This window comes from Prionailurus bengalensis, chromosome B3 (assembly GCF_016509475.1).
Source record: "Prionailurus bengalensis isolate Pbe53 chromosome B3, Fcat_Pben_1.1_paternal_pri, whole genome shotgun sequence".
Classification (NCBI taxonomy): domain Eukaryota; kingdom Metazoa; phylum Chordata; class Mammalia; order Carnivora; family Felidae; genus Prionailurus; species Prionailurus bengalensis.
This window is the reverse complement of record NC_057355.1, coordinates 89086428-89158516: the sequence shown is the minus strand read 5'-3', so window position 1 is coordinate 89158516 and position 72089 is coordinate 89086428. Positions and strand designations below refer to the sequence as shown.

The window sequence follows — 72089 nt, the reverse complement described above, 5'->3', positions numbered from 1 at the left end:
AATACCTTCTAAATGCTGAAACAAAGTATCAATGTCTGGGGTTTGGTGTAAAAGTCATTTTTAAAAAACTATGTTCTAGGATGCAGATGTGTATCTACATATATGCTGAACAAATACCAGTTGTTTACCACGGAGACATGGTTGTTGTTTTTGTTTTTGTTTTTGTTTTTTGAAGAGTTTCATTGGAGGAATTCTTGTACTGTTCAGAAGGTTTGGATGACTAAATGCTGCCCCCAGTTTATTGGGGATGGATGTCTTACAAGCTCTCTCTACATTTGCCTTTTTTTTTTTTTAGCTTATTCCATTTAATTTGCAGAGTGCTGACAAATAGACAATGAATCACAATTTCAGGAAGGCAAAGATAAAGAATGATATTCTAAATTAGATAATGTCCAAGCTTGGAGGGCTTATGCAGTAAAGAGTTTTATAGCCACAGGTGATTTTAGCACATGTTGAAATATTGAAGAAGAAATGTTTGTATTTAGCAGATATTTGGAGGAAAGTGAATAAGTGAATAATATAGATTTTTCAGACTTTTTAGGAATATGTTGCCATATAGCCTATGTTGCACACTTTCAAAGTCTTTCTTTTCTCAAAATGCTCAAATTTGGCTTTCAAAGTTTTAAACACTATCAACACCAATATCTGACCCATTAGAATCTTGGCATCAGACGTTCCATCATCATAGTTTTGAAGTTCACTTTAAAAACTTTCTATGATTTGCTTTCTGCCCACGGATGCTGCAGAGTAAGCATTGTTAAAGTGTCTCCTCCCACTGCTGTCATGACTAAGTCAGAGTCTCCTAAAGAGTCTGAACAGTTGCAGAAGTTCTTCATTGGAGGTTTGAACTTTCAAACAATGAATGAGAGTCTGGGGGGGGGTGCCATTTTGAGCAATGGGGAAGTCTTATGGATGATGTGGTAAAATGAGAGATCCAAACAGCAAGCGGCTCAGAGACTTTGGGTTTGTGATGCGTGTCACTGCGGAGGAGATGGATGCAGCCATGAATGCAAGGCCACAGAAGGTGGGTGGAAGAGTTGTAGAACCAAAGAGGGCTGTCTCGAGAGAAGATTCTCAAAGACCTGGTGCCCACTTAACTGTGAAAAAGACTTTTGTTGGTGGCATTAGAGAAGACACTGAAGAACACCTAAGAGATGATTTTGAACAATATGAGAAAATTGAAGTAATTGAAATCATGACTGACTGAGGCAGTGTCAAAAAGAGAGGCTTTGCTTTTGTAACATTTGATGACCGTGACTCCATAGACAAGGCTGTCATTCAAAAATACCATACTGTGAATGGCTGCAACAGTGAAGTAAGGAGAGCTCTATCTAAGCAAGATATAGCCAGTGCTTCATCCAGCTGAAGAGGTCAAAGTGGTTCTAGAAACTTTGATGATGGGTCATGGAGGTGTTTTTGATGTGAATGGCAGCTTTGGTCATGGAGGAAACTTCAGTTTCGGTGGACAAGGTGGCTTTGGTGGCAGTAGGGATGACCATAATAGATTTGATAATGATGGAAGCAACTTTGGAGGTGGCAGAAGCCATAATAATTTTGGTAATCACAACAATCAAACTTCAAATTTTGGATCCATTGAAAGGAGGAAATTTTGGAGGGAGAAGCTCTGGTCCCCATGGTGGTGGAGGCCAATATTTTGCCAAACCACGAAACCAAGGTGGCTATGGCAGTTCCAGCAGCAGCAGTAGCTATGGCAGTAGCAGGTTTTGTTTTTTTTCACTTAGTAAAATGTGGGTTTTTTTTTCAATATATGAAATTTATTGTCAAATTGGTTTCCATACAACACCCAGTGCTCATCCCAAAAGGTGCCCTCCTCAATACCCATCACCCACCCTCCCCTCCCTCCCACCCCCCATCATCTACATTTGCCTTTTTAACAGGAGGCTCATATAAGAAATTAAGTTATTGTATGAAGAACAGAATATGAAAGACCATTCAGGCTGCAAATGATGCCACTTTGGATTTGGGTTTGAATTGTGCTAGCTGTAGGACTTTAAACAAGTTACTTAGCCTTTCCAGGCCTCAGTTCCTCACCTAAAACAAACTCCAGCGCACCTGGGTGGCTCAATTAAGCATTGGACCTCGGCTCAAGTCACAGTCTCATGGTTCATGAGTTTGACCCCCATATTAGGCTTGCTGCTGTCAGTGCAAGGAGTGGGTCTCCTCTCTCTCTCTCTGCCCTTCCCCCACTCTCTCTCAAAAATAAACTTTAAAAAAAAATACCAACTCCTTTTGTAAATTCCTAAGAGTGAGATAATCAAAGGAGAAGGAGTGTAAGAGGTGCCCCAAGATGCTATATTTTTTCATTTTTCATTTTATATTTTTAATATGAGATTTATTGTCAAATTGGTTTCCATACAACAGCCAGTGCTCATCCCAAAAGATATGCTCTTCAATACCCATCACTCACCACCCCCTCCCTCCCACCCCCCATCAACCCTCAGTTTGTTCTGTTTTTAAGAGTCTCTTATGCTTTGGCTCTCTCCCACTCTAACCTCTTTTTTTTTTCCCTTCCCCTCCCCCATGGGTTTCTGTTAAGTTTCTCAGGATCCACATAAGAGTGAAACCATATGGTATCTGTCTTTCTCTGTATGGCTTATTTCACTTAGCATCACACTCTCCAGTTCCATCCACGTTGCTACAAAGGGCCATATTTCATTCTTTCTCATTGCCACGTAGTACTCCATTGTATATATAAACCACAATTTCTTTATGCATTCATCAGTTGTTGGACATTTAGGCTCTTTCCATAATTTGGCTATTGTTGAGAGTGCTGCTATAAACATTGGGGTACAAGTGCCCCTATGCATCAGTACTCCTGTATCCCTTGGGTAAATTCCTAGCAGTGCTACTGCTGGGTCATAGGGTAAGTCTACTTTTAATTTTTTGAGGAACCTCCACACTGTTTTCCAGAGCGGCCGCACCACTTTGCATTCCCACCAACAGTGCAAGAGGGTTCCCGTTTCTCCACATCCTCTCCAGCATCTATAGTCTCCTGATTTGTTCATTTTGGCCACACTGACTGGCATGAGGTGATATCTGAGTGTGGTTTTGATTTGTATTTCCCTGATGAGGAGTGACGTTGAGCATCTTTTCATGTGCCTGTTGGCCATCCGGATGTCTTCTTTAGAGAAGTGTCTATTCATGTTTTCTGCCCAATTCTTCACTGGATTATTTGTTTTTCAGGTGTGGAGTTTGGTGAGCTCTTTATAGATTTTGGATACTAGCCCTTTGTCCGGTATGTCATTTGCAAATATCTTTTCCCATTCCGTTGGTTGCCTTTTAGTTTTGTTGATTGTTTCCTTTATTGTGCAGAACGTTTTTATCTTCATGAGGTCCCAATAGTTCATTTTTGCTTTTAATTCCCTTGCCTTTGGGGATGTGTCAAGTAAGAAATTGCTATGGCTGAGGTCAGAGAGGTCTTCTCCTGTTTTCTCCTCTAGTGTTTTGATGATTTCCTGTCTCATATTCAGGTCCTTTATCCATTTTGAGTTTATTTTTGTGAATGGTGTGAGAAAGTGGTCTAGTTTCAATCTTCTACATGTTGCTGTCCAGTTCTCCCAGCACCATTTGTTAAAGAGACTGTCTTTTTTCCGTTGAATGTTCTTTCCTGCTTTGTCAAAGATTAGTTGGCCATACGTTTGTGGGTCTAGTTCTGAGGTTTCTATTCTATTCCATTGGTCCATGTGTCTGTTTTGGTGCCAATACCATGCTGTCTTGATGATGACAGCTTTGTAGTAGAGGCTAAAGTCTGGGATTGTGATGCCTCCTACTTTGGTCTTCTTCTTTGAAATTCCTTTGGCTATTCGGGGTCTTTTATGGTTCCATACAAATTTTAGGATCACTTGTTCTAGCTTCAAGAAGAATGCTGGTACAATTTTGATTGGGATTGCATTGAATATGTAGATAGCTTTGGGTAGTATTGACATTTTGACAATATTTATTCTTCCAATCCATGAGCGGAAAAACGGAAGTTTTTTCCATTTCTTTATACAAGATGCTATGTTTCTAATGAGCTCCTTGGTGATGCCAATACTGCCAGATCATACTTAGACCAATAATGAAAGTTAAGGCAAGTTCTCTCCTCTCTCCTTTGCATACCATCATGTTTCCAGTAGATGATGATGACACTCGAATCCAAGTCTCATCGCTAGACTGGAAGATCTTCAATGTGTATCTGAGTGGACCAAAACTTCAGTTTTCTTGTATACCCTTCTTAAATACCATGTTCTGATCAAGAACTACTCAAAATGTTTCTCCCTTACCCCATTAAAAATGTGTCCTGAAGTTTCCACATTAAACCATTAGACTGTATTTCCTCCTAAAGGAACTATTTTCCAAAATAACTTATAGCACAGAAAGTAGCTAGTAATCTTAAACAAAATTGGGTGTTTGGTTTCTAGTTAAAAGGCACACTATTTCCCAAATCCTTACCTACTTCTCTAAACCTAAACACAAATAATTAACCTGCCAGCTTTTCCTGGATTTTACCAAAAAATATAAAACAGCATTTTACAATGTGACAATGTACACATGTACACTGTACAACAGGTAGACATTGACATAACCTATTAATAACATTTAATATACAAATAGAGGGGCACCTGGGTGGCACAGTCGGTTAAGCGTCCGACTTCAGCCAGGTCACGATCTCACGGTCCGTGAGTTCGAGCCCTGTGTCAGGCTCTGGGCTGATGGCTCAGAGCCTGGAGCCTGTTTCCGATTCTGTGTCTCCCTCTCTCTCTGCCCCTCCCCCGTTCATGCTCTGTCTCTCTCTGGCCCAAAAATAAATAAACGTTGAAAAAAAATTTTTTTTAATGAAAAAAAATAATATACAAATAGAAATGGTTTACTTATTGAGAGACAGGGTATAGCTTAGTAGTTATGATTATGAACTCTGGAGCAAGGCTGCCTGGATTCAAGTTTTGACTACACAACTTAGTTCGAGTATTTATAGACCACTACCACAAAATGCCAGCCAGTGACTTATAAGCAACATAAATTTATTTCTCACAATTGAGAAAAAAATGATATCATGGCTGAAAGTCATGATGAGTGGGCCAGCACGGTCAGGTAAGAGCCCTCTTCCAAGCTACCGAATTCTCCTTGTAACCCCACATGCCCTTTTGGGGCAAGGTAGTTCTGTGGGGTCTCCTTTATAAAAGCACTAATCCCAGGAATGAGGACTACACCCTCATTACTTAATCATCTCCCAAAGTCCCCACCTACTAATATCATCATCTTAGGTGGTTAGGATTTCAACATACAACCTTTTTTGGGAGGGGGAAAACCAAGAGGGGAGAGGACACATATTTTCAGACCATACATAGCAACTACTCATTATATCTATGACAATGACAAAGCTACTGCACTTCTGTGCCTCAGTTTCCCCAACTATAAACTGAAGACAGTAATAGTACCTAACTCAGAGTTATAAGGATTAAAGTCAATGAGTTAATATGTATCAAGTGCACACTATACTACCTAATAGTAAGTGCTGAGTGTGTTAAGTAATGTTTCTAAAATTGTGACAGCATTTTAATACACAGTGAAGTTTAATAGAATATAAACCTACATCAGTTAATATCTTACTCATTGCAAACTCGATAGTTTTCTATCCTAAAACTTTTCTTCTAGCTTTTCTAGTATCCCAACAGCTTACTTTCTTGTATTTTCCCTTAGCTTCCAGACTTCCATATTAAAATTCTTTTGAATTTAAAACCTCAGTTCATACAGCCTCATCAAGGCAAAGATTTCATTAAAAAGAAGACAGAAATTACTCACTATTCCAGGTTCCTAATGATACCAAATATAGTCATGGGCTTTAACTGTGCTCATAACCAAACATTTAAGAGCTTAAAGCAGAAGGAGGCATTTTATAAATGCATAGTAATTCTTCACAAGTTCAGGTGTATCGCCAGAAAAGTCTCCAGACTGGAGCTCCACAGAAAGAAATATCAAGTTATTCAAGCTTGATTATTTGTTTTTGTCCTCCACAAACTCATGAAAGATCATTGCCCTTCAACATGTCATTGTATAGTCACCTTCCTTTTTAGGCTGAAACCTTTGGGAGTTCTAGAGACCCTAGTAAAGACAGAACCATTTTGCTTTGCCTACATTTAGGCAACTGTACTAATGTGTATCCTGTACATTCCTATGAGATTATAGAAGACTCTAAACATCTATAAAAGCTGTACATCTTGGCTACATTGGAGAAAGAAGACCTCCCATTAAAAAGGTTCATAATCCTCTTCATGTTTTAATCCTCCATTCTCATCAACGACAAAACTCATACTATGGCAAATAGGAGGGATATCACCATGAGAAAGAATACTAAGAAACCATACCCTTCTTCCATGACATTCAGGCCTTGGAAGACCTGCTTGCCTTCTTGCTTCCAGTATCTTGTAGCATCTAGCACTCATGCATGAACAAAGAACAGTGTCCAGGTGGACGAAAGCTTTACTTGACATCTTGAAACCAACAATATTATTTCTCTGAGACAACATGTCAGAATATGGGAAAGATAGAGACTACATATTTTAAGAAAGAAGAAAACAGTTTCCCTTATAAACCCATATGAAAATGAAGGAATGAGAATTACAGTAGTCTAATCTGTAAGACCAAAAAAATTCTACTCCAGCCATATTTGACTTCAGACAACTTGATGTTTAAGAAATCGACTCTGTGTCAACAACACTCAATTTTTTTTTAATGAGCTAACTTAAGCCCCACTAACCATGTACCCAGTTTTTGTTTAATTGTTAGAAGTTCTTACTTTTTCTTATGTGCTTTCAGTTTCCTTTATGTTGAAACCCACAAAATCACTCTAAGAAATTAAAGAATCTTTGTTTTGTGTGTTTTGTTCAGGGATAAATAAATCCCAAGTGCCTAGAGCATTGCCTGGCTCTACCAGTGAATGAATCCTATTTCTGTGAGTGAAAGTACACTGATGTGCTTATAAATATTCAAGAGTTTGGAGGTAAAGCACATGGCATATTACAAACACAAGGATGAGACAGTATTCTCTCAACTTTCGGAAAAATTATCCTACAAGTGGCTCCAGGGCACAGAGGTGAGGTGATAAATAAAATTATTTGTTTATTTATTTTATTTAATTACTGATAACAGGTATTATAGTCTATGGTTCACCTCACATTCCCTCCTGAAATGCTGGTTAATATGTTGTAGCATATGAGTTCTGGAATCACAGGTGGTTTGAATTCTGGCTTTACTACTCACTATGTGATCTTAAGCAAAACAATTACCTTTAAGAGCCCATTTTCTTATTTGTGGTATAGAGATAATTGTAGTTCCTGTCTTCTAGGACTATCAACAAGAATTCTACTAAATATATACAGACAGAGCTCCTAGTGCCTACACATAAAAAACACTAAACATACATTTGCTGTAATTAATAATAGCTCCCCAGAAGCTACATTAGATGGACCCAAATATTTAACTGGGGTCTCTCTATACTTGGACACAAAAATGGGGAAAACGAAAAGATACCATCTTTTGAGGTATTATCGAATTTTAATTACCTTTAAAATAAAGCTACTTCTTCAACATGCACAACCAAACATAACCAAATAGAGCACATAAACACCACTATTCCCTGGTGCACAAGCATAAAGATTTTATAGGTGAAATTTTCCCACACATAAAACAACAGTTTAGACACAGCACAGTCAACCTAACATTCATTACACAATACTGGCAACTTTGACTGGTCTCATAAAATCTGTGCCTGTGTGGATTATCAATTGTATTATCTTCAAGGTTTTATACTTGGCATGTCTCACAATCTTATTTCTAGGAGATTCTCTGCCATACCTTGATCTTTTCATAGCTGTTAACCAGTAATTTGTCTTTAACTTAAATTCAAATAATCAACTGCCACCATTTCTGTCATTTCAGTATTTTAGCCTATATTCTTTATTCAGGCCTATAATGATATCAAATACAGAAACTGTGATATAACTACCTTTAACAGTTGCGGCAAGATGGCGGCTTAGGAGGACGCTGGGCTCACCGCACGTCCTACTGATCACTTAGATTCCATCTACACTTGCCTACTACTATACTTGCCATCTACTAACCGCCAGAGGATTAGCAGAACGGAGTCGCCGGAGCCAAACGCAGACGAGAGGCCCACAGAAGAGGGTAGGAAGGGCGGCGAGGCGGTGCGCGCTCCGCGGACTGGCGGGAGGGAGCCGGGGCGGAGGGGCGGCTCGCCGGCCAAGCAGAGCCCCCGAGTCTGGCTGGCAAAAGCAGAGGGGCCTGATGGACTGTGTTCCCACAATAAGCGCGACTTAGCGTCTGGGAGGTCATAAGTTAACAGCTCTGCTCGGAAAGCGGGAAGGCTGGAGGACAAAGGGAGGAAGAGCTGCTGAGCCCCCTGACGACAGAGCTCAGTTTGGTGGGGAACAAAGGCGCTCGCCAGCGCCATCTCCCCCGCCCATCCCCCAGCCGAAATCCCAAAGGGAACCTGTTCCTGCCAGGGAACTTTGCTCGCTCCGCGCAAACACCCAACTCTGCGCTTCTGCGGAGCCAAACCTCCGGCAGCGGATCTGACTCCCTCCCGCTGCCACAGGGCCCCTCCTGAAGTGGATCACCTAAGGAGAAGCGATCTAAGCCTGCCCCCGAGCACCTTGCCTACCCACCCCAGCTAATACGCCAGATCCCCAGCATCACAAGCCTGGCAGGGTGCAAGTAGCCCAGACGAGCCACACCACCCCACAGTGAATCCCACCCCTAGGAGAGGGGAAGAGAAGGCACACACCAGTCTGACTGTGGCCCCAGCGGTGGGCTGGGGGCAGACATCAGGTCCGATTGCGGCCCCGCCCACCAACTCCAGTTATACACCACAGCACAGGGGAAGTGCCCTGCAGGTCCTCACCACGCCAGGGACTATCCAAAATGACCAAGCGGAAGAATTCCCCTCAGAAGAATCTCCAGGAAATAACAACAGCTAATGAGCTGATCAAAAAGGACTTAAATAACATAACAGAAAGTGAATTTAGAATAATAGTCATAAAATTAATCGCTGGGCTTGAAAACAGTATACAGGACAGCAGAGAATCTCTTGCTACAGAGATCAAGGGACTAAGGAACAGTCACGAGGAGCTGAAAAACGCTTTAAACGAAATGCATAACAAAATGGAAACCACCACAGCTCGGCTTGAAGAGGCAGAGGAGAGAATAGGTGAACTAGAAGATAAAGTTATGGAAAAAGAGGAAGCTGAGAAAAAGAGAGATAAAAAAATCCAGAGGTATGAGGGGAAAATTAGAGAACTAAGTGATACACTAAAAAGAAATAATATACGCATAATTGGTATCCCAGAGGAGGAAGAGAGAGGGAAAGGTGCTGAAGGGGTACTTGAAGAAATCATAGCTGAGAACTTCCCTGAACTGGGGAAGGAAAAAGGCATTGAAATCCAAGAGGCACAGAGAACTCCCTTCAGACGTAACTTGAATCGATCTTCTGCACGACATATCATAGTGAAACTGGCAAAATACAAGGATAAAGAGAAAATTCTGAAAGCAGCAAGGGGTAAACGTGCCCTCACATATAAAGGGAGACCTATAAGACTCGTGACTGATCTCTCTTTTGAAACTTGGCAGGCCAGAAAGAATTGGCACGAGATTTTCAGGGTGCTAGACAGAAAAAATATGCAGCCAAGAATCCTTTATCCAGCAAGTCTGTCATTTAGAATAGAAGGAGAGATAAAGGTCTTCCCAAACAAACAAAAACTGAAGGAATTTGTCACCACTAAACCAGCCCTACAAGAGATCCTAAGGGGGACCCTGTGAGACAAAGTCCCAGAGACATCACTACAAGCATAAAACATACAGACATCACAATGACTCTAAACCCGTATCTTTCTATAATAACACTGAATGTAAATGGATTAAATGCGCCAACCAAAAGACATAGGGTATCAGAATGGATAAAAAAACAAGACCCATCTATTTGCTGTCTACAAGAGACTCATTTTAGACCTGAGGACACCTTTAGATTGAGAGTGAGGGGATGGAGAACTATTTATCATGCGACTGGAAGCCAAAAGAAAGCTGGAGTAGCCATACTTATATCAGACAAACTAGACTTTAAATTAAAGGCTGTAACAAGAGATGAAGAAGGACATTATATAATAGTTACAGGGTCTATCCATCAGGAAGAGCTAACAATTATCAATGTCTATGCACCGAATACCGGAGCCCCCAAATATATAAAACAATTACTCATAAACATAAGCAACCTTATTGATAAGAATGTGGTAATTGCAGGGGACTTTAATACACCACTTACAGAAATGGATAGATCATCTAGACACACGGTCAATAAAGAAACAAGGGCCCTGAATGAGACATTGGATGAGATGGACTTGACAGATATATTTAGAACTCTGCATCCCAAAGCAACAGAATATACTTTCTTCTCGAGTGCACATGGAACATTCTCCAAGATAGATCATATACTGGGTCACAAAACAGCCCTTCATAAGTTTACAAGAATTGAAATTATACCATGCTTACTTTCAGACCACAATGCTATGAAGCTTGAAATCAACCACAGAAAAAAGTCTGGAAAACCTCCAAAAGCATGGAGGTTAAAGAACACCCTACTAACGAATGAGTGGGTCAACCAGGCAATTAGAGAAGAAATTAAAAAATATATGGAAACAAACGAAAATGAAAATACAACAATCCAAACGCTTTGGGACGCAGCAAAGGCAGTCCTGAGAGGAAAATACATTGCAATCCAGGCCTATCTCAAGAAACAAGAAAAATCCCAAATACAAAATCTAACAGCACACCTAAAGGAACTAGAAGCAGAACAGCAAAGGCAGCCTAAGCCCAGCAGAAGAAGAGAAATAATAAAGATCAGAGCAGAAATAAACAATATAGAAACTAAAAAAACTGTAGAGCAGATCAACGAAACCAAGAGTTGGTTTTTTGAAAAAATAAACAAAATTGACAAACCTCTAGCCAGGCTTCTCAAAAAGAAAAGGGAGATGACCCAAATAGATAAAATCATGAATGAAAATGGAATTATTACAACCAATCCCTCAGAGATACAAACAATTATCAGGGAATACTATGAAAACTTATATGCCAACAAATTGGACAACCTGGAAGAAATGGACAAATTCCTGAACACCCACACCCTTCCAAAACTCAATCAGGAGGAAATAGAAAGCTTGAACAGACCCATAACCAGCGAAGAAATTGAATCGGTTATCAAAAATCTCCCAACAAATAAGAGTCCAGGACCAGATGGCTTCCCAGGGGAGTTCTACCAGACGTTTAAAGCAGAGATAATACCTATCCTTCTCAAGCTATTCCAAGAAATAGAAAGGGAAGGAAAACTTCCAGACTCATTCTATGAAGCCAGTATTACTTTGATTCCTAAACCAGACAGAGACCCAGTAAAAAAAGAGAACTACAGGCCAATATCCCTGATGAATATGGATGCAAAAATTCTCAATAAGATACTAGCAAATCGAATTCAACGGCATATAAAAAGAATTATTCACCATGATCAAGTGGGATTCATTCCTGGGATGCAGGGCTGGTTCAACATTCGCAAATCAATCAACGTGATACATCACATTAACAAAAAAAGAGAGAAGAACCATATGATCCTGTCAATCGATGCAGAAAAGGCCTTCGACAAAATCCAGCACCCTTTCTTAATAAAAACCCTTGAGAAAGTCGGGATAGAAGGAACATACTTAAAGATCATAAAAGCCATTTATGAAAAGCCCACAGCTAACATCATCCTCAACGGGGAAAAACTGAGAGCTTTTTCCCTGAGATCAGGAACACGACAAGGATGCCCACTCTCACCGCTGCTGTTTAACATAGTGCTGGAAGTTCTAGCATCAGCAATCAGACAACAAAAGGAAATCAAAGGCATCAAAATTGGCAAAGATGAAGTCAAGCTTTCGCTTTTTGCAGATGACATGATATTATACATGGAAAATCCGATAGACTCCACCAAAAGTCTGCTAGAACTGATACAGGAATTCAGCAAAGTTGCAGGATACAAAATCAATGTACAGAAATCAGTTGCATTCTTATACACTAACAATGAAGCAACAGAAAGACAAATAAAGAAACTGATCCCATTCACAATTGCACCAAGAAGCATAAAATACCTAGGAATAAATCTAACCAAAGATGTAAAGGATCTGTATGCTGAAAACTATAGAAAGCTTATGAAGGAAATTGAAGAAGATTTAAAGAAATGGAAAGACATTCCCTGCTCATGGATTGGAAAAATAAATATTGTCAAAATGTCAATACTACCCAAAGCTATCTACACATTCAATGCAATCCCAATCAAAATTGCACCAGCATTCTTCTCGAAACTAGAACAAGCAATCCTAAAATTCATATGGAACCACAAAAGGCCCCGAATAGCCAAAGGAATTTTGAAGAAGAAGACCAAAGCAGGAGGCATCACAATCCCAGACTTTAGCCTCTACTACAAAGCTGTCATCATCAAGACAGCATGGTATTGGCACCAAAACAGACACATAGACCAATGGAATAGAATAGAAACCCCAGAACTAGACCCACAAACGTATGGCCAACTCATCTTTGACAAAGCAGGAAAGAACATCCAATGGAAAAAAGACAGCCTCTTTAACAAATGGTGCTGGGAGAACTGGACAGCAACATGCAGAAGGTTGAAACTAGACCACTTTCTCACACCATTCACAAAAATAAACTCAAAATGGATAAAGGACCTCAATGTGAGACAGGAAACCATCAAAACCTTAGAGGAGAAAGCAGGAAAAGACCTCTCTGACCTCAGCCGTAGCAATCTCTTACTCGACACATCCCCAAAGGCAAGGGAATTAAAAGCAAAAGTGAATTACTGGGACCTTATGAAGATAAAAAGCTTCTGCACAGCAAAGGAAACAACCAACAAAACTAAAAGGCAACCAACGGAATGGGAAAAGATATTCGCAAATGACATATCGGACAAAGGGCTAGTATCCAAAATCTATAAAGAGCTCACCAAACTCCACACCCAAAAAACAAATAACCCAGTGAAGAAATGGGCAGAAAACATGAATAGACACTTCTCTAAAGAAGACATCCGGATGGCCAACAGGCACATGAAAAGATGTTCAGCGTCGCTCCTTATCAGGGAAATACAAATCAAAACCACACTCAGGTATCACCTCACGCCAGTCAGAGTGGCCAAAATGAACAAATCAGGAGACTATAGATGCTGGAGAGGATGTGGAGAAACGGGAACCCTCTTGCACTGTTGGTGGGAATGCAAATTGGTGCAGCCGCTCTGGAAAGCAGTGTGGAGGTTCCTCAGAAAATTAAAAATAGACCTACCCTATGACCCAGCAATAGCACTGCTAGGAATTTATCCAAGGGATACAGGAGCACTGATGCATAGGGCCACTTGTACCCCAATGTTCATAGCAGCACTCTCAACAATAGCCAAATTATGGAAAGAGCCTAAATGTCCATCAACTGATGAATGGATAAAGAAATTGTGGTTTATATACACAAGGGAATATTACGTGGCAATGAGAAAGAATGAAATATGGCCCTTTGTAGCAACGTGGATGGAACTGGAGAGTGTGATGCTAAGTGAAATAAGCCATACAGAGAAAGACAGATACCATATGGTTTCACTCTTATGTGGATCCTGAGAAACTGAACAGGAACCCATGAGGGAGGGGAAGGAAAAAAAAAAAAAAGAGGTTAGAGTGGGAGAGAGCCAAAGCATAAGAGACTGTTAAAAACTGAGAACAAACTGAGGGTTGATGGGGGGTGGGAGGGAGGAGAGGGTGGGTGATGGGTATTGAGGAGGGCACCTTTTGGGATGAGCACTGGGTGTTGTATGGAAACCAATTTGTCAATAAATTTCATAAAAAAAAAAATAACTACCTTTAAATAGGACTTATTCTTGGGCTAGTGTCTGTTAATTTACTAGACTAAATAAAGCCTGAACCCTACTTCTGCATGGCTAACCCTCCTCAGCCTATTTCTAACTTCCCTCAAAAACCTCTCACTGGATACATTTAGACTCTCTGTGTACCCCATCTCCCCCTGGCCCCAGAAGGACTACTGCTCCTACTGCTTCTTATGAGGAACTTTTTTTTTTCTTTTTTAAATTTATTTATTTTGAGAGAGACAGAGCGAATGAGTGCGCATGAGCAGGGCAGGGGCAGAGAGAGAATCCTAAGCACACCTTGCACTCTCAGCATGGAGCCCAATGCAAGCTCAAACTCAGGCATGAGATCATAACTTGGTTCAATTCTCAACTGAAATCAGGAGTTGGCAGCTTAACCAATTGAGCCACTTAGGCACCCTGAGGCATTTTCATTTACCACGAACTAAACAGAGACTTTGTGTTCATTGCCTCATTTATGGTGGAAAGAGAATATATGTTATTTGGCTAAGGGTAACATTATCAATAAATACTGAAGCTGGAATTTTAGACTAATAGATTCCAAAGACCATATTTTATTAGATTAAGACAATATTCTAAAACTTTTACCCAAGTATCTAATCCTGTATAATTAAAAACTGTAAGTCAATATTTTACTCACTTATAGAATTTACATGGTTTTTGGAACCAGTCTGATTAAATGATGTACATTCTTTATTTGCAGGAGAAAGGCAGTGTTCAATTCTGCAATTTCCTGCTATTGGTTTTTCCCCCAGCATTTCAACAAAATGCTATTTATTCAAGTTGAATATGTAAAATTGATATTCTTTACACAGCAACCTTGAGTATCATTATTTGTTCTGGAACGTTATGTAACAGAATTGTAAGATGCCATTCAATGTAACACATATGAATGGAAACAAATTTAGAATAAAATAAAGTAAAACTCAGCTTAAACACTGGAATTCATCAATAGTACTACTGATTAAAGAACTAATTTTCACTCTACTTTTTCACGGTTTTCATTCTTTCCCTTAATACAGTTGACCTTTCAACACAGATTTGAATTGTATGTGTCCATTTATACACTTTTTATAAATATAGAAAAGTACTGTGAATGTATTTTCTCAACACTTTTTCTCTAGCTTATTTTAAGAATACAGCAAATAATGCATAAAAGTCCACAAAATACATATTAATAAACTGTTATCAGTAAGGCTTCCAATCAATACTCAGTTATTCAATTTGGGAGGTGAGGGGTCAAAAATTATACATGGATTTTCAACTGTGCAGTAGGTCAGTGCCACAGTCACCCCACCCCCCGCCATCATTCAAGGGTCAATTGTATTTCTTATATTCTACAGTAGCAATTCTAAATATCTGGGATGATGATGAAATCTAAATATCAGAGGAAGGCTATAGACATTCCCTTTAAAAATACACAAAACGAACACATACATATGAATACATACCACCGTGTTTCATATAATTTTAGGGAATGTTTATGAGAATCCTTTTCCCAAGTTTTCAATGAGTTTGTATTGATAGGAAGTAGTAGTATCTAGATTTATGTTATCCATGCAGAAAAATCACACCTGGCTGTAGAGTTTAACAAGATAAATTACTAGCTACTTGAGAAATAACTAGCTTGCAGGCATGAAAAAAAAAAAAAAAAAAACCTTATCAACAAGATTACTTCAGCAAATCCCAGGGTCATATATGTGAAATCCCCATGTTACCCCCTTGGAAAGTAGAGCTTCATTATCTATGTCTGAAGAGCTTGTCTTCCAGCTATGACTCCAGAAGTGGATATATAAAAGATGATTTCGAACAGTTGTAAGAGAGATACACACTCAACCCTAAGCTGATACTCATTTCGTTTCACGGAGAAAACAATACTCAGAGGTTTAAACCCAAGGTCATAGCTATATTCCAGAGAATTCAAATGTTGCCCCACTTTCCATACTCTGTGGTTCATAGCTTCAACAGCTGCTTATACCAAAGCTATTACAATTACAGAAAAGTATTTAAAAAGGACCATCAGAACAGGTGTGTTTAATCATTTCACCTCTCATGCTTAAATTCACATTCTTTCAATTCTCTAAGTCATTTTCTATTAGCTTAATTTACCGAAAGGTGATTTGGGACAAAGAGATGATTAAACTAATCCAGGTTGAAAGAAGGTGATTTAATTATGAGTCATAGAGCCTCGTTCCCACAGGAAAAAAAAATCGGAAAGTAGGTGAACATTTAGATAATTCAAAAATAATTATATACTTCTAGTATATAATGTAAAGTTGATTATCTAATGACCAGTGAGCAAATTAGATTATGCATATGCTAACATTTCTTTTCCTAACCTAAAGTTCTATTTAACTATTTCCATTGATTAATAATATTTCACCAGTAGGATATTTAGAAACCTAGCCATTATCTTCAGAGAAAGCAGGAAAGGGGAAGAAAGAAGTTAAATGGAAACAAATACAACAGCAATTTCTCATGTGGACAGAGTATTTTTTTTTTTAATGTTTATTTTTGAGACAGAGAGAGGCAGAGCATGAATGGGGGAGGGTCAGAGAGAGAGGGAGACACAGAATCCGAAGCAGGCTCCAGGCTCTGCGCTGTCAGCACAGAGCTCGATGCGGGGCTCGAACTCACGGACTGTGAGATCATGACCTGAGCTGAAGTCGGACGCTTAACCAACTGAGCCACCTAGGCGCCCCTGGACAGAGTATTCTAATGTACTAACTGGAGACCTAAGAATGGTAACCATCAGCTAAATAAACAATTAAGCTTAAAACCTAACTCTCAGCACAGGTAAAATTATCCCCAAATTTTGTTGGATTTTGGTCTAGGGGGGTTTCTAATTACTATTTATCAGCTCCATAAATAACACTATTTATTACGACCTTTACTCACGTATATAGATACATTAAAAATGTATAGTCCTATATTTTCACCAAAATTTGCAAAATATCTTGTTTGTAAAACTGTGTTGACCTGAGGCAGCCTGTGTCACACCATTAGTGATGACTGAATGTCAGTTGTTCACCTCAGACTGGTTTCCAGATCTTTATCACAATTTAAAACTTCAGTTTCTTCAAACTACCTCAGCTGATCCTCATTCAGTATAATTCTAGGTCTTCTACTTCCTCCACTTCATCCTGCTCCCTCTCATCTTCTCACCTCTTTCTTACATCTTTCACTGGCTACCTAAGCTAATTCTTGACAGAAATGTGGTAGTTCTATTAATTAGCATTCTCAAAAACATTGTGGTATGGGTGCTCCCCTTGTATTTAAAACACTGCTAGATGTCTTTGTGAGAAATAAAGACCTCTCATCCATGTTCCATGAAAATTGTATAGATATGAGGGAGAGTTCATAAAATTCTGCAAGTTTGGAAGCACTTAAACTGGGACAACTGCACATGGTGATTTTGACCTAAGAAATGTATAGAACAGATTCTACTGGCCTCAGATGAAATGGAGGTTGGGGCCAGATGTGTACAACTCAATCTATTGCCAGTTAAATAAGTTCACCTGGAGAGAGTGGTGAGCCTTAGACCTCTGGAACTGGTATGTAGGTTACTCCTGACTCTGGGCACCAAATATACATTTGTACTATCTCATGAGGGACTAAGTAATTATTCAGCAGTGCCCAAGCCTCACCCACTTATAGGCAGCCACATCAAGAGTATTGCGGGAATGTTATCTTTACTTTCTTTATTCCATGCCAGAATCTATTTTGTTCAAGGTGAACGTTTGAAAGTAAGTTGTACAAGTTCATAGAGAAGGACACTGCATCTTTCTATTCCGCTCTTTCACTGCCACCCTTATCCACTCTTCAGTCATGCTGTAAAATTTGCCAAAACCATGAGGCCAGTTCAATAGACAAGTGGATCCAGACCTATGTTTTTCTGAATGCCTATAATGCCACCACAAGACTACAAGACTCATTTCACCTTTACTGCTGCTTGATGAGCTGAAACTCAGGCATGCCAGAACCTTCTGAAAACATGGAAAGCCACAAAGCAGTGTCACCTGGATGAAGGAAAAATGAAAGCCTCCCCAAGTAAGAGAAGCTGGAACTTCAGAGTAGAGCTTAGCACTCTAAAGCTAGAGGAATTTCCCTTCCAGAAAAAACTTATTATAAAACTACTGTAATTACCAAAAGTGAAAAAAAACGAATTTCTAACTTTGCTTTTTACCGGACATGGTAAGAATTTCTAAAAATATACAGAATAAGAAGTAGGAAGCAAAATCAGAAATCTTACAGTAGAAATTTGCTACCCTAGGGCACTGAATTGAGTCTTCAACAGTCTGTGAGAGTAAGAGCATCAGACCTCAAATGGCCTGGAACTTGAGCTCTTGAGCTGTGACCTCAAGAGGATTACTAAGAGTCATCACTCTTCTGGAAAAGATGGAGGTGTAAGGCACAACCAACATAGGAATGGGTACTAATCCTGACAGTGAAGACCCTTAAGTGTGCAAAGTGCTCATAAAAGCTGAGTGGCATGAGGTAACACATCCAGCCAGAAAAAGAGGGCACAAATAGAAGGGAATACAGTAGTCTTCCCAAAGTGAAGGCCACAGGCTGATTGGTATGCTCTAATGCATCTGAAATTGCATGAATATAGAAATTTCTATGGTTTCATGTTTCCTATTCTGTGTGATTTCATCTACAGTTTTGACTACATACCATATGCTGAAGCCTCCCAAACCTACATGTCAAGCCTGTTTTATGCCTCATTTTCTAACTTGTTTAGCCAGCTGCTCAATATATTCATCATTTCTCTGTCATATCAAACAGTATTTCTGTACCTGATCTCATCACTTTCACCCTGCCCACATCTAAATGCTCCTTAATATTAGTTTGGGTTCTCCAAGAAGCAGATGCTACATAGGGATTAGAGATGCAAGAGCTTTACTGGAAACCCCTGTTAAGAAAAGATGGGCCCAGAGTAGGCAGAAGACCCTTCAGACCACAGTGTAGGTCTGAAAATGTGAAAGGAAAGGATGGAGAAAAAATCAAACAGAAAAAGCCACACACTGCAGTGCAGTTCTGAGAGTCTTAACCAGGCAAAAGGCAATTCCTTGAGCAAAAATTACTGGTAGAAAAGTCCCACACAGGCAGGAAGGGCCCGGCTCCAACACAAACATAGTCACCAGGCATTGGCTAGTAGGGGCTTAGTTATCCTTTGCACAGCCAATCCAAAAGGTGCTACATAGTTGGAGCCGTCAGTCACTATGTACCTTGTAACAGGTACTCTTAAAGGGACATGGAATGATGCATCCCCCTTGTCTTCACATTTATTTTCTTTTACCTTGTGGTCCTACCATCCTTCCAATTTACCCTAATTAGGAACCAGTAACCATTTAATTCCTCTCCTACCTCCCAAATTCATAAATTTGCTTTTTAAGCATTTCCCAAATCCATCTTCTCTTCTCCATCCCCAACTCCAATTAATCCTGTTCAAATTTTCATTCTCTACTGCAACAAATTCTAACTCCTTTATTCATTTTATTCCCCCCGAATCCACCCAACACATAGGTTTGCCAGAGAAATATTCACGCACATTCTTACCAGGGTATATAAGATCCCCACAGCTTAGGACTTCTGCCTTGTCTCCAGCATGGTCTCCAGTCTTCATGATCCAGAGACATTAAATGTTGTTTTGCACCTCCATGTCTTATGCTCTAATTTTTCCTTCTGCCTAGTATTCCTCTCATTTCTCCATTCCTGGCTCATTTCTAAAAATTTTCATTCTTTAAGATTCAGCTCAAGCATGATTTAATCTAGTAAACTTTCCCTGACCACACTGGGTCATATGTATACTCTAAGTTGACATAAAACCCATGCAATTTCTACTTTACATTTTAAATATTTGTATCTCGAGCCTCCAAAACACCAAGTTTCTTCAGGGCACTTACTCACTTTGGAGCAAAAGCTTCAAGGTTTATTATTCATCCATATATTCTCTACACCTAGAAAAGTATCAGTATAGGGGGCACCTAGGTGGCTCAGTATGTTAAGCGTCCAACTTTGGCTCAGGTCATGATCTTGCAATCTGAGTTTGAGCCCCGCATGGGATTTTGTGCAGAAAGCTCAGAGCCTGGAGCCTGCTTCAGATTTTGTGTCTCCTTCTCTCTCTGCCCCTTCCCCACTTGCATTCTGTCTCTTTCTCTCTCTCTCAAAAATAAAAACTTTCTAAAAATTTTTTAAATAAAATTTTAAAAAATTATATAGGTGCTTAATATATATGGTTAAACAATTTATGGAAAGAGAAAAGGAGTGAAAGGAAATCCCTAAAGAACTATTAAACTGCTCAACATTTCCAAATTTCTTTGTCATAGCAAACCAAATTTGTCAAGTGCTATAATTATTATCTTTTATTTCAACAGTCCTGTAAAGTTTCCACTAGGTATTATATTTCCACTATAAAATTGAAGATCAGTGAGGTCAAATAAGGTTTTGAGATTTAACCCATCATTTGATTCCAAAGGCTTTTTGTCATCTGTTCCCTTTCATAGTCCAATTTAATTCCAATGACTAAATTCGATGGTAGAGTCAACTCCATGGTATGGTCACCTCCAATTACACTCAAAGACATTAAGTGCCATACTGGAAAAGTAGGGTCTTTAGAATATACTTGGATTTGCCACTTACTAGCAGTGAGCATTGAGAAAATTATACCAACTTCATAATGTTCATTTATTTTTTCTGGAGAGAAAAAAAAAAAGAATATACCAGTACCTATTTTGCAGGGATCCTTTTAAGGACCATAGAGAACAGATATATACCACCTAGCATGATGCCTTGTGAGAATTAAACATTTAATATATAGTTGGCAATGGTGGAATGGATAATTTCATCCAGACACAGCAGAGCTACTAATAATCAGAGAAATGGCCCACCACATTATATTCCTGCTCTGTCCCACCCTCAGAGATGGTAACAAAAGACTATAACAATGAGTCAACAGTCCAGAGGGCAAATTTTAAAAGACAGATTTTTGTAACCATCAATAGGTTCATTAAATCTTTGAAGATAAATATAGCTAAAAACAATTGTCTGAAGATATATTCTTCTGTACTATAATAGGTATAGTAGACAATTATAAACCTTTTTTTTTCTGTGCCCCTTGCTCATGGGGAAAATATCTTTTGAAAAAGATATCTTCTTAGAAATTTGATATTTGGAGTTATCAAAGATACTGCAAAATGGAAGAATCCCCTCGAGTGCATTCTATTCACATAATAAACTAAACTAATCATTATTTCAGCCAGGTTATCTGCATATTTCCTGAGAGTATAAGGCTTAAAAAAAAGGTCTTGTTTCTTGGTGCTTTTCCTTCTTGCAGCAGCCAGTTGCACTGTGAAAACGTCATCTTTTAGCAATTCATGAAGATGACTAATGAACTCAGGATTCTCACTGTACCCCAATTGTTTATTACCCTATTCATATGTTCTGTTGGATAAAGAATTTGAAGCCAACTTATTTTAATTTTAACATTTTAATCCAAATCTTGACATCTTCAAAATATTAGATCTTTTAAAGCAATTTAAAAATCAATTTGAGAGCAAGTCTACATGGAAAGAGCAAGTCTGGACATGTCCAATTATTCAGTGATTGTTCAAAAAAGGAAAGGCAGGCTGATGATACAGACAATTTGTGCAGGTGTGGGAGTATTTTTAATGTTCTACTCTGTGGCAGAAATAAAGTGCCGATTTGGATCCTTCTATCAATATTTCTATCTTAACCTTTTCTGTCCTTTTGTTAAGTAGAAATAAATTATTTACATCTTTGTTAAAGCTTATGAAGAAAGATGAGTCGTGTGATACCCCAAGGATGGCTCATCTACTGTGGTTTTCCTGTTTATAAGATTTGTAAGATGGTTAATTCTGAACTCTTACTGGAAGCATTAAAATAAAATTGCCCTAAAAATTTCTGCACGCATGCACGCTTCCACACACACACTTATTCGTTTAAATAATTCATTCCATGTAAAAAAAAAAAAAAGTTAAATATTTGCTAAAGTGCTTGAGATGTGGTGATGGAATGTTTTCTGCGGCTCATTATGGACCAATTTGTGCTCTATAGAAAGGTTGTCATCAGTAAAGGATGGCTAAAATGACATGAGGAAAGTGGTAACAATTAAGAGTAGAGCAGTTTTATTTCTGTATTTTGGTGGTTATCAATTGTTTTAGAGCTTGACTTGCCACCTTGCAATTAAGTATAACTATCATTTCTAAAGCAGAACATTTTGTTCAAAAGAAAAGCTTGTCTTATAGTTGAAGTTGGTAGATCTTTCCAACTGAGTGCTAAAAGGATTCCAGAAGTGACTACCCAGTGGGCATCCAAAGCTTGAGAACTAGCCATCTGCCCATTGATTAAATCACTTTTCTGCCATAGGTTGATTTATGGGCACTAATTTCCAATCATTCTACAGACCTATATCTGAATCAGGTGATTGTACTCTAATTGTCCCTGTTTGAAAAAGCTCTATTTCTGATCATCTCAATCTCATCAGTTTCAGATTAAAAGTGTTCTTCAGACTTCAGAGCCACACTGCCCATAAATGTCACACAAGCCTAACAAAGATCTGATTTGCTGGAATATGTTTATACCTTCATTAATATAAAAGATATAAAATTATGAAGATAATTTTTTTTCTGATAGATTTCAGTGAAAATTGTGACTGTAGTTTATTTCCCAAGAAAACAATCCTAGATCAATAGAGTTATCAAATATAAGCAGGGAATCTAGACATTTACTATTGAATGAAATCTGTATTTATGTGGCCTAATTATGGCAAAGTCATTTATAGTAAAAAACTCACCTCAACTTTACTGAACACCAGGATTACTGATGTATTTTTCTGATGAAAACATCAAATTTAAAAGTCTACAGTAAGGGTAATGGCACTCTTATAGAGTTAAAGTCAAAAATACAATTTACAAAGAACAAAAGTCCAAGGTGCCTTTTAACATAAGCAAGACCTTAAAACCATTCACTGAGACACAATTAATTCTAAAAACCAGCTTTATTATATCTAGGTAGTAGCATAGTATTTTAGTACTTCTAAAAAGATATTTTATCCAATAAAGCATTGAGATTTTTAATTAAACCAAGTTTAAAGTAGCATTTGGGCCTAAAACAATAAGCATATCTTGGTTTTTTAAAAAATCTGTTGCCTTTTTATATGTTGTGGATGGTCAACATTTGCAACTGTATGATTTTCTGGTACTCCATAAAAAAGACTGATTTCAGTTTACTACACTTTATGTTCCTTTTAAGACTGATAGTCATGGAGTCATTGTAATAAATTCAGATGATCATAAATTTCTTCCAGGAATTCTATTTTTTATACATTATGGCTTCCTTGGAAGCGATTTTATAATATGGTACTAATCAATATTCCATTGTATAAGGAACTATAGAACCCCAACTCCCAGGATGTAATTATTCAGTTCATAATACAAATTTACCAATAAATATACTTGAAATGATGCTTGGGAACAAAGGACTTTTAGTAACATGAAAAAGACTTAAATTATGCTGAGGCACAGAGAAATATAATGTGGCCTATGTATACACTTCTCTGTCTGAATGCATTTGAGACTACTTTTGAAGTGTTATCTGTAACAAAGATCCCTTTCAACCTAACATTTGGAATGCTGAGAAATGCAAAAATCAGGCAACAGCAACATTGTCACACCATGTACCATGCAAACAGCATGTGGGGACAGAGGTGTTGTGCACAGCACACTTCGTTAGTTTGGTGAATATCAACTCAGAAATTTGAGTAAGCATTATTATTCAAATAATTGCCACAGACAAAAATGCCCTTCAGTCTATTATGCCCCCTCTTTCCCTTGGCTTTGGGGATGGCTAACTTTGATTTGCCTTTTATCTAATTCAATCTCACCTGAAATGTACAAAAAAAAAAATCCAACTATATAAAGCACTATGTTAGTCTCCTAGAAAAATTCAATGAAATATCAAAAATAATCCCCAATTTTACAATACAAAGATTTGACTTCCAGCTCCAACACTGAGGAAAGGTTTCACAGGTGAAGAATTAGTAATACATTTACTTTTTAAGAGTATAAGCCTCTAGACAAGATCTCAAATGGCTGCACATTGGAATCATCTGGAGAACTCAAAAAATACTGCAGTCTAGGCCCTATGCCCAGAAATCCTAACTGATTAACCTAGGAGATTGAAGACTTACGTTTCCCAAGGTTATTTTACTATTTAGACAATGTTAAAAACAATTATTCTAGGTCCTTCATTTATTTCAGTGGTTCTCAACCAGGGGTGATTTTGTTCCCTACTCCCTGGGGGACATCTGGCAATGTCTGAAGATATTTTTGATTGTTACTACTGGGAGAGTGCTACTTGCAACCATTGAGTAGAGGCCAGAAATGTTGGTGAACATCCTATAATGCACAAGACAGCTCCCACAAAGAATTATCAGATCAAAAATGTCCATAGTGCCAAGGCTAAGAAACCCAATTCATTCATTCAAGAAATATAAGCCAAAGAACCTGACTCTGTGCCAGATGGTGCTAGGTTCTGGGAACTCAGAACTCAGTCAAATTCTGACTTCATCATATAAACTAGCACTATCTTTGGATAAGTTACAGAACCCTGCTATCCTCAGTTTTCTTATCTATAAAATAAAAAATATCATTTATCTCAAAATGGAAATTGAATTAGTTACAAGTAAAAACATTAGATAGATAGCCAGTACATAGTGGGTCCTTAAAACTTTATCATTGTGGTTTTTTTGTGGAAGTATAGACGTCAGTCAAATACAGAAGGTAATTCCAGGCAAAGGGAATATTGGGTGCAACAATCAAAGGAAGCAATGACATACCATTTTTAAAGAACTACCCAAAGTTCACTATTGCTGGGCATAATGAGTAAGTTGGGGTTTAGCAAATATCAAAGATGGAGAGATAGGTAAGAGTAGTGGACTAGAGGCAAAAACTCTCCAGTTTTTGCCCCTCCCCGTTGTATCCACATATTTTGCTAGGTGTATTTGTAATTCCTTACACTGAAAGTCTATTCCTTGTAACTGGGCTAACACTGTGACTTACTTTAGCTAGTGTAAGCCAACAGAAGTAGCAGTTTGCCAGGACTAAGCCTAAGTATCAGAAAGCCTGTCAGTTTCTACTTCCTCTTCTGGAATTTTGCTCAACAGCCAGAAAACAAGCTCTGACTGACCTTTTGGATAAGGAGACTAGTGACCTGATCACTTTGTCACACCAGCCAAGAGCCAACCACTGGGCACCTGCCAGCTAACCACAGATGCACAAGATCTAGGTGAGGTGAGCTAGGCCTGAGCAAGATCAACAAACACCCCCCTGCTGACCTAGTAGAAAATAAATATTTGTTGTTTTAAGTCACTGAATTTTGGCTTGTTCTTGCAGCATTCTTGCAGCAATAGATAACTGCAGTATCCAGACACAGAAATACCCAGATTATGGGATATCATTATAAACCATGACTAGGAGTTTGAACTTTTATTTTGAACCTAATGAAGAATCACTGAATAACTGTTAGCAAGAGACATTTAGGAAGAGTTTTAAGAAAAACTATTCTGGCAGCAAGTGACAGAGGGATCAGAGTGGGGCATGCCTAGAGTGGCAACTGGAGATGAAAAGAATTTGACGTCAGAGTTCCCACTGCTGAATCACTGCTAAATAAGAGAATTAAGAGCTATGAAAAATATTTTTTAATTTTTTTTTAACACTTATTTATTTTTGAGAGACAGAGAGAGACAGAGAGAGAGCATAAGCAGGGGAGGGGGAGAGAGAGACACACACAGAATCCGAAGCAAGCTCTGGGCTCTGAGCTGTTTGTTAGCACAGAGCCCGATGTGGGGCTCAAACTCACGAACTGCGAGACCATGACCTGAGCTGAAGTTGGAAGCTCAACCAACTGAGCCACCCAGGCGTCCCAAGCTATGAAAAATATTTAATGGAAAATGTAGATTTTAAAAACTATGATTTATTAAATATTATGTTGGTATCCTCCCCCCCCAAAAATTCTGGAAAGCTATTAAGTTCTCTAAGACTATTTGATGTCCAATTAGCCTTGCTTTTATTTTTTATATGTTAAAAGAGTTGATAACATAGACATAGTAGACCCTAATTCAAGCAGAAGTCAGATAGCTATTTTGGAGATGGTATGGAGACACTTCAGTGAATGGGGATGACAACTTCTAAGTTCCATTTCAAATCTCCTTTCCTAGGTAGGGTTCTATTGGGAAGGAGAAGTAAAGTATTCGGAACTGCAGGGCACTTTTTGTTTACAGTAGCCTGCCATCACTGCTGCCAGCAAATTTAGAAGACAACCTTTGGTCTCTGGACAAGCAGGACATGAATGACTGAAACCAACGTAAAGCCCTATGTATACCGATATAGAACACCCTAAGATTTATAGATTTACAGGAAAGTCAGACTATGTGACTTCCAAGGTTCTTAGTGAACAAATCAAAATCGAAAACAGAACTAAGGTCTTCGGTGATTTCCACACACTCCCCCCCTCCCCCGCCATTATATACCCATGCCTGCCTCTTGCTTCAATGCTCTACACTTAGCCATGAGATTCTTTTAGTTTTAGAAAATAACCACTTAGCCTTTACCTAAATCATAACGAACATTTTGTGAGCCCTTTCTATTCTCAGGCAGATCTTTTTCAATTTCATCTCTATTTCACTCTGCTACCCAGGCCAATGCTCACTTTAATATTAGATTTTTTCCTCGTCTGTTTATAAGTTTCTCCTGCCTGTCTGCCAATCAAGTTTGCTCAAAATGTGAATCTCCTCCTTTTCCTATCCAATTCCCAAACCTAGCATTCAAAATCAGTTTCTACATGGAACACAAACCTTAGCCATCTGAGTGCCTTTAAAATTTCAGTATGCAATCAGAAATAATTTCTCCACACATTCGGTCTGTTTCAATGCTTCCAAAATGACTACAATAAATCTGTGAATCATGTATAGAACATATTTTTTTTCCAAACTATAGTTTCTTTTATTACTTTCTAAGTCTTGGATAATTTACCACCCATCCCTTTCAAAGTACCTGCATCTCTCATGGTAGCAAGCAATACAAACGACACAAGCAATACAGCACACATTTCTCCCATGAGGAATGGGCTCCCTTTATGTACCTTCTCATGGATTAAGCTTTTTTTAAAGGGTTTTTTTTTTAATTTCCTTCTTAAAAAGGGGTAAAAACTTTTAAATTCTGACTTCATTGTCTTCAAAGTGAATTTTTGCTCTATATTGGAGCCTACAAAGTAGTAAAAAAAATTAAAGTTTGCAAGACCCAGAAACATTCTTTGCAAGTTAAAAATATAGTAATCAACCTTATTCACAATTAAGATCATGATACAGAGATAGAGATCAATAATACGAAAAATATAGCATAGTTATTGCCCGCCTTTATTTTTTTGTTTTAGTTTTTGTTATGAAAGTAATATATATTCTTCTATATTCACAATACAGAAAAAGTTGAGAGGGGAAGAAGATCAAAAAGGCTAATGAAAGAATAACAAGATGGCAGAGGAGAACCCTACGTTTGTCTCCTCCCATGAACACAAATAGATGGCTATCAAATCGTCCTAAATACCCTAGAAATAGACCTGAAGACTGACAGAACTCCACAGATAAAGGGAGAGAAAAGGCCACGTTGAGGATGATAGGAATTGTGGAGACATGTTTTAGGGAAGAAATGGATCATGGATGCTATGGAGGAGAGGGATCCGCGGTCATGGAGAAGGGGGAGGAGGGAGGGAGGAGACGCGGGGGGGGGGGCGCGAGGGAGGAGACGCGGGGGGGGGGGCGCGAGGGAGGAGACGCGGGGGGGGGGCGCGAGGGAGGAGACGCGGGGGGGGGGGGGGGGGGGGGAGACGCGGGGGGGGGGGCGCGAGGGAGGAGACGCGGGGGGGGGGGCGCGAGGGAGGAGACGCGGGGGGGGGGGCGCGAGGGAGGAGACGCGGGGGGGGGGCGCGAGGGAGGAGACGCGGGGGGGGGGCGCGAGGGAGGAGACGCGGGGGGGGGGCGCGAGGGAGGAGACGCGGGGGGGGGGCGCGAGGGAGGAGACGCGGGGGGGGGGGCGCGAGGGAGGAGACGCGGGGGGGGGGGCGCGAGGGAGGAGACGCGGGGGGGGGGCGCGAGGGAGGAGACGCGGGGGGGGGGCGCGAGGGAGGAGACGCGGGGGGGGGGCGCGAGGGAGGAGACGCGGGGGGGGGGCGCGAGGGAGGAGACGCGGGGGGGGGGCGCGAGGGAGGAGACGCGGGGGGGGGGGCGCGAGGGAGGAGACGCGGGGGGGGGGCGCGAGGGAGGAGACGCGGGGGGGGGGGGCGCGAGGGAGGAGACGCGGGGGGGGGGGCGCGAGGGAGGAGACGCGGGGGGGGGGGCGCGAGGGAGGAGACGCGGGGGGGGGGGCGCGAGGGAGGAGACGCGGGGGGGGGGCGCGAGGGAGGAGACGCGGGGGGGGGGCGCGAGGGAGGAGACGCGGGGGGGGGGGCGCGAGGGAGGAGACGCGGGGGGGGGGGCGCGAGGGAGGAGACGCGGGGGGGGGGGCGCGAGGGAGGAGACGCGGGGGGGGGGCGCGAGGGAGGAGACGCGGGGGGGGGCGCGAGGGAGGAGACGCGGGGGGGGGCGCGAGGGAGGAGACGCGGGGGGGGGCGCGAGGGAGGAGACGCGGGGGGGGGGGCGCGAGGGAGGAGACGCGGGGGGGGGGGCGCGAGGGAGGAGACGCGGGGGGGGGGGCGCGAGGGAGGAGACGCGGGGGGGGGGGCGCGAGGGAGGAGACGCGGGGGGGGGCGCGAGGGAGGAGACGCGGGGGGGGGCGCGAGGGAGGAGACGCGGGGGGGGGCGCGAGGGAGGAGACGCGGGGGGGGGCGCGAGGGAGGAGACGCGGGGGGGGGCGCGAGGGAGGAGACGCGGGGGGGGGCGCGAGGGAGGAGACGCGGGGGGGGGCGCGAGGGAGGAGACGCGGGGGGGGGCGCGAGGGAGGAGACGCGGGGGGGGGCGCGAGGGAGGAGACGCGGGGGGGGGCGCGAGGGAGGAGACGCGGGGGGGGGCGCGAGGGAGGAGACGCGGGGGGGGGCGCGAGGGAGGAGACGCGGGGGGGGGCGCGAGGGAGGAGACGCGGGGGGGGGCGCGAGGGAGGAGACGCGGGGGGGGGCGCGAGGGAGGAGACGCGGGGGGGGGGCGCGAGGGAGGAGACGCGGGGGGGGGCGCGAGGGAGGAGACGCGGGGGGGGGGCGCGAGGGAGGAGACGCGGGGGGGGGGCGCGAGGGAGGAGACGCGGGGGGGGGGCGCGAGGGAGGAGACGCGGGGGGGGGGCGCGAGGGAGGAGACGCGGGGGGGGGGCGCGAGGGAGGAGACGCGGGGGGGGGGCGCGAGGGAGGAGACGCGGGGGGGGGGCGCGAGGGAGGAGACGCTGGGGGGGGGGCGCGAGGGAGGAGACGCGGGGGGGGGGCGCGAGGGAGGAGACGCGGGGGGGGGGCGCGAGGGAGGAGACGCGGGGGGGGGGGCGCGAGGGAGGAGACGCGGGGGGGGGGCGCGAGGGAGGAGACGCGGGGGGGGGGCGCGAGGGAGGAGACGCGGGGGGGGGCGCGAGGGAGGAGACGCGGGGGGGGGCGCGAGGGAGGAGACGCGGGGGGGGGCGCGAGGGAGGAGACGCGGGGGGGGGCGCGAGGGAGGAGACGCGGGGGGGGGCGCGAGGGAGGAGACGCGGGGGGGGGGGCGCGAGGGAGGAGACGCGGGGGGGGGGCGCGAGGGAGGAGACGCGGGGGGGGGGCGCGAGGGAGGAGACGCGGGGGGGGCGCGAGGGAGGAGACGCGGGGGGGGTCGCGAGGGAGGAGACGCGGGGGGGGTCGCGAGGGAGGAGACGCGGGGGGGGTCGCGAGGGAGGAGACGCGGGGGGGGTCGCGAGGGAGGAGACGCGGGGGGGGTCGCGAGGGAGGAGACGCGGGGGTGTGTGTGTGTGAGGGAGGAGACACGGGGGTGTGTGTGTGTGTGTGTGTGTGTGAGGGAGGAGACGGGGGGGGGGTGTGTGTGAGGGAGGAGACGGGGGGGGTGTGTGTGTGAGGGAGGAGACGGGGGGGGGTGTGTGTGTGAGGGAGGAGACGGGGGGGGTGTGTGTGTGAGGGAGGAGACGGGGGGGGGGGTGTGTGTGTGAGGGAGGAGACGGGGGGGGTGTGTGTGTGAGGGAGGAGACGGGGGGGGGTGTGTGTGTGAGGGAGGAGACGCGGGGGGGGGGGCGCGAGGGAGGAGACGCGGGGGTGTGTGTGAGGGAGGAGACGGGGGTGTGTGTGTGTGTGTGTGTGTGTGAGGGAGGAGACGGGGGGGGGTGTGTGTGTGAGGGAGGAGACGGGGGGGGGGTGTGTGTGTGAGGGAGGAGACGGGGGGGGTGTGTGTGTGAGGGAGGAGACGGGGGGGGGGGGGTGTGTGTGTGAGGGAGGAGACGGGGGGGGGGTGTGTGTGTGAGGGAGGAGACGGGGGGGGGTGTGTGTGTGAGGGAGGAGACGGGGGGGGGGTGTGTGTGAGGGAGGAGACGGGGGGGTGTGTGTGTGAGGGAGGAGACGCGGGGGGGGGCGCGAGGGAGGAGACGCGGGGGGGGGCGCGAGGGAGGAGACGCGGGGGTGTGTGTGAGGGAGGAGACGGGGGTGTGTGTGTGTGTGAGGGAGGAGACGGGGGTGTGTGTGTGTGTGAGGGAGGAGACGCGGGGGGGGGGCGCGAGGGAGGAGACGCGGGGGGGGGGCGCGAGGGAGGAGACGCGGGGGTGTGTGTGAGGGAGGAGACGGGGGTGTGTGTGTGTGTGTGTGTGAGGGAGGAGACGGGGGGGGGTGTGTGTGAGGGAGGAGACGGGGGGGGTGTGTGTGTGAGGGAGGAGACGGGGGGGGGTGTGTGTGTGAGGGAGGAGACGGGGGGGGTGTGTGTGTGAGGGAGGAGACGGGGGGGTGTGTGTGTGTGAGGGAGGAGACGGGGGGGGGGGTGTGTGTGTGTGAGGGAGGAGACGGGGGGGGGGGGGGTGTGTGTGAGGGAGGAGACGGGGGGGGGGGTGTGTGTGTGAGGGAGGAGACGGGGGGGGGTGTGTGTGTGAGGGAGGAGACGGGGGGGGTGTGTGTGTGTGAGGGAGGAGACGGGGGGGGGGTGTGTGTGTGAGGGAGGAGACGGGGGGGAGGGCGCGGGTAGGCGACGGGTGGGGGGGGAGGGCGCGGGTAGGCGACGGGTGGGGGGGGAGGGCGCGGGTAGGCGACGGGTGGGGGGGGAGGGCGCGGGTAGGCGACGGGTGGGGGGGGGAGGGCGCGGGTAGGCGACGGGTGGGGGGGGGAGGGCGCGGGTAGGCGACGGGTGGGGGGGGGAGGGCGCGGGTAGGCGACGGGTGGGGGGGGGAGGGCGCGGGTAGGCGACGGGTGGGGGGGGAGGGCGCGGGTAGGCGACGGGTGGGGGGGGAGGGCGCGGGTAGGCGACGGGTGGGGGGGGAGGGCGCGGGTAGGCGACGGGTGGGGGGGGAGGGCGCGGGTAGGCGACGGGTGGGGGGGGAGGGCGCGGGTAGGCGACGGGTGGGGGGGGAGGGCGCGGGTAGGCGACGGGTGGGGGGGGAGGGCGCGGGTAGGCGACGGGTGGGGGGGGAGGGCGCGGGTAGGCGACGGGTGGGGGGGGAGGGCGCGGGTAGGCGACGGGTGGGGGGGGAGGGCGCGGGTAGGCGACGGGTGGGGGGGGAGGGCGCGGGTAGGCGACGGGTGGGGGGGGAGGGCGCGGGTAGGCGACGGGTGGGGGGGGAGGGCGCGGGTAGGCGACGGGTGGGGGGGGAGGGCGCGGGTAGGCGACGGGTGGGGGGGGTAGGCGACGGGTGGGGGGGGAGGGCGCGGGTAGGCGACGGGTGGGGGGGGGAGGGCGCGGGTAGGCGACGGGTGGGGGGGGAGGGCGCGGGTAGGCGACGGGTGGGGGGGGAGGGCGCGGGTAGGCGACGGGTGGGGGGGGAGGGTGCGGGTAGGAGAAGGGGGGGGCGTTTAGGGGGTTCGGGGGAAAAGAGAAACACATAGGGGGATGCCCAAGGAGAGTGATTCCTCAAAGCCACTGGCTTGGAAAACAAGAGGGGCTGAACTTGCTGAGTTCTTGCAAGCAGCAAAGTTTTACGCCTAATATTTTAAAGGTCAGTGGGCTTGCTGGGATGGAGCCTGGAGGCCACTGCCTTGCTCCTAAAGAGAAAGCAGGCAAACAGCCCTGGGGTAGACAGTATGGAGACAGTACTCAGAGAATGCCTGGGGCAGAAAGGGGAGATTATTAGCTCATCTCAGAGAGTATCCTTAGGAGGCAGTGTTCAGAGAACAAGGAAGCTGACAGTGCCATTTCCTACCCCCACCCCTCAGCATAAACACAGAGCCACCAACAGGAGGCAGCTCAGGGCAGATGCTGGCTGCCTGGCTTGCTTACACCAAGCCGCACACCACTGTGCTCTTACAGGACTGCCCTTCTTGGTCAAGCTTGCCTCAGTCCCCGCATGGTGGGCACCTCCCTCAGAATACCAGCACAAATCCCTGCCCACACCATGTCTCCCAACCAGGGAGCTCTGAAGGACTTCAGTTCTGGTGGAGTTGGTGTCAGGTCTCATTTCACAAGCAGACCAGAGCACACCACATTCAGGGGAGGGACTAAACACTGCCCATAGCAGCCAAGGATAGAGCATCCAGGACACAACAGCAGAGCACATGCAGCACGTACCAGACACACTCCCTGAAGTGCCAGGCCCTGGACACTACATGACCTTTTTTTCATAAGGCCATTACATTCAGGAGCAGGAGACAAAACTGGCTTTTGTAACACACAGAAGAAGGCAGAGACTTAGACAAAATGTCAAGATGGAAGAATTCATCTCAAATAAAAGAACAAGGTAAGAGATCTAAGCAAAAAAGATCTAAGCGATAAAGAAAATCTTAAAAACAGAAAGACAAAAGAAGTCCTTAACAAAGAAAAGCTCATAAGGCTAGCTGGAGATTTATCAACAGAAACTTGGCAAGCCAGAAGGAAGTGGCATGATATATTCAAAGTGCTGAATGGGAAAAATCTGCAGTCAAGAACGCTCTATCCAGCAAAGCTATCGTTCAGAATAGGAGAGATACAGTTTTCCAAACAAAAACTAAAGGAGTTCATTACCACTAAACCAGCCCTGCAAGAAATATTAAAGAGGACTCTGAGTGCAAAGGTGAGACCAAAAGTGACAAAGACAACAAAAGATCAGAGCAAATCTCTAGAAACAATGACAAAACAAATAGTAAAATGGCACTAAAATACATATAACTACTCTGAATGCAAATGGCCTAAACACCAAAGACTTACGGTAGCAGAATGGAACAAAAAACTTAACTCATCTATAAGAGATTCATTTTAGACCTAAAGACACCTGTAGATTGAAAGTAAAGGGGTGGAGAAACATTTATCATGCAAATGAATGTCAAAAGAAGTATAAGTAGGAATACTTATATTGGACAAACTAGACTTTTGTTGTTTTTTTTTAATTTTTTTTTAACGTTTATTTATTTTTGAGACAGAGAGAGACAAAGCATGAACGGGGAGGGTCAGAGAGAGAGGGAGACACAGAATCTGAAACAGGCTCCAGGCTCTGAGCTGCCAGCCCAGAGCCTGACGCGGGGCTCGAACTCACGGACCGCGAGATCATGACCTGAGCTGAAGTCAGCAGCTCAACCGACTGAGCCACCCAGGTGCCCCGACTTTTGTTTTTATCCTGCATTGGTATCAGGGTAGTACGGGCCTCATGGAATGATCTTGAATGTGTTCCCTCCAGTACGCTATTTGTCAGATTTTGATAAAGATTGTGATTTTTTTTTTTAAATGATAAAATTTGCCCATGAAACCATGTGGTCTTGGGCTTTTCTGTGCTGGGAGATTTTTGATTCCTAATTCAACTTTCTGTTACCGTTATTGGTCTAAGATTTCCTACTTCTTGAATTCAAGATCCATGATTCAATCTTGGTAACATTTTTAGTGATCATCTTATTTTTCCCCTAAATTATCTGTTATATAATTGTTTACAGTAATTTTTTTGAAAAAAAAAAAACGGCCCTTACTTTCGATGTTTTGTTACTGTTTGTTCTGGTCTCTATTATACTTATGTCTGATTTTCCTTTGTTATTTCCTTCCTCTGCTAAATTTTAGCTTTCTTCTTTTTCTAGTTCCTTGTGGTATAATGTTTATTTTGCAAATATAAGCATTTGTAGCATAAATTTCACTCTAACATGTGCTTTTGTTCTATCCCACAGGTTTTGGAATACTGTTTTGTTTTTCTTCTGTTTTGATACATATTTTGATTTGCTATTTCTTATTTGGCCCATTGCCATTGCAGTAGTGTGTTTAATATTTACATATTAAGTATTTAATATTTAGATTGTAGATTTTCCAACTTCTATTGTTGATCTTTAGTTATGTACCATTGTAGCTGGAAAATATAAGTGGTATGATTTTAGTCTTCCTAAATTTGTAATATTTGTTATGTCTCCTTTTATGTGATTTAACCAGGCAATTTGTCTGTGTACCTGAAGAAAATGTGTGTATTCTATTTTTCTTAGATGGGATATACACACACACACACACACATATATATGTATATATGTCTTTTAGAACCATGTATTCTGAAGTATGCTTCAAGTAAAAAAATGTTCTTGTTAAAAGAAAATGACTTCGAGGGGTGCCTGGGTGGCTCAGTTGGTTAAGTGGTTGACTTCAGCTCAGGTCATTATCTGAGTTTGTGGGCTTGAGCCCCACATCAGGCTCTGTGCTGACAGCTCGGAGCCTGGAGCCTGCTTCAGATTCTGTGCTTCCCTCTCTCTGTTGGTCCCCTGCTTGCACTCTCTCTCTCAAAAATAAAGATTAAAAACAAATATTCAATAACTTTGACAGTGATCATTTAAAATAAAGCATATCAGAGAGGAAGTTAGTGGGGAGACAGGTGAAATAGGTGAAGGGAATTGAGAGTACACTCATGAGTAATGATATATAGGATTGTTCAATCACTTGTACACCTGAAACTAATAACACTATATATTCATTATACTGGAATTAAAATAAAAATCTTAAAGAAGCGGGGCACCTGGGTGGCTCAGTCGGTTGAGCATACGGCTTCAGCTCAGGTCATGATCTTGCAGTTTGTGAGTTCGAGCCCCAGGTCTGGCTTGTGCTGACAGCTCAGAGCCTGGAGCCTGTTTAGGATTCTTTGTCTCCCACTCTCTCTGCTCCTCCCCCGTTCATGCTCAGTCTCTCTCTCTCTCAAAAATAAACAAACATTAAAAAAATTAGAAAGGCTAATGACAACTACTAACATTACTATGGTTGACCCTTGAACTTCCAGGGTCCAGGGGTGCCAACCCCTGTGCAGTTGAAAATCTACATTTAATAACTTCTGACTCCCCAAAACAAATATTCATAGCCTACTGTTACCAGTAATAGTCAATTAACCCACATTTTTATGTTATATTGTTTTATTATATACATTATTCTTAAAGCAAGCTAGAGAAATGATGTGAAGGACATTATAAGAGAAAATACATTAACAGTATTGTTTTAAAAAAATCCATGTGTAGGCAATATACCTTCTATTTCCATTTCTTGCTTCAACAGCCTGTGGATGCAACAGACCCAGGGACACCCCTCCTTCTAGCCTCCAGCTACTCTTCTACTTCCTTTCTAGTCGCAACCCTAAGAACCATCTTCCAGCCATCCTCCACCTCTGCAACAATCCAGCACCACTTTTTGAGCATAGCTTCTTATTGCTAATCAATGATGAGCTCCCAAATTAGTTAGAATTATTCCACCTAAATGGAGGCCGTCAACAACCTGGTCAACATGAATCTACAGCCCTCTTATACCTACCTTTCTGGGCTCTTATTTCAACTGCAATCATGCAGCTTTTAAGGGTATAGATCACTTCTTTTAGGACCTGCAGGGTATCAAGCATATCTAAGATGCAAAAATCAATGCTGTGGTCACACCCTCTTCCAAGATGTGCAGAGGCTATCCCAAAACCAGTGGGGCAAAACACTGGACATCATGGAAGTTGCCATGGTCCTGGAGAAGAACCTGAACCAGGCTCTTTTGATTTGCATACTCTAGGTTCTGCCCCTGCAGACACGCACCTCTGTGACTTCCTGGAGAACCACTTCCTAGATAAGGTGAAACTTGTCAGGAAGGCACCTGACTAACCTCCCCAGGATAGTTGGTCCCCCAAGTGGGGCTGAACAAGTATCTCTTCTAACAGCACACCCTCAAGCACAGGTAGGAGCCTCTGGAGCCCAAAAGCAATTGTGGGGCTCTCCCTGGCATCCCCCTGGTTCCAGGGCTTCTTTCAGTATCTGCCTGCAGCTGCTAGACAACTTTTTTTTTTTTTAAAGAACTATCCTGAGGCCCCTTCCCAAAGGGAAACAATAAAGCTTTTTGGTTGGGGGCAGGGGTGGGGCAGATATAGGTGAACCTGCCCAGTTCAAACCTGTATTCAGGAGTGCATGTGATTAGTTTACTAGTCTTTTTTCAATAAATACTTTTATACAATTCACTGTGCTATATATCCAGGTCTAGAACCTTTTACTAAAAATTACAGCATAAGTATCACCCCATTTTGAGTATAACTTTATTATAACATTTACAGTGTTCTAGGTTCTGTGCTAAGAGTCACATAAGTGGTTAATTTGATCATCACAGCCACATTTTAAGGTAATCATAATTTTATAAATTAAGGTAGTTGCCCTAATTCTAAAAGTAGGGAAATTATGACATCCTGCTAACGTTTTAAAAACATTTTGCAGAACTAGTGCGCTTATTGAAATCTACTCCAAACCTTCTGAATCAAAATCTCAGAATAAATTCAGTCAGCACCCCAACTGATTTTTCTGCTCTACAAAAATGTGAGCACTGTTGCCCCTTTGTAATATAGCTTAATTTGCCTCATCTACCTATAACCAGTAACAGATTTATTTACATCCTTCATTTTCTCGGTCACTTATTTTGAATCATACTTAGGGGTATTAGAGCAAGGCTTATGCAGGATTAGCTTAGGGGGATTTTCTAAATAAGGCCATGGGGGAGAAAATGAATTAGTTGACTGTTTCCACCTGAGGTACTTACAAGGTAGGGAAACAGTACTGCATTCCTCCTAGTACAGTTTTTTTTAAGATTTATTTTGAGAGAGCGAGAGAGCGAGAGAGCGAGAGAGCGAGAGAGCGAGAGAGCGAGAGAGCGAGAGAGCGAGAGAGCGAGAGAGCGAGAGAGCGAGAGAGCGAGAGAGCGAGAGAGCGAGAGAGCGAGAGAGCGAGAGAGCGAGAGAGCGAGAGAGCGAGAGTCAAGTTGGATGCTTACCAACTGAGCCATCCAGGCACTCCTATAATGTCTTACCTCAGCTTCCAGAACAATTTCAAGTTTAGTTGGCTTCCACCTAAATGCTTTAATTTTTTCTAGTTGCTTCTGCTGCCTATTTTATTTTCATCTTGAGACTTCTCACCAGCCTTTTCACTCATGCCTGAATTTCTCAGGAGAGAAGTTATTTCTTTTAGAGATTTAGTAGTTCATGTTTCTGTCCAAGACATGTTCCTTCTGGAGGTCACCCACACCCACCTCATACCTCAGTATTTGCTACACTGCCCACATATTGTAGAGGTAGAGTCTGTATACAAATGTCTGAAAGTGATTCTATTTTGTAATGCATATCATCTGAAAGGAGATGGCACACTTAGAACCTCTAACTTACTTTGGGTGCTAAACAGATCAAATTCAGACTAATGCCCAATAAATGTCATGATAAAACTGAGGTACTGATTTCAGCTCAATTTGGAGGCTATTGCTGATTTGATTTCTATACTAGAACACAGCAGTCTAGTTCAGCTCCTTAGGATTTCCTTTTTCTTGTAGAGTTAGGCATGTAATTTCCAAGGGCACAGTCCAAGCCTTGTGATACAGTGTGTCAACACTGACAGTTAACTCAAAAGTAATGGAGTCATTCACTCAATTCTGTGCTACCTATCTTCTGAAATGCTCAACTGGGCCATATGGTTATTACCAAATATGTGCAAATATGGCACTTGTGGTCACAAACTTTAGATCTCTCTCATCTTGATTCTTTTTTTAATGTTTATTTTTGAGAGAGAGAAAGAAAGAACAAGCAGGGGAGGGGCATACAGAGAGAGAGAGTGGGGGAGACAATCTGAACAATACTCCAGGTTCCAAGCTGTCAGCTCAGAGTCCAAAGCAGGGCTTGGACCCACGAACCGTATGACCTGAGTCAAAGTCAGATGCTTAAACAACTGAGCCATGCAGGTGCCCCATTGATTCTTAATTTTGAGTTATCTCTAACTTGAATGAAAAATTTACAGTAAGTAAAACCTTGGTTTGCAAGCATAATTCGTTCCAGAAACATGCTTGTAATCCAAAGCACTTGTATATCAAAGAGAATCTCAAGAACCATTCAGGTCACATACTACTCATATTGTAAGACACCACTCATTTATCAGGTGAGAATTTATTAGACATGTTTGCTCATCTTGCAAACACTCACTGAACAAGTTACTTACAATCCAAGGTTTTACTGTACTTTCCTTAGAAATATTTGACTAATTTCTTTTCTGAGCCCCTGAATGAGTATAAAACTCCATTGTCCATTTCTTAGTAGTTGTGAGAGGTCTTCAAACTTGTAACTCAAATATTTTCCTAGAATATTACTAATCAATCACTTAGATTTTTGCCTAAGATATAAAGAGCACTTCCAATATGGAAGACATATTTGTTTTATTCAACTATTTTTTGGCTGAGAAAAGTTTTCTTCCATTATGGTTTTTTAATTTTTTTAACATTTATTTATTTTTGAGAGATACAGAGACAGAGTATGAGTGGAGGAAGGGCAGAGAGAGAGGGAGACACAGAATCTGAATCAGGCTCCAGGCTCTGAGCTGTCAATGCTTGATATGGGCTCAGGTCATGATCTCACAGTCATGGGACCGAGCTGCACATTGGGCTTTGTGTTGAGCAGAGTCTGCTTGGGATTCTCACTCTGTCCCTACCCCACTAGCTATCCTCAAAATAACCAACCTTAAAAAAAAAGGAAAAAAAAAAATAGAGTTCCAGCTCTAATGTTAAAAATTTAGAAGTGCTAGAATATAAGCATTATAATGTCAAAATAATTATCAAGTAATTGAAAATCTTGGACTTGGAAGCAAGTTTACTAGGCGTTCATTTAGTAATTTTGGATAAATAGAAGATTTACTATTTGTTCTCAGTATGTTAAAGTGTCTAAATTAAATGGCTTAATGGCCATTTAGTTTATCAAACAGAACAATTTGACTTTCATCAAGATCTGTAATTTATGATCTATTTTTGATAAGTATCTATTATAGAATAAATTACTTTATCAATCCAAGAAGAGGTAATTTACTATGTAGGTGAATTTTTAATTCCTGCTGAGAAAATCTAAGTAAAAAATGCCCTTACAAATATTGTCAGTCTTGATATATATAGTTATGAGCTTGGCAGTAAAACAAATTAGCAGAGTCTCTCAGTTCACATCTGCTAACAAGGAGTTTATAGTTCTCAATTTATTTTGCTTTCAAAAAGGAGTAACTTATGAGAGACTATATTTACATCCCTATAATTCTTACTTGTGATCATTTTCTCTGGCACTTAGAGTTATGTAGTAGAAAGTAGTTCAAGACACTCTTTAGAGCTAAAGACAAAACCAGATAGTCAATTCAGTATCCAAATAGTGATTTAAGCTCCTAGATTGGTACTATAATAAAACAAATATTCTGAATAGGAAAACTGATGGTAATAAGGAGTTTAAGTTGACATTTCACAATGGTCTGTCCTTGGTAAGCTACAGCAGAGTTTTTGGAACTTTGCAAAAAACAAAAACACCTAGTTTTGTGAGACACTAATGGCAATGCTACAAAACAATATACTATCACCATAGCATACTTTCCAGTAGTAATATATTTAGGGAACATTATATGCTATCTCACACTCAGAATATTAGGTTAGAGCTCTGAAAAGTACTACAATACTAATTAAAAAAAAATTAATGAACTCCATATTTCCTAAACTCACAAATAGATACTTGTTTTGTCACATATTCAGTAATAACGTAAGAAAAGTTATTCCATGAAACATTCCTTAAGAATCTGTCCAAAGGTGCGTCTGGGTGGCTCAGTCGGTTGGGCATCCAACTTCAGCTTAAGTCATGATCTCACCATTTGTGAGTTTGACAGAGGGACCTAGCCAACCCAGTAAGATATAGTAAAAGGCAGCTGGGGCGGGCGGGGGGGGGGGGGGTGCGAAATACCCAGATCTATGCTTTTCTCACTCTGATCACCTATCTTTGGTCCCCTTGGCCAAACACAACCAAAGCTGGGGAGTAAGGGACCACATTAATTCTGTCTATAAAGTTTAGCCTCCTTGTGCACAGAGGATATAAAAAGGTAAATAATAGATCTGGATGGGCAAAGACCCAGCACAGTAATACTGTATCTGAGGTCTAATAGGTTTTCCTTCCAGGTATCATATTAGGTTTTTTCCCCCCCCAAAGATTATTTTGTTGAAACATTTGCCTATCAATATTTACTAAGCGTCTACTACAATAGGAAAACAAAGATCCTGAAGGAGCGGACAGCCACAAGTCATGAGAGAAAAGTAACTATGTAAACTGAAGTGCAATTTAATTAGGACTATAACATAAGTATGACTCAATTCCTATAAGTTTACAAGGGAGAAGAGTAACTCTGCTTAGGAAAACCAAAAGGCATTAGAGAGGAAGTGATATTTGAATGAAGTTATGAAGTATGAATATACGATTTTCTAGGCAGCGTGGCTGGCAAATCAGGTAATGTATTTCTAACAGAAGGGACAACATGTACTAGGCAGGGGTGTGTGAAAAGGCAGGCATATTTTTTGCAGGGATTGTTAAGAGATGTTTTTTTGTTTGTTTTGTTTTGAGAGACAGAACATGAGCAGGGGTGGGGCAGAGAAAGAGGGAGCAACAGAATCCAAACCAGGCTCCAGGCAAGATCATGACCTCAACTGGACGTTCAACAAGCTGGCCACCAAGGACCCCTTGTAAGAGGTTCTGAATTCTTTACTTTGTAGGGCATGCTATGGAGCTGTGGTAGGTGAAAATGCAAGCACTGTTTAGATACTTATAATTCTAGGACTCTGGAGTTTGTTCTGTGCTTAAATTGTTTTCAGTTTAATTTTTAAAAAAAGAAATTACAGATTAGTAGCTTTGTGGAATACAGATGGGGTAATATGGCTCTGATCCCCAATCCCAAGATGAAATTTACTTATTACATCCTTCTGAGACTGTGGGTTGCACTGATACCATAGAGAACAACTTTTCTGTTTTCGTCCAAGATGATTGCAACATGATCGATTCAGTGCAATTTTAGATGTGCTATCTGAAATTGTAGCTGTTCAAACAGTATAAGAGAACCTGCTAGAAAAGAACAGCCCAAACAGTTCTATTAGTAGGCTCACTTTATGATAAATATCACTGTAGTTGTGCTAGATAATAACTGGCAAGAGCAAACTATACAAATTTTGCCCTGTATGTTTCACAGGAGTCCTCAGTGCCAATTTTCATAGAAACTTAAATTAATCCTTTCTCCACTGCCTTGTCCAATTAACTGTTCTCCAGTTAACTTTAAAACAAAATAAGATTTCCAATAAAAGACTTTAGGGCACAACCTAACTTTGGGTGGCATTTACAAATTACTTCCCCTTCTGTGCCTGATTATGACCAGATCAAACCGTGAATGAACCATTCTGAATTACGGAATGTAATGAACCAAAGAAATAGAAATGTGCCTGTGGGGATAAAAGTTCATTCTCCTGAGGTCTTTCTAGATTTCTATCCTGTGTGATGTTTCTCAGATCAATGCTTAAAAGAAAATCTCAAAAATAGTAGCAAGTGTTTTATTTTGTCTGAAATATGTTTTTTCCTTAGGCCGCTATTCATTTCTATCTTGGCCACCAAATAGACTAACATGTTAGGGGACCAATACATAACACTTTTTGATAATATTCAAAAAAAATGTGTACCTGAGCACCCTTGACACCTAAAGCCTGTTTGCGTTGTAGCTTTGTTTTCTTAGAAGAGATGATTTTTGCCTGAAATAGCCCTTCACCAATCCCCATTTCTGCCCCCTTCCCCCACAGTAAGCTCTCGCCCTCCCACACAAAGGCACATAGGATAGGGATGGTATTTACCTCATAGCAGTTAGCATATCAATACAACAATTACTTCTCCACATTTTTCACTCCCTTCCTATACTGTGACTCTTTAATCTCAGGAATTATTTCTAATATACCTTTGTAACCCCAGAAAGCAGTTAATGAGTATATGATAAATTGAAGGGACCTTTATCATAAATAGCAACCACTGAAATAATATTCAACTTATTTTTCTAGTCCTAATCATACTGCCAAATTCTTACCCCAAGAAATCAATCATGAGTAGCACCACTGAATGAGAACTGGAGTATGAAGCTGAGTTGCTCTAAATCATAATATTTCAGAGATTAGAATAAACTTCACCTCAACCCCAAACTAGTTTGATGCTTATTAGACCCCAAAGTCTCCTCCAAATAGACTTTTAACCTGCCATCCATTTTAACTGTGGTTCTCATTTTGGCTGCCACATCTCCTTGATGTGGCAAGTACTTGAATCTTGTAAGTACTTGCACAGCCCTAAACTTAAAAGATCTTTATTTTTAAAAGTTACAACTTCCAGTTGGAAGTAAATTAACTATAGTAAAAAATGTCTGGACAAAATACAAAAAGGCAATTACCTAAAAATTCTGAGAAGTAAGTAGTAAGTACATTGGAAAAGATAACGTCAAGTGACTAGTTTCTAGGAAATCCCCCCCTCCTTTACTTATTACATATTGAATTGTGTCCCTCCAAAAAAATGTCAGGGTCCTAACCCCTAGTACTTAAATGTGACTTTATTTGAATATAGTGTCCTTTCAGTGGTAATCAAGTTAAAATGAAGTCATTAGGGTGGACCTTAATCCAATAGGACTGATATCCTTCTAAAAGAAGAAAATTTGATCACGGAGACATGCACACAGTAAGAATGCCATGTGAAGATCAGAATTATACTGCCACAACCAAGGAGCTTCCAGAATCTAGGAGAGAGGCCTAAAATAGATCCTACCCTAGTGTGGAGGGAATATGGCATCTGGTTCTGCCAACACCCTGATCTCCATTCTAACCTTCAAAGCTGTGACACAAATTTCTGTTTAAATCACTTACTTTATGGTTATTTGTTATGGAAATTCTACAAACTAATATACCATCTTTTCTCTCTCAGCTTTGACGAAAGGATGGCCCCACTTATGGAAAAATTCAGTGAGCACAGAGAGCAAAAATCTCAGGGAATTCCTTTCTGGAAAGAGAACAAGAAAAGCAGATCCTAGAAGCCAAAAAGTGTAGCAGGGGGGCAGCAGGAGGTGAGGGGAGGGAGGAATTCCTGTAGAGAGATGGAAATAGGAAATCTCTAATTCTATGATCTAGCACAAGTTCTCAGCTCACCCCTGATTCATGTGTTACATGCACAACAGAAACCCAGATCACAGCTAAGGTTAAAAGCTGAATAGTACAAAACACAATTTACTTGCTGAAATAAGCCCTGAGTGGCATGTACAGAATTTAGTCAAAACACAGAAGGCTTTGAAAATTGAACTGACATTGGAAATCCTGCCCACAAAAAGCAATAAACCTATGCTGGCTATAGGTTGATTGCCTCAAAAATTTAAGATGGTTGGGCTGGGCAGGTAGAAATCAACATGATCTGGAGAACTAAAAAACTCATGATGTGACATTCAAAATATTACAATAAAAAGTTACCCAACATGTAACTACAAAAATTTGATCAACTCTCAGTGGAAAAGACCTGCAATTACAATCCCCAAATGACCTAGATGTTGAAATCATCAACCAAGTACTTTAAAGCAGCCTTAGTTACTATGCTTGTGAAATGTTACCAGATACAGGAGTGAAAAGTAAAATAAATGTTACATGTTTGCATAATATTTTATCCTAAGTTATTTAAAAGATTTTTTTTTTGATGAAAACAAACCCCACACTTTTTCTGGTGGGGTTTTTCAATGTATATAGCTATAATATGGCTGACCACTCTAAAATACAGGGAGAAGGATAGGGGTGGCTGGCTCAGCTGGTTAAGCCCCTGACTCTTAGTTTCAACTCAGGTCATGATCTTGCAGTCATGGGATCAAGCCCCTCATCAGGCTCTGTGCTGGGCAGGGAGCCTGCTTGGAATTCTCTCTCTCCCTACCCTCCTTGTGCATCCTCTCAAAATAAATTTAAAAAAATAAGTAAATAAGATAGAGAAGGATAAAGGGGCCTATGCTACTATAAGATTCTATTTTTCATTTAAATAAAATACTAACTCTATATAGACTCTGAAACATTAGTTGTGTATATTTTATTTCCTAGCATAACTGGTTAAATATGTGAAGCAATAGAGCCAGAGGTTAAAATGCTACACTGAAAAATACTGGAATAACCAAAAGAAGGGGGGAAACGCAGAATAGGAACATCAAAGAGAAGAAATGCTAAAATAATGCTTCTAAAGTCTAGCCATATCAATAACTACATTAAATAGAAAAGGTCTAAACATACCAATTAAAGACGTGTCTGGTTGGATTAAAAACATTATATCCATTCCACAAGAAATCCACTTCAAATAGGACATAAATAGATTAAAAGTAAAAGGAGAGAAAATTCAGCCCTAGATAAAAGCTGGGGTGATTATAGTAATAAAATTAGAGTTCAAAATAAAAAAATAAAGGGGGACTTAATGAGAAAATAAGTCTATTCACAAAGACATAATTAGCTTAAATGTGTATTACCTCAAAAATAAGCTTCAAGATACATCTTTAAAAAATGGATAGCAGTGGTAGAATTAACTCACAACTATATGTGCAGAATCCAACAATGCTCTCTCAATAAAAAATACAGCAAAAAGAACAAAAAGCAACAAGGATATAGGAGATTTTAGCAGTGTTATTCACTGACTTGACCCTATTGACATTTTATAGAATATTTCACCAAACAGCCAAATGCACATTTTCAAGGACACATAAACATTCACCAACATATATCATAAAAACAAGCCATAAAACAAATCTTAATAAATTTGAATAATTAATGTTCTAGCAAAGTGTGTTCTCTAACAGAATTAAACCGAAAATCTTCAAAATAACACCTGAATCAAAGAGGAAGTCTCAATTAAAAACCATTTTGAATTAAATGAAAATACAACATCCTAAAATTCAGGGGATATAGCCAAATCAGTGCTTAGAAGGATATTTATAGCATTAAATTTATGTATTAAAGAAAAAAAAGGTATCAAGTAGTTGTTCTACCTTAATCTGCCAAAGAAAAACCTTAATAAACCAGAAAAATAAAAGTACAAGGAAATAGGGGAAAAATAAAATTGAAAACACAAAAAAGGGGGACAAATGAAACCTAAAACTGATTCATGGAAAAGGAAATTGACATTCAGCCAAATCAATACAAAAAAAAAAAAAGGAAACAAAAATTACAAATATCAGGAATTAAAAAGGAATCATAACTATAGATTCTACAGTCATTCAAAGTATAGTAAAAGTAGACTACGAAAATACTACAAAAATACACCAAATTTGACAACTCAGTAAAACATAAGCTCCTTGAAATACACAACTCCCCAAATTCAAGCCAACTAGATAACCTGAGTAGTATGTATATTGGAAACTATGAAACTGATGAAAGAAACCATAGGTCTAAATAAATACAGTGCCATCATCTTCATGAACTGGAACACTTGCTACTTCTGGGTAGACCATATTCACCAAGTTGATTTCTACATTTAATAAAATCCTACTACAACAACAACAACGTTTAGATATTGACAAGTAAATTCAAAAATTTATATAGAAAAGCAAAAACACTAGAACAGTCAAAACTCCACAGAGAACAAAGGTGGAGAACACATACTAATTTAAAAACTTACTGAAAAGCTACAATGATCAATAGTGCTATATTGGCAAAAAACATACATGGTTCAGTTTAATAGTCTAGAAATTCACCCACACAAATAAAAATTGAAGAGAAGCTCACAAGCAATTCAATGGGGGGGGGGGGGGGGAATAACTTTCTCAAAAAATAAATAAGGTGAGAATAAATCTATATAGGCAAAAAACAAAAAACAGGAAAACAAAAACAGGAAAAAAACTTCAATCCACAACTCCAAGTTCATGGTAAACCAAAATTTAAAACCTGTAACTGTGAAACTTCCAGAAATTCTTTGTGATCTTGAGTTAGGTGAAGTATTCTTAGATACATTAAAATCGTGATTCCTTAAAAAAAAAAAAAAAGGATAAATTTAACTTCATCAAAACTGAAAGTTATGCTCTGTGTAAGACACTGTCAAGAGAATAATAGGAATAAGCCATGAAAGTGGGAGAAAATATTTGCAAGTCACATCTGACCATGGATCTAGAATTGAAGAACTTTCCAAACTCAGTAATGAAAAAAAAAAATGGGCAAAAAACTTGCACAGATACTTCCACCTAAGAAGAAATACAGATGGCAAATAAGTACATAGAAAGAAGCTCAACATTAGTCATTAAATAAATGCAAATTAAAACAAGACTGGACTACATACCTACTAGAAAGATATATTAAAAAAAAAAAAAAAAAAGTTAGTGTAATACAGAGCTACCAGAACATAGTTTCAGTGAAAACGAAGTGGTAATTTCACTTTAGAAAATGGTTTGTCAATTTCCTATAATGTTAAACATATATAACTTTATGACATGGTGATTACTCTTCCACATATTTACCCAAGAGAAATTAAAACAGTGGTCACATCAAAACCTGTATTCAGAAATGTATCAGAAAATTTTAAGACTTCCTGTTTCCCTGATGCTTCAACATCCCCCAGAAAAGGTTGTGAGCATTCCACCCAGGCAACCAGGTCACACCAGGGTAAGACTTGTCCTTGCTGCCACAAGTTCCTCTTCTTGCCCTCCTCTGGCTATTACCTAGTGACAGTCAAGTGCACCAATGAATTCCCTCATACCTTGGCTGGGAATTCCACCCTGAGCCCCAGTAGAGGCATTTGTCCCTGGGTCCTCAACACTCTCAGTTTCCCACTTGCTTGGCTCAACCCATTCCCTAGAAGCTCCTCTGTATGGCCCCCTCTATCCCCTCTTCTAGGACCTAGGAGTAAAGTAAGCCCTTGATTTTCATATGCCAGGAGTTTAATTTCTGTGATCATGTTAGAATGACCCTTAAAGGCCACATGAGGGGGCCTTATTGCCCCATTTACAATACAAGAAGTTTATAGCAACTTTCTTCAATCAGTCAAAACTGAAAACAACCCTGTTATCTTTCAGTTGGTGAATGAACACATCAACAATAAAAAGAAATGGACACAACAGCATAGACACATCTGAACTATATGGAGAGAAGCCCGAATCAAAAAGCCTTACACGATAGGCTATTCATTTACAAAACATTCTGGACAAGGTAAAACTGCACAGACAGAACAGATCATTATTGCCAGGGGTTGAGGCAGGAGGAAATGTTTAGTCAATAGGGGCGGCATGAAGAAATAATTTGGAGTAATAAGATTCTTCTGTATCTTGATGGTAATAAAGACTGTCCCTTTGTTATAATTCTTATAACCGAATACCAAAAAGAATTAACTCTATTGTGTATTAGTTTTTACAGTAAGTTTTTAAAAGCATTTTAAAGTTAAGATTTCTGGAGTTTTCTATTGCTCTCAGAAGATGGGTAAAGTATGGAACTACTAGGATGCCAACAATTGGGCTCTCTAAATATTTATGACCTAATGAAAAGACAAATATATTAAGACCCATAAATAGGTTTTTCTTTTCTAGGTTTTGACAGCAATTTTATTTTGTTGATTAATACTGTTCTTCCCTATCTTAACTCCATTTGGTAAGCCAGGTGGCAAATTCTAGAGCTGTAAACTCTTGGGCTCTTATCTAAAAGCATAATGTTAAAAACAAAAAATACTATTGAGATATTGTGATATGTAAAAAATACATATTTGATCACTTATTTGACAGATATAGTTCTTAAATATGTATTTCATCACTCAGATGACAAAAAGATAATCCTCCTATATGTTTAGTCTTTGTCCATAGTTCCTGGTTCACAGCTCCAATGACCATTGGAATTTCCTATGATAAGAGCATGAAGTTGTCTTTTGCTAGGTTACAGAGGTGACTTTCGAACCTCACCTAAAGGCAGAAACTGGTTGCTGGGAGGACCCACGATGTGATTAGGGGGTAGAACTTTTAGCCCTACCCCTACCCCCAGAGAGAGATTAGACTTAGTCAATCATGATTATGTAAGGAATCCTCCATAAAACAGGAAAGGAGGTGGTTCAAAAGAGCTTCCAGAGGTTGGTGAACATACAGAGATGCTGGGAGAGTGGTATTCCTGGAAAGGGCATGGAAGCTCCACACACTTTCCCCGTATCTTGCCCCATGTATCCCTTCATCTGGCTGTCGATTCATATCTTATTATGTCCCTTAATAAACTGGTAAAGGTAAGTAAGCATTTCAAGTTCTGTGAGCTGCTCTAGCAAATTAATAGAATCCAAGGAAGAGGAAGTTGGAAGCTCCAATTTGCAGCCAGTTGGTCAAAAGCACACATAACAACTTGCAGCTTTTAACTTCTGAGGTAGGAGATAGAGGGAAGTCTTGTAAGACTGAGTCCTTAGCTTGTGGAATCTGATGCTAACTCCTGGTAGATAATTCAACTCAATTCTGATACTAACAGACTCCTAGCTGGTGTCTGAGAATTACTTTGTATTGAGGAGGAAAACCCTCCTTACCTTCAGGCTGGAATTGGAAGAAAAACTTATAGAAGTCCAGCTCTATTTCTGAATGAAAGTGTTTTTTCTGCTTATTCATTCAAAGCTCTAAAGAATTCCCAACTGCTTTCTCTTTTTTCCTAATTAGTACTGTTTTAGCAAAAGCACCAAAAAGAGGAATGGTGAGTTTCATTTGCTCAAAAGATGAGTCCATTTTCACCCTCCTGTTCCCTTGACATGAAAAGGACAAAGTGGACAGATATGTAGACTCCTTGTACAAAACAAATTCAAGCAGTCTTATTTTAAAAGTTAAAAGGAAGATAGCCACCATCAATTATTTAAGGTATCCAGCTGTTTGCCTTCAACTAACAGCTTGCGAAGTGTTTCCTACAATTAGTGTTTCCTATTGTGTATTATAATTATCTTATTTGGATAAAAGTATCTTAAAAGTATCTCTATTGGGATGGCAAAAATAGAATAAATTGTGATTCTGGCTCTGATGTTTCCTAGTTCTCCAGTATTTTGATATTGAGCTGAAGAGCCTTAAAATGTGATGAATGGATGTAAATAAGAGAATCATTTGCACAGTCTGAAAGTTGAAGTCAAAATGTGCACTCTATCACATAAAGATGGAAGAAAGTTAGAAAATACCTGTTTGTTTTGTTATCTGATCATACAGCAATAGGATACTGTACTATGCAGAACTTACATTTTGACTTGCCATAAAATTTCTCCCTAATGGCAATAGACCACATAGTTCAACGGAGAATAGGCTACATGGTCAATATTTATTAAAACTTACTTCCTCCGTATCTATATACAGTGATAATGATGGATATATAAGATGAGGCCACTTGTACTCCAGTAAAACCCTGACATGTGGCTATCAATGGAGTCAAACAACAAAAACAAAAACCCTTGGGTAAAATATAGGCCTCCATTAACACAAAGCTAATGAAATGCAAGATTTATCTAAATCCATCTGTTCTGGCTGCAGTTTGGCACCTCTGATAATTTTCTGTTGCAATTTAAATATCAGAGGGGTTTCAAAGAAGCAGGGATTCCAAGAATATGGTAGTTTAGGGGCCAGGCAGTAGGGGGTGAATTTCAGACTGAGCCACAGAGAATGGGTCCAGAGACTACTAGGACCCTAACTTCTTTACCACTTTTGAGGAAGGGGATTGCTGAATGCCTGAGGTTTCCCCACAGGATTTCACCTTCTTGTCCATGTTCCCCCCAACCACCCCGCCCTCCACCACCATGTAACTTTAGCCTACCACCCGCACCCTCTATCTGCCTTGTCTGAGGTCAGGAGCTGGGCAAAGGATTGGTGCCAGTTGCCAACTGTGATATTCAAGTTCACATTTTTACTATGTTTTCTTATATTTGGAAGACTAAAGGAATGCAAGCTTTTTGAGACACAAATCTTATAAGTACATAATGCCTAGAAGCTATTGTGGAGATCTTAAACTTCCATGTAAGAACGCCAAATTTTAATCTTCAGAGAACCTACCATGCTGTACTAAGCACTATCGAGGAATTCAAAATCTAGCAGAGAAGAAGATCCTCAAATAATTACACACGTATCTTACTGAAATATAGTTGTGACAGTGCTAAAACACAGTGTGTAATGCTTGGTTTCATCCCCTGTCACAATGTGGATCTTTCTCATATATAGTCAGTCTAAACCCATAAAGCACCTGCAGCTGGGGGAGGGGGGAGGGAATCTTATGGCTTCAGATATTTTCCAACACCTGTCTTATAAAAGCATAAATGTCCCATGGGTTCAATCGTAGGTATTTGAACACTCCTTCAAGCCTCACTTTTATTTGAGAGCAGATTGCTGCTGTTGAGCAACTATAGCAGGCGATGAAAATATACTCTCTAGCTCTTATGGGCTCCTTCTAAGTTTATTCTTGGAAATGCCTCTCTGCCCCATATAAAATAAAAATGCAGTCTTCTGTTCCAAATAACCTCAGAAATACTGTATTACTCCAATCCTGTAAAGTCTACTATGATCTAGTTTGAGAGTTCATCTAACCCCTAGACTCAGAAGTAAAAAGCCCTCCTCCTAAAAGAAAAAAAAAAAGTCTGACAGCTGGGACTTCATTCGAGTTTCTGAATGTGTGCCTAAAGCACATGAGCCCTGGCACATCCACAGAATATCAATATAGCCATTAAATCCAAGAGCTAAAAATTCCACATAGCAACACAGAAAAGGAACCTTCCCAGAGAACATAAGCTCCACAAACACAGGGCTTTGCTAAATTGCTCCCTGAGTTTTGCAAATAAGACTCTCTGAACTCCAGAACTTTTTTTTAAACACCATCAGTGACTATCTGAATTTCTTTCTTTTCCTTCAGGCATACCAACACGTTGAGACAGTGTTACAGTCAACACATCTGTTCAACCAAGGGAAAAACAGCAATTCAGAAAGACATACCTAACCAAAGGAAATGGCATTTTTACGTAATTACCCATGGTTTTGTAATGGTGTAAGTTTTATGATATCCATCTTATAGATTTATATTGCTACATGTCATTTTGAATTATTGGTAGATTAATAAAACCACAATACCAGATTTAAGTGGAAGGTTTATGAAAAGTGTTTATGACAGGATCAGTCAGGCTTCAGGCAGGATTAAACTTAAACTTTACGGTTTGGGATTGAATTGCTTAATGAACCAATCAGCACTTTATTTTCTGCCTTCAGCCATACATTTTTTAAAATGATTCTCAACCATTAATCATCAGGTTAGACTCCCACAGGTACTAAATATAAACACATGTGAAACCTAACCCCTCATGAAGGAAGAAAGATCTCAACTTTGTATCTCAAAGGAAAAAAAAGATGGGAGAAAAACATCAGCCTAACTCATTGAACATGTTTGTGTGATTAGAAGCATCATTTTTTCTATGATAAACTTTTAGGACCAAAAACTCAAATTTGGTCACGAGAATGTTCATATCCCCAAAGATAAAATTTGAGTTGCTAGTTGCTCTCTTTAAGGCAGATCAAAAGCAATTAGTAAGATATTCCCTAATCGGCATTTTTAAAAGTACATTGATGGTTTCTGGCAATTGAAGAGCCCAAATGGTAGAAAGGAAGAACACTTTTATTACAAGTACTGGAAGACCTAGCAAAAGTTTTTAAAAGTACTTAGCATACTAAAGAACTTATTAGCCTCCAGAATTCAGAATAGAGGGGGAGTAAGAATAGTTTTTCAACATCTTAAAGAATAATACATGGGGATGACAGAACTATGACATGACTTCTCATTATATGAATTTCAACAAACAATGGGATAAATATTCTAAAGTATGCTGAGGATTCCTTTTAAAGAAACATTTCACAGCAAAACCTTCCTATGTGAAAATGTTTAGCCTATTCCACAGTTGGCTAAACCATTCCTTAAATATTTCAAATGCCGCATGTAGAAAATCATAATTCTAAAAAATTAAAATGTTATAAATCTCAAATAAATATCTTGTAATTAATGGGATGTTTTATTTGTAGAGCATTTTACTTTTATCAGTGGCTTAACTATACCCTATAGTTTTATTGTCACAAAAGAGGAGAGAAATCTCAAGGTGAAGTGATTCATCCAAGGCCCCAAAGAGAGTAAGTGGCAGAACTGATATTTGAGCATATTTTTGGACTAGAAAATCTAGCGGGACTTGTACTATATTCAATATCCCCTACTGTATAGAGCTTAGATTTGTTACTTGAGAAGTTATGCTTAGCCTCAGTCACTAAGTAAATGAATATATACTTTACCTACCTGTATCTTTAGGTGTTAAAAGAATGCTGGCTTGGGAGTCAAAACAATAAACAAACTCAGATCCTATTACTATAATTTACTCCTTATGGGCAACTCATTTTGCCTTTCTAAACTTCTGTTTCTGCAAATATAAGAAAAATCCATGAAATGTAATAAACTTAATGTTCTCTGAGTCTAATGAATAAGTGTTAAAGATGCTAGAAAAGGACTAAAATCTTAAACCTACATTATTTGTATCTAATTCATCTCCACCTCTTCAAAAGCATCTAATACCACACTTAGTTTACAAATGGTACTTAAATGCTTCTAAGCATGCCAATTTCCACACACAAAAGCATCTAAGCTATTTAATTCTATCAAACAGCTACATGTTTTGAATAACAGTTGAATCCAATTACCATTTTGTTTGAACTACCAATATGAATGTACTGACTACAGTCAATAACATATGTTCTAGTAACAAAAAAGTAGTTCACTTATTTAAAATGTATTAAGAGGCAGAAGGGAAAATCTAGGCCATTCTGAAACTTTAACAATTTTGCTATGGGAGCATTTGTTAAAACACCACCCACCAAAAACTAAAGCCAAAATATGAACCCAAGGTATAAAAATATGAAAACATGAATTCAAGAAGATCTAGAAAGCTGAGGAACAAAAAAATTTGTAACATCCATAGTAGAAAATATTTAAGGGTTTATGTTGTATCAGGCAATCTGCTGAGCCAGTTTCAATCATTATCTCATTAATTCTGTGGGAGTATTATTATAGTTCCTATTTCACAGCTGATGTTTACAGAGCTAAAATGGTTTGTTTATGGCACACAGCTCAAGGACAGAGTTGATGATACCCATTTCTATTCATCACACACTAAAAGAGATGATTCCTTCCCCCTTGCTGTCCCCATTCCTCTACCTCTGAAATACCTTGGTTTTACACCCCAACCTTCTCTTCTGAAGAAATTGTTGTATTGTTATATCCTATCCTAGTAAATACCCCCATTACATGCAAGATGTGCATACCCTCATTATATACTACATATATATGCCCAGAGTATTATATACTGGATGTATGTTGGATATATACCAGGTGTTTATGCTAGGGGTATGTGTGTGTCCAGTATTATCAGCATTTTTCATACCTCTTTTCTTCATAAAAGATGAGCAGAGTGATAAAAATAAGATTGGCCTTGCCTCAGTCGATATAAATATCCTCATCCCACCAGGCTTTAGGAGAAAAGTAGATGGTGACTCACCATTCTTTAATGAACTGAATACTTAAGTCCCATTTATTAAGTTACACTGTAAGCCAGACACATGACCAATCCACTTATAGGGAAAGTCTGCATAGACACATCTATTATCCACACTTGCATTCAATTCCTCAAACTGGGAAACCTCTTCCTTACCTGAAGGCCCTTGACTCTGCTGGAAGCCTCTCCAACATCTAGACCTTACTTTAAATATTGCAGCCTCAGAAAAGGTCCTCCCTGACCTTGCCACCTAAAGAATTTCTCCAATTATTTTCACTTTGAATAATGTTTATTCTCATTGTAACCTTTTAGTTTGGAATTGCTTCAGATATTCACCTCTTCACTTGTTATTGTCCTAGAAGTGATCCTGAAGGACTAAATTAAACATGCTGAACACAATCTCATTCCAAAACATGATACATCACATTAACAAAAAAAAAGAGAAGAACCATATGATCCTGTCAATCGATGCAGAAAAGGCCTTCGACAAAATCCAGCACCCTTTCTTAATAAAAACCCTTGAGAAAGTCGGGATAGAAGGAACATACTTAAAGATCATAAAAGCCATTTATGAAAAGCCCACAGCTAACATCATCCTCAATGGGGAAAAACTGAAAGCTTTTTCCCTGAGATCAGGAACACGACAGGGATGCCCACTCTCACCGCTGCTGTTTAACATAGTGCTGGAAGTTCTAGCTTCAGCAATCAGACAACAAAAGGAAATCAAAGGTATAAAAATTGGCAAAGATGAAGTCAAGCTTTCGCTTTTTGCAGATGACATGATATTATACATGGAAAATCCGATAGACTCCACCAAAAGTCTGCTAGAACTGATACAGGAATTCAGCAAAGTGGCAGGATACAAAATCAATGTACAGAAATCAGTTGCATTCTTATACACTAACAATGAAGCAACAGAAAGACAAATAAGGAAACTGATCCCATTCACAATTGCACCAAGAAGCATAAAATACCTAGGAATAAATCTAACCAAAGATGTAAAGGATCTGTATGCTGAAAACTATAGAAAGCTTCTGAAGGAAATTGAAGAAGATTTAAAGAAATGGAAAGACATTCCCTGCTCATGGATTGGAAAAGTAAATATTGTCAAAATGTCAATACTACCCAAAGCTATCTACACATTCAATGCAATCCCAATCAAAATTGCACCAGCATTCTTCTCGAAACTAGAACAAGCAATCCTAAAATTCATATGGAACCACAAAAGGCCCCGAATAGCCAAAGGAATTTTGAAGAAGAAGACCAAAGCAGGAGGCATCACAATCCCAGACTTTAGCCTCTACTACAAAGCTGTCATCATCAAGACAGCATGGTATTGGCACAAAAACAGACACATAGACCAATGGAATAGAATAGAAACCCCAGAACTAGACCCACAAACGTATGGCCAACTCATCTTTGACAAAGCAGGAAAGAACATCCAATGGAAAAAAGACAGCCTCTTTAACAAATGGTGCTGGGAGAACTGGACAGCAACATGCAGAAGGTTGAAACTAGACCACTTTCTCACACCATTCACAAAAATAAACTCAAAATGGATAAAGGACCTCAATGTGAGACAGGAAACCATCAAAACCTTAGAGGAGAAAGCAGGAAAAGACCTCTCTGACCTCAGCCGTAGCAATCTCTTACTCGACACATCCCCAAAGGCAAGGGAATTAAAAGCAAAAGTGAATTACTGGGACCTTATGAAGATAAAAAGCTTCTGCACAGCAAAGGAAACAACCAACAAAACTAAAAGGCAACCAACGGAATGGGAAAAGATATTCGCAAATGACATATCGGACAAAGGGCTAGTATCCAAAATCTATAAAGAGCTCACCAAACTCCACACCCGAAAAACAAATAACCCAGTGAAGAAATGGGCAGAAAACATGAATAGACACTTCTCTAAAGAAGACATCCGGATGGCCAACAGGCACATGAAAAGATGTTCAGCGTCGCTCCTTATCAGGGAAATACAAATCAAAACCACACTCAGGTATCACCTCACGCCAGTCAGAGTGGCCAAAATGAACCAATCAGGACACTATAGATGCTGGAGAGGATGTGGAGAAACGGGAACCCTCTTGCACTGTTGGTGGGAATGCAAATTGGTGCAGCCGCTCTGGAAAGCAGTGTGGAGGTTCCTCAGAAAATTAAAAATAGACCTACCCTATGACCCAGCAATAGCACTGCTAGGAATTTATCCAAGGGATACAGGAGTACTGATGCATAGGGCCACTTGTACCCCAATGTTCATAGCAGCACTCTCAACAATAGCCAAATTATGGAAAGAGCCTAAATGTCCATCAACTGATGAATGGATAAAGAAATTGTGGTTTATATACACAATGGAATACTACTTGGCAATGAGAAAAAATGAAATATGGCCTTTTGTAGCAACGTGGATGGAACTGGAGAGTGTGATGCTAAGTGAAATAAGCCATACAGAGAAAGACAGATACCATATGGTTTCACTCTTATGTGGATCCTGAGAAACTCAACAGGAACCCATGGGGGAGGGGAAGGAAAAAAAAAAAAGAGGTTAGAATGGGAGAGAGCCAAAGCATAAGAGACTGTTAAAAACTGAGAACAAACTGAGGGTTGATGGGGGGTGGGAGGGAGGAGAGGGTGGGTGATGGGTATTGAGAAGGGCACCTTTTGGGATGAGCACTGGGTGTTGTATGGAAACCAATTTGTCAATAAATTTCATAAAAAAAAAAATAGATAAAAGGAAAAAAAAAAAAAACCAAAACAGTCCCAACACTCCGTATTGAACACCTTTTCCATTCATCAGTGTCTCCTCTCTCCTCTTTCCCCCTAGTTCCTGGTTACAATCAATCTGTAGTCTGTCTCTATGGGTCTACCTATTCTGGATATTTTATATAAAAAACAATCATACAACATGTGACTTCTCTTGCCTAGCTTCTTTCACTTAGCATCATGTTTTGGAGGTTCATCCATGTTGCAGTATGCATCAGTACTTTCTTCATTTTATAAATATTCCATTATATGGGTGTAGCACATCTGTTTATTTAACCACGGATAGACATTTGTGCTGTTTCTGTTGTTTGGCTATTGTTTTTTTTTTAAATATGTTAGAGACACATATTTAAGTATTTCCAGGTTCAATTCTAGAATATCTAGATTTTGCTTTAAAATACCTCAGCCAAAAAAACCCAAAAGTGGATATATATGAAACAAGATGGAAAAGGAGTACAGAGTGGTTAATTACATGACGCTTTCTACATTTATGTGTGATTGAACAACTCCACAATTAAGAGTTTTTTGAAGCTTAGAAAAAGAATATCTAAATTAGACTCTTATTTTTATAAGATTTATATTCTACTAGTATACCTCTCTTCCTTACTTCCCTCAAAAAATGTCACATGAAGAATGACTGCCATTGCTGTATAGTGGAGGAGAGTAGTCAGGTAAGTGAATAAAATGCTGACTAGAGTCTGCTGGGGAAATAGACTTAAAAACAAAATTTCCTTCCCGCCCATAAAATCCCTCCCAAAAGCAAAAAAGAAAGGAATTGAAATTGAATAATCATTAAGCCAGAATGTGATATGCATTACAGGCAATACACTAGGATTGTAAAGACACATAGAAATTTCACACTCCATATAGTCAAGCACATACAACCCACTGAAAGGGAAACAACTAGTCTTCAAAAGGATTTGACCCAACCATTTGGACACATAGTTTATCCCCAGTTCACTTGGTATTGGGATGACCATCTGCATTAGCTAACTGGCTCTATCTGAAGGAAAAATTAACTTCTCATTAGTTTATGAAAAGATGTAGTTTTACAATTTGGAGGAAGTGACCCACCAAAGTTACTCCTACTACCTCACAGAGCCTGGGAGATAGGAGCAATATCCCCCTTGATTATATTTCAAAGATAATTCCCAGGTCTTGGCTGGACACCTCCTTAGTTTTTAAAAGTTTTACATACTTTTTTTAAATTTAAATCCAAGTTAGTTAACAAATAGTATAGTAATGATTTCAGGAACAGAATTTAGTGATTCATCACTTATACATTTAATACACAGTACTCATCTCAACAAGTGTCCTCCTTAATGCCCATCACCCATTTAGCTCATCCCACACTCACCTCCCCTCCAGCAACTCTGTTTGTTCTCTATATTTGAGTCTCAGGGTTTGCTTCCCTCTCTGTTTTTAGCTTATTTTTCCTTCTCTTCCCCTAGGTTTGTGTGTTGTGTTTCTTAAATTCCACATGAGTGTAATCAATATATTTGCCTTTCTCTGATTAAATTATCTCACTTGGCATCATACATTCTAGTTCCAACATTGTTGCAAATGGCAAGATTTCATTCTTTTTGATCACCAAGTAATATTCCATTGTATATGAATACCACATCTTTATCCATCGATTGACGAATGGATATTTGGCTCTATCTATAAAATTTGACTATTGTCGGTATTGCTACTATAAATACTGGGGTGAATGTGCCCCTTCAAATCAGCATTTTTGTATCCCTTGGATAAATATCTAGTAGTGTAATTGCTGGATCATAGGGTAATTCTCATTTTTTGAGCAAACTCCATATTCTTTCCCAGGTGGTCGCATCAGTTTAACATTCCCACCAGCAGTGCAAAAGGGTTCCCTTTCTCTGCATCTTCGCCAACATGTTTTTTTCCTGAGTTGTTGATGTTAACCATTCTGACAGGTGTGAGGTGGTATCTCTTTGTGGTTTTGATTTGTATTTCCCTGATGATGAGTGATGGTGAGCATTTTTTTCATGTGTCTATTAGCCATCTGGATGTCTTTGGAAAAGTGTCTATTCATGTCTTTTTCCCATTTCTTAACTGGATTATTTGGGGGGGGGGGTTTGTGGGGGGGTAGAGTTTGATAAGTTCTTTAGATTTTTGGATACTAACCCTTTATTTGACATATGTCATTTGCAAATATTCTCTCATTCCATTGGTTGCCTTTTAGTTTTACTGGTTATTTCCTTTGCTGTGCAGAAGCTTTTTAATTTTGAGTTACCAACAGTCTTTTTGTTTGCTTCCCTTGCCTCCAGAGTCCTGTCAAGTAAAAAGTTGCTGTGGTCGAGGTCAGGAAGGTTGTTGCTGGTTTTCTCCTCTAGGATTTTGATGGCTTCTTGTCTTGTGTTTAGGTCTTTCATTCATTTTGTTTTTGTATATGGTATAAGGAAGTAGTCCAGGTTCATTCTTCTACATGTTGCTGTCCAGTTTTCCCAGTACCATTTGCTGAAGAGACAGTCTTTTTTCCATTAGATATCCTTTCCTATTTTGTCAAAGATTAGTTGGCCATATGTTTGTGGTCCATTTTTGGGTTCTCTATTCCATTGATCTAGTTATCCAGTTTTATGCCAGTACTATACTGTCTTGATGATTACAACTTTTAATACAGCTTGAAGTCCAGAATTGTGATGCCTCCAGCTTTGGTTTTCTTTTTAAGGATTACTTTGGCTATTGGGGGTCTTTTGTGGTTCCATACAAATTTTAGGATTTTTTGTTCTAGCTCTGTGAAGAATCTTGGTGTCATTTTGATAGGTATTGCATTGAATGCGTAGATTGTTTTGGGTAGATTGCTTTGGGTAGTATTGACATTTTAACAGTATTTGTTCTTCCAATCCATTAGCATGGAACGTTTTTCCATTTCTTTGTGTCTTCAACTTCTTTCATAAGCTTTCTATAATTTTCAGTGCATAGATCTTTTATCTCTTTGGTTAGATTTATTCCTAGGTAATTTAGGGTTTTCAGTAGAACTTTACATACACTTCAAAGTGATAAAGAATGAACTTATAAGTTTTCTAAAGTAAACATTTTAGGAAAAGGAGGAAGGGAGAGCTCTTACTTTCAAACAAGGAGAATTAAGCCTATTATTTTTCATTTGTATTTGCCACTATAACCCTTTGTAGAAAAAGACCTATGAAATCACAGCTTATCTCATTGTAAATCACCACTAGAGTGCTTTCTCTCCAAAATGTGCATGGTCAGCTTATGTTAAAAGACAATGTTCAAGAGTAAGAAGATAAATCTGTAGTTTACATGACATGCATGTGACAAAGTGCAATGAAGCAGATCTTCTCAAATTTTAACATACATTTGAATCACCTGGGAGGTCTGGGATGAGGCCTGAGATTCTGTACTTCTAAAAAGCTGAGGTTGATCTACCACACATTAAGTGTCAAGGCTCTAGGTCAGTTGTTCTTCAAGCTGAGTCTCTAAACCAGCAGCATCAGCTTCACCTGCTAACTTAGAAATACAAATTCCTAGGCCTAGTTCCAGACTACAGATTCAGAAACTATTCTGAAAGCCCTTTGTATCAATGCTATAATGTGATAACTTCTGCTATAGATTGATGATTCTCATATTTAGATGTACACTGGAATCACCAGCGAAGTTATAAAAAAGAGAAAAAAGAAAAAATCCTGACCCCTGTGTCTATTCCCAAGAAATTGATTTAACTGGCATGGAGCAAAGCCCTAAGAATTTTAACATTTCCCCAGTGATTCTAATATGCAGAAAAATTTGAGAACCACTGAACAAGAATCTAAGTTCTACAAAAGCCAGAATCTTTTGGTCATTGCTGAATCCCAAGTGCCTAGGAACAATGGCACTAATTGACATCCCATAAATATTTACTGAATGAATAAAAGGATGAGCAGAAAAACCCCAAGCTACTCTAAAAACAGTTTGCTTGATGATATACAGAGAAAATATCACATTTGTCATCTTTCTCTAATAGGAAATCTGTTTTCAGCTCAGAATATAATGTAGACACGATCTTTCCCAACAAGATATATTTGAATACCCCATTCACCACAGCAATGTTTTAGGGCCAAAAAACAGACTCCAAGTTTGCAGTTTTGAAAAATGAACAAAACCTTAGAACATGAGAACTAAATATAGCTATTAAATATAAAAAAGAAAGCATCAGCTTGTCAAGTTGTAGAGAATACTGAAGGAAACATAATGCTATAATATAGAAACAAAGGCTTGGGACCTGAAACTTTGAATTGCTTTGTAGAGCAGGATAGGATTGTAGATCAAACAAAACAATCTTTTGGCCACCCTAATTAAAAGTTCCTGAGTGGAAAAAAATATTGACGTGGAAACCCCATAGCATAGTATTCATAGTTGTATGTAAGCGTGTGCATAGGCAAACTATGTAAAAAAAAATATTTTAATGTTTATTTTTGAGGAGGGGGGCAGAGGGAGGGAGGGGGAGGAGTAGAGGAGGGGCAGAGAGAGAAGGAGACACAGAATCTGAAGCAGGCTCCAGGCTCTGAGGTGTCAGCACAGAGCCCATCTTGGAGCTAGAATTCACAAACCATGAGATCATGACCTAAGCTGGAACCAGACACTTAACCAACTAAGCCACCCAGGTGCCCCAAGGCAAACTATTTTTTAGGGAAGACTCCATCATACTCCGTCTCAAAACAGATTATTACTCCAACATTAACTTTTCACTACATTGTATGTAAAGAATACATGTCAATATTTGTCAGGATACCACAAAAAGCAGGCAAGAAATAGCATACTTTCAAAACAGTCATTTGTTGATTTCAAACCTCTCTGCATAACTCACCACTCTATGTACTGTCCCATCAAGCCATTACAGAATGTGAGCCATTGAATTAAAAGAGCTCCTCTTCCAAATCACAATTTCATGTAGAATGTCTAATATTCAAACCAACAAAGAGTTAACTTTTAGAAGGCTTACTCCATGTTCCCATAATGCTCACAGAATAAAACCTGCCCAAATACAGGGAATCAGCTGTTGAGACCCAGATATTAAGCACAGGAAGTTAATCTCAGAGAAATCAGTGCATTGGGAACAGAAATGAGAAACAGGGACTCATTCTCTTGAAATAGATTTTAAAATGGCACATTATATTTTGAGGAACCTCCACACTGTTTTCCAGAGTGGCATGCAAACAGTGCAAGAGGGTTCCCATTTCTCCACATCCTCTCCAGCATCTATAGTCTCCTGATTTGTTCATTTTAGCCACTCTGACTGGCATGAGGTGTTATCTCCGTGTGGTTTTTCACTCTTATGTGGATCCTGAGAAAGCTACAAGACCATGGGGGAGGGGAAGGGGAAAAAAAAGTTACAGAGAGGGAAGGAGGCAAACCATAAGAGACTCTTAAAAACTGAGAATAAACTGAGGGTTGATGGGGAATGGGAGGGTGGGGAAAGTAGCTGATGGGCATTGAGGAGGGCACCTGTTGGGATGTGCACTGGGTATTGTATGGAGACCAATTTGACAATAAATTCCATATTTAAAAAAAAAAGTCAAATTCCAGGTCTTAGGATTAAGGAATAAAATCAGTAAAATAAGCCAAGATAAAAATGCTTAACTACTACACTTACATTTCCTGAATTTCTCTTTATTAAGGGCTCATCGTTCCCAAGGCTAAAGAATGTAGAGACTGAAATTTCCACTTAAAGGTAAGTGGTCCACCTGTGAGGGCAATGCAAAAATAGGAAACCACACAACATATTATCATTTCCATAACTTCAGGGTCTTATAAAATAGAAAAAAGAGATCCAAAAGGATCTTTAAGGGAAAATTAAATTGAACAAAACTGGAGGCTGTAAATGGTTCACTGTAAATATATGAGAATTCCTTATACACAGAGGTAATATACTATTTTATCTAAGGCTCAATATTAGGAAAATCCAAAACAACCAGTTACTTTGTCTTGTTTTTCCAAGAAAATAAGCACTTGGGTTTGTTCCCTCCACTTATTGCTACCTTTTGAATGGAGTTTTCTTTGGCTTTCTTCATAACTTGATTTACAAAGACTAAATGTGAAGAAGTCACAACTTCTACAATACCCTGAATTTAAAAAAACCTATTACAAATAGGTTTATTTTTATTATTATTATTTGTTATAGATTTCTTATTACAAATAACAAGGAGGTTATTATATGTGTTCTTTGATTCAGAAAGGAAATAGAATGGATTTCCAAGAGAAGCAGAGAGGGAGCAAGATCTGAGTTATCACTGTAGAAAGAGGTTTTCTACACTTGGCCTGATTCAGTGCACCCTCTTTGGTGTGGGAGCCTCCCCGTAAGGGGTGGCCAGCATCCAGAGAACAGAATCTAAGTGCTGGTTGCAGCATAAGCAAGTTACTTGACATTCTGTAGAGTGCTCATGGATAAAACAGCAATTCAACCTGTAATATGTGAAAACTGAAAGAATGGAATATTTAAGTTCATCTTTAAAAAACATGTATTTCCAGGGGCGCCTGGGTGGCTCAGTCGGTTGGGCGTCCGACTTCGGCTCAGGTCCTGATCTCGCAGTCCGTGAGTTCAGGCCCCGCATCAGGCTCTGTGCTGACAGCTCGGAGCCTGGAACCTGTTTCAGATTCTGTGTCTCCCTCTCTCTCTGACCTTCCCCTATTCATGCTCTGTCTCTCTCTGTCTCAAGAATGAATAAACGTTAAAAAAATTTTTTTAAATAAATAAAAAAAAACACAAATTTCTTATTCAGAGATATAGTACACAGGTACAATTTTATAAACTCCCAAGAGAGAAAGGATACGGACATAAGTAACAATCCTGCCCTATGTGTTATTGGCCCCCACCCCAGCCCCTACTTCCCATCTCCAGGAACAGTCTTAACTATAAAAGTAGGGAAAGTTAACATGTTAATACCAGACTCTGAAGAATTCTGCCTACATGCCATAAACTTTTAAACAATTCTACTGAAAAAGTTTCAAATACACCAAGTGAAATGTAAAACCTGTTGCAGATATATTTCCTACCTGTTCATTCTTTATCTTTACTCTAGATAGTGATGTGCCAGCTTAAAAGACACCACCACCACCTGTATGTATTTCCTAGCCACCTACTCTTCCAGCCAAGAGTGGCAATATAACCAGTTCCAGGCAATAGATTAAAGAAGAAGCCCACTAGGGATTTCTGGAAAAGTCTTGTTTTCCTGAGAGAGGTTTTGCCCCTTTCACCCTGACTCCTCCTTTTCTGGGCAAGAGTGTATTTTTGTGACTGCCGTGGCCTCAGCCCTAAAGTCTTTGAGTGGCACATAATATAGACAGTTCCAGTTCTTCAAATTATGCCACAAACTATTAGAAACAATTCTGATAAAGTTTTCAATACAGAAAGAAAACATAGCAGGGAAAACTTCCCAACATTGAATTTGGCAATGATTAATCTTGTATATGACACCCAGGAGCACAAGCAAAATAAGTAAATTAGATTTCAAAGTTTTTTGTGCTTCAAAGGATACTATCAAGGGAGTGGAAAGGCCATACACAGAATATTTAAAAATCATATCTGATAAAGAGTATTAAGAATAAAGTACTCCCACAATTCAAATTGGAAAACAATCCAATTTTTAAAAAGGGCAAAAGACTTGGATATATATTTCTCCAAAGATGATATATAAATGGCCAATCTAAACATGGAAAGATGCTTAAAACATTGATCATTAGGACACTGAAAATCAAATCAAATATCACCCATTAAAATGGCTATTGTCAAAACAAAACAAGTGTTGATAAGAATGTAGAGAAATTATAACCCTCTTGTTGGCAAGGATGTAAAATGGCAAGGCCACTAAAAAACAGTACTGAGATTCTAAAAAAAAAAAAAAAAAAGCCTGGAATTACCATATAATCCACTAATTTCATTCTGGGCAGGTATCTCAAAGAAATGAATCAGGGACTCAGGCAGATATTTGTATACCAGTGTTCATAGAAACATTCACAAAAACCAAGAAGTAGAAACAACCCCATCCATGTCTATCAACAGATGGATAAGGAAAATGTGATGTATACATAAATGAGATATACCTACCATAGGATCTTAAAAATGAAATTGACACCTGTTAAAACATGAACCTTGAAGACACAAATAAGCCAGACACAAAAGGATAAATATTATAGGATACTACTTAGGAGATGTATAGAAGAATCAAATTCATAAAGACAAAGTAGAATAGTGGTTACCAGAGTCTGGAAGAAAGGGGAAATGAGAAGTTACTAATGGGTATAGAGTTTTAGTTTAGGATAATGAAAATGTTCTGGAGATGAACAGTTGTGATAGCTGCACAATAATGTGAATATACTTAATCTGATAAGAGTTTAATACATTTTGGATATTAACTTCGACAACTCAACAACAAAAAGTCTGATTTAAAAAGTAGGCAGAGGACATAGAGATTTTCCAAAGAAGACCTACAGAAGGCCAATAGTCACATAAAAAGGTATTCAACATCACTAATCAGGGAAATGCAAATCAAAACCACAAAGGGACATCACCTTAACCCTATTAGAAGGGCTTTTATCAAGAAGATAAGAACTAACATGTTGGCAAGCATGCTGAGAAAAGGGAACACTCATGCACTGTTGGCAGAATGTAAATTGGTATAGCCACTGTAGAAAATGATATGGAGGTTCTCCCCAAAAGAAAAACTAGAACTACCATATGATCTATCAATTCTACCACTCAGCTTTTAGCCAAAGAAAACAAAAACACTATTTTGAAAAGATATAGGCACCCCTATGTTCACTGCAGCATTATTCAGAACAGCCAAGATATGGAAACAATCTAAGTGCCCACTGATGAATGGATAAATATGTGGAACATACACATTAATAGTACTTAGGCATAAAGACCATCTCACTATTTCTGACAACATGGATGGACTGAAGCTAAATGAAGTAAGTCATACAAAGGCAAATATTGTATGGTCTCACTTAAGTGAAATAGAACAAAAAACTCACAGATACAGAAAACAGAATAGTAGCTTCCAGGGGTCAAGGGGGTTTGGGGTGGATGAGATGGGTGACGAGGAGTCAAGAGATATCAACTTCCAGTTACAAAATAAGTCATGGGGATGTAATGTACTGCAAGGTGACTACAGTCAATACTGTATTGCATACTTAGAAGCTGCTAAAAGTCAACCATAAAAATTCCCATCCAGACAAAAATTGTAATTATATATGATTATAGATCATAATTAGACTTATTTTGATAATAATTTCCCAATGTATACAAATGTCAAATTATGTTTTAACACTAATATCAGGTATACATGCCAATTATACTTCAATAAAACTGGTTAAAATGGTAAATTTTATGTTATGTATATTTTGCCACATTAATTTTTTTTTGTTAGTGTCAGACCTTAGTAATCACATAAATAACCAAATTCCATTCTTATTCATGCCCAGGGTCAATGAAAGCTGCAGCAAGCTAGCCTTTTTTTTTTTCCTTAACATTTATTTTGAGCAGGAAAGGGACATAGAGAAAGAGTGAGAGAGGGAATCCCTATCTCTGAGCTGACAATGCAGAGCCTGATATGGGACTTGATCCTATGAAATGTGAGATCATGACCTGAACTGAAATCAAGAGTCCGACACTTAACCAACTGAGCCAGCCAGACACCCCAAGCTAGCCTCTTAGATTCATGTGGCTTAAATATTGGGTTTTAATGAATACTGGACTCTACTTTGTCTCCTATTCACTCTGAATATGGTTATTAGGCAACTTTTGGCTCTGGCTTTACATATCAGAGGCAGCTTCACTGTGGATAGATCAATAAATAAGGAATGACAATTATAAAAGTATATCAACTTTGTTGGGTAAAGATGAAACTACTATAAATTCAATAGCCCAAAAATATGTAGTTAAAGAGGACAATTACTGGACTTCAAAAGCACTGTTCCTTTGGAGTCATGTTGATGAAGAAATTAAGGAACACTAGAGCATTATGAAAATGGACTTCTGTCTTACTAGCATATCAGGAACCATAGTAGCATGAAAAAAGAAAAGGTAAAGGGAGAGAGATTGGTTGATTAAACATGAGGAAAAAAAGATTTCCTTAGAACAAAGCAAAAAGTCTAGAAAGATACTAAAGGAAAAGTAATATTGAAGGCATACGGGCAGACATAAAACATAAACATGCACCAACCCTATCTCAAGAGATGCTATCAGAAAAAGGGAATGGGAGCCTGGGTGGCTCAGTCAGTTAAGCATCTAGCTCTGGATTTCAGGTGAGGTCATCATCTCACAGCTTCAGGAGTTTGAGCCCCTACATCCAGCTCTGTACTCACAGTGCAGAGTCTGCTTGGGATTCTCCCCTCTCCCTCTTTCCAGCCACAACTCACACACTCTCTCTCAAAATAAATTAACTTAAAATAAAAAAAGAAAAATGGGAGATTTAGTTGTTTCCATATCAGAGATAGTAACTCACAACCAAAAACATTTATCAGGGGGTGACAGGTAGAAGCTCAGCAAAAAGATTAGTCACACGCCTCCAAGTTTGTGAGAGCTAAAAAAATAAAAAAAATAAGTTACAGAAAGTATAAACACATTTCAAAGAAGAACATTGAAAGGATCAGTATAAAATTTTCAAAGAGGGGCACTTGGGTGGCTCAGTCCATTAAGTATGTGACTCTTGATTTCAACTCTCGTGATCTCATGGTTTGTGAGTTTGAGCCCCAAATGGGGCTATGCACTGACAGTGCAGAGCTTATTTTGGATTCTCTGTCTTCTTCCCCCACTTGGGCTCATGCTCTCTCAAACTTTAAAAAAAATATTTAAAAGAATTATAGGGTGTGCTTTTAGATTATGAACTTCCTCTTGGAAAATGTACAGGAGCTCAGGAATTTAGAAGTCTAATAAAAGGCACACAAGGAGAAATAATAAGAACAGTAAGAGAGGATAATAAATTGGGTCCAAGTATGACTTAGATATTGGTCTAATGGGAGACCATCTTTTGATGGGATTGGTCCAACTCAGGGTGGTGAGGTTTGTTTGAATAGATCCTTTTGGCAGACATAAAACCCTTTAATTTCATATTTTGTAGGAGAGACCCCAGAAATGAAAATCTAAAAATTTTAGGAAAAGATACAGAAGAAGATGGCAACAGAGTATGAGTACCCTAGGCTTGCCTTGTCCCATGAACACAACTAAATAAGTATCAAATAATCCTAAATGTCCCAGAAATAGACCTGAAGACTGACAGAACTGCATAACTAAAGGAAAAGAGGCCACAATGAAGAAAGAAGGAAACCAATGTGATTTAGGGCAGAAATGGATCACAGATGCTGCAGAAAAGAGCCATGGTCTGGAGAAGGAGTTGCGGGGGGTGAACGCAAAGGAACATACAAGGGAATGCATACGGCAAATATTTCCCCAGAGCCATTGGCTTGGAAAATGAGAGGGGCTGCATTTTATGAGTTCTTTCAACCAGTGGAACTTAACGTCTGACATTTTAAAGGTCAGCAGGCTGCACTAGGATAGAACCCCGAGGGCAGTGCCCTGCTCCAGGAGAAAAGACAGGCAAAAACTGGAGGGCAGATAGCATGGAGGGCAAAAACTGGAGGGCACACAGTGGGGAGAGTATTCACTCTTCTCAGAGCATGTCCCTGAGAGCAGCATTCTCTGGGAACAAAAGAGCTGGCCACCACCATCTGCCCCTCAGCATAAATACAGGGTCACCTGCAGGAAGTAGTACAGCATTAACATTAGCTGCCTAACTTGCCTATACCAAGCTCCACACCCACTGGATTGGGATTGCCCTTCTCAGCAAGCTTGCCTCAGTCCCAGCATGGCAGCTCCCCTACCCAGAAGGCCGGCATAAACCTCTGCCCACACCACATCTCCTGACCAGATTGCTCTTCAGGGCCTCAGACCTGGTGGAGGTGTGACAAGTCTCTTTTCACAAGCATATCAGAGCACACCTGGCCATATTCAGACCAGGAAACAAACACTCCAAGGACAGCCTCTACAGAAGACTGGCCTGAAGGATAGAGCAGCCAGAGTATATTAGCAGTGTGCATGCAATATACACCAGAGACACTCCCTGAAGCACCAGACCCTGGGCACTACATGGTCTCTTCTTCATAAGGCCATTACTTTCAGAAGGAGAGATAAGTAGCTTTTCTAACACACACACACACACACACACACACACACACACGGCAGAGGCTTAAAATGCTAACACGGAGGAATTAGGATTAAATGAAAGAACAAGACAAGGCCACAGCCCCAGAGACCAAAAGGAAATGGATATAAGTAACCTGCCTGATGGACAACTTAAAGTAACAATCATACAATCATAAGGATACTCACTGGGCTTGAGAAAAGACTACAAAACAGAGAGACCCTTACCACCAGAGATAAGAGTTAAAAAAAGAACCATATGAAGAATGCAGTAAACAAGATAGAAATAGGCTTGATGTAATGAACAGCAGGCTAGAACAAGCAGAGGAACAAATTAGCGATCTAGAAGACAAAATAATGGAAAGCAATCAAGCTGGACAAAAAAGAATTATGCAACATGAGAATAGATTTCATGAACTCAGTGACTCCAAACATTTGTGTCATAGGAGTCCTGGAGAAGACAGAGAAAGAAGGGGGCAGAAAATTTAGTTGAGGAAATAGCTGAAAATTTCCCTAACCTGGGGAAGGAGACAGACATCCAGATCCAGAAGGCACTCCCATCAAAAATCAACAAAAACAGGGGCGCCTGGGTGGCGCGGTCGGTTAGGCGTCCGACTTCAGCCAGGTCACGATCTCGCGGTCCGTGAGTTCGAGCCCCGCGTCAGGATCTGGGCTGATGGCTCAGAGCCTGATGCCTGTTTCCGATTCTGTGTCTCCCTCTCTCTCTCTGCCCCTCGCCTGTTCATGCTCTGTCTCTCTCTGTCCCAAAAATAAATAAACGTTGAAAAAAAATTTAAAAAAAAATCAACAAAAACCAAGACATATTATAATTAAACTTGCTTAATGGTGATTAAAAAAAATCTTAAAAGGAGAAACAAAAAAGTCCTTAATTTACAAGGGAAAACCCATAAGGCTAGCTAGAGATTTCTCAACAGAAATTTGGCCAGCTAGTAGAGTGGCATGATATATACTCCAAGTGCTGAATAGGAAAAATCTACAGCCAAGAATACTCTATCCAGTAAGGTTATCATTAAGAATAAGTGGAATAAAAGAGTTCATGACCACTAAACCAGCCCCACAAGAAATATTAAAGAGAACTCTGCATGCAAAGGTGAGACCAAAAGTGACAAAGGCAACAAAGGATCAAAGAAAATCTCCAGAAACAATGGTAAAACTAGTAATAGAATGGCACTAAATACATATATTTACTTTGAAGGTACTTGGACTAAATGCCCCAAAAGACAGAGTGTCAGAATGGATCAAGTAAACAAGGCCCATCAGACAAGCTAGAATTTAAAACAAAGACTAACAAGAGACAAAGGAGGGTGCTATATAATCAAGGGGACAATCTAAGAAGAAGATAGAACAATTGTAAATATTTATGCACCCAACATGACTCAAATATATAAAACAGTTAAAGCAATTAATCCATAATACAAGAATAGTAGGGGGCTTAACACCACACTTACATCAACGAACAGAATCTAACCAGAAAATAAGCAAGGAAACAATGGCATTGAATGACACCAGATCAAATGGACTTAATAGATATATTCAAAACATTCCATCCTAAAACAGCAGAATACACACTCAAGTGCACATGGAACATTCTCCAAAACAGATCACATATTAGGCCACAAAACCATTCTCAACAAATACAACAAGACTGAAGTCCTATCATGACCCTTTCCTGAAGACAATGTTATGAAACCAGAAGTCAATCACAAGAAAAAAAATCTGAAAAGTCCAAAAATACATGGAGGTTAAACAATAACATTTAGTGACAACATGCTACTAAAACAATGAATGGGTCAACCAGGAAATAAAGGAAGAAATGATAAAAGTACATGGAGACAAGTAAGAATGAAATGGTTCAAAACCTTTGGGATGAAGCAAAAGCAGTCCTAAGAAGGAGGTATATAGCAATACAGACATAGCTCAAGAAGCAAGAAAAATACCAAACAATCTAACCTCATACCTGAAGAAGTTAGAAAAAGAACAAAACCAAAAGCCAGCATAAGGAAGGAAATAACAGCATTTAGAGCACAAATGATATGGAAACTAAAAAAAAAATTTATATACACACACACACATATATATACTCACACACACACTATAGATAGATCTATATATCTATAGATAGATAGATATATGTATGTATAAGAGAGAGAGATGAAACCAGGATGTGATTCTTTGAAAAAAAATTAAATGATAAATTTCTAGCCAGACTTATCAAAAAGAAAAGAGAAAAGATCCAAATAAATAAAATCACAAATGTGAGAGAATAGCAACCAACACCATGGATGTGAACAAGAGAATATTATGAAAAACTACATGCCAACAAATTGGACAACATAGAAGAAATGGGTAAGTTCCTAGGAATAAATTACCAAAACTAAAACAGGAAGAAATAGAAAACCTGAACAGACCAATTAGCAGCAAAGAACTTGAATCAGTAATCAAAAACTCCCAACAAAAGTACAAGACTAAATGGTTCACAGCCAAATTCTCCCACACATTTAAAGAGTTAATACCTATCCCTCTCAACCTATTCCACAAAATTGAAAGTAAAGGAAACTTTCCAACTCAGTCAATGAAACTAGTATTACCCTCAAACCAAAACCAGACCATGACCCCACTAAAAAAGAACTACAGCCCAATATCCCTGATGAACATGGATGCCAAATGCCCAATAAAATACTAGCCAAGTGAATCCAAAAATACATTAAAAAAATCATTCACCATGATCAAGTAGGATTTATTACTAGGCTTCAGGGTGGTTCAAACTTGCAGTCAACATCCTATACTGCATTAATAATAGGATAAATACTATATGATCTTTTCAATAGATTCAGAAAAAGCACTGGACAAAGTACAACATCCATTCATGATAAAAAAAAAAAAACCTCAACAAAGTAGGCTTAAAGGGAACATACCTCAACACAAAAAAGGCCATGTATTAAAAAAAAAAAGACTTCGCAGCTAATATCCTTCTCAATGGGGGAAAAAAATGGAGAGTTTTTCCTCTACAGACAGAAACAGGACTGAGATATCCACCCTCACTAATTTTATCCAACATGGTACTGGAAGTTTCAGCCACAGCAATCAGACAACAAAAAGAAATAAAAGGCATTCAAATTGGCAAGGAAGAAGTTAAACTTTCAATACTCACAGATGACATTATACTATGGGTAGAAAACCCAAATGACTCCTGTAAAAAACTGCTAGAACTGATAAATTCAATAAAGCC

General features: G+C 40.4%; 2 pseudogenes; both read left to right on the top strand.

The window, feature by feature from the left end:
• Positions 1 to 730: 730 nt before the first annotated feature.
• Positions 731 to 25459, top strand: LOC122468094 (annotated as a pseudogene).
• A 10321-nt stretch (positions 25460 to 35780) lies between these two features.
• Positions 35781 to 68726, top strand: LOC122468093 (annotated as a pseudogene).
• The last annotated feature ends 3363 nt before the right edge of the window (positions 68727 to 72089 follow it).